General features: G+C 44.3%; 1 protein-coding gene across 2 annotated transcripts; it reads right to left on the bottom strand.

Annotated features, from left to right (window-relative positions):
* Positions 1–18,579: 18,579 nt before the first annotated feature.
* Positions 18,580–47,126, bottom strand: mxi1 (max interactor 1, dimerization protein). 2 transcript variants are annotated; one of them, XM_041933125.1, is made up of 6 exons: positions 46,765–47,126; positions 44,064–44,166; positions 39,894–39,923; positions 23,666–23,780; positions 21,824–22,022; positions 18,580–20,833 (listed from the first exon to the last, which is right to left on the bottom strand). In XM_041933125.1, the coding sequence occupies exons 1-6, from the start codon at positions 46,991–46,993 to the stop codon at positions 20,670–20,672; spliced, it is 840 nt and encodes a 279-aa protein (XP_041789059.1). In that variant the 5' UTR covers positions 46,994–47,126; the 3' UTR covers positions 18,580–20,669. The 2 variants fall into 2 exon arrangements, with proteins under 2 accessions (XP_041789059.1, XP_041789060.1); XM_041933126.1 differs by lacking the exon at positions 46,765–47,126 and adding an exon at positions 44,456–44,962.
* Between the last annotated feature and the right edge of the window lie 24,963 nt (positions 47,127–72,089).

The following is a 72,089-nucleotide window of genomic DNA, read 5'->3' as shown; positions in this document are numbered from 1 at the left end:
AGGTGTCAGTATCCTGGAAGAGGAGGTGATTTAGATGTTTTACTGTCCAGGAGGGAACACTACTGGATTCACCGTCTGAGAACGCTGTCACCTCATGGGCTGAATATAGATTATGACTTGAAGTGTTTGCAATTTATTAAATATTTCGATCAAAGTGTTTAGGGTGTTCACTCAGAGCTAATGTTTTAGTTTTTCTGTGTATCTAATGGAAATATATGTGGAATTGATGCATTTGTAAGAATTTGGAAGATACTTCCCAGAGAATTGAATGTAATATTTAAATCTCCACATCAGATATTAAACAAAGTCTTTTTGCCACTTTGTTTGAAGTGATTGGCTGTAGCTCTTGTCACAGTGTATTTAAAAAGATTTGATCAAGGCCTCTTGATGATGTTTCTCACCTTAATGGTGGAGCATGATTATCCAACCACCATCAGATGTGTCACTGTAGGGTGTGGACTATATAACATGCCAGTGTCTGGGTCTTACAGTGGTTGTGATTGCCTGAGGGCCAAAACGGCATTTCAATAAAAGAAATGACGTTTTGGAAAGAAGAAAGAGCCAGAGTGAGCAACACGACTTTTCTACAGACAGTCGTCAGTGAGCACAACACCAGGCCCGTTTGAACAAATGTTCATTTTATCAATTAGGAATTGCCACAATATGATTAAAAACTTTGATCTTCCCTACTACTTTCTAATTATCAGATATCAAAGGTTGTGACTTCACTAAAATCTGGATTTCTGAGCTACAAATATTTCAGCAGTGCACATTTTCCTCAGAGTTATTTCTCCTTGGAAGCCTCAAAATAAACACAGTGAACACTTCAAAGATGTCAAACTGTGGCTCAGACCACCAGCGGCTGCAGCCTCACAGCCATTTGAAACCACCCAGCACCAGACAGCCTGGCCTCCTCCTCCTTTGTCTGCTTCACTTTGCTTGACGCAAGGTTATCAGTGACATCATGGGAGGACACCTGCCCGCTGGCGTCACAGTTTCAACTAACAAGTGTATTGACAAATCCAGTAAGGCGCCTTAATCTCATTCTAGAGGCATTTCGTCCACGTCTGGTTGCCTGAAAACATGTCCTGGATGAATATCTACGTCAGGCAGCGTGATGATTATGCTTGCGTGTGTGTGTATTTGCAGTGGACGCCATAGTGCACTCGAGAAAATGATCTTAATTCAGGCTACACTGGTTTGGGAGAGAAAAAAAGCTAAAGTTATAAAAAAAAAAGAGAGGAGATAATACATTCTTTGAATATCTAGATTTTTTAAAAATGTGTTGATCATTTTAGAGCATAAAAACTAATAATTTATTGTTAACGTCAAACCAAGTCACTTTGTCTCACTGTGTCTGGTGAAATATATCATAATGGGTGGTGCTGCGTCTCACACTTGAGTCATGACAAACTGAAACACACACACATACACACACACAGGCACAAAGACACACATAAAAAGCAAAAAGCAAAAAGATAGAGTGAGACAGATTGAGGAAGAAAGAGAGAAGTAGAGACTGTGACAAGCCTGTAGGCACTAACACACATTCAGAGAGAGAGAGAGTGTGTGTGTGTGTGTGTGTGTGTGTGTGTCTGTGTGTGTGTGTCTGTGGGCACAGGCACAGGGCAGAGGAAGCAGAAGAAAAAAAAGCGAGGCAGCACACACAGCGAAGAAGCTTTAATATATAATCAAATGGTGACTCATGCTCTTTTGTCAAAACACTCACATGCACATGCACATGTACACACATGCACACACATACACACACACAGACCAAAACACAAAGCTCAGGCTGACTTTCTCCCCCAGTTCTTTTCAAACAGCAGATGAAGGAGGCAGGCCTGTGGGGACTGAGATGGCAGGGTGACCCACCACCCCAAATTGGGTTGATGTAACAGGATGTGACCATTCAAAATCACAACCTGCCTCAGAGCATCCGCTGGGCTAAGACCCCCACTTCACTTCTGCACGTCTTCCTCTCTCCTCACAAAATGCTGTTTGTTTTCCTTCGTCTGTAACAAAAGCTGCACCCCAAATCAGGCCTTCTCTGATTCAGGGTGTTGTTTTTGGGGGCAGAACCTCGGCTGACCCATGAGCCTCAGCTGGCTGCTTGGCAAGGACCAGATCTTCTTTCTTAATTACCTGTTATAACCAAAGCAAAATGTGTTTGTTAAATATGGCGGTTCTGGTATTCCCACTGCACTTTGTTGATCTGAAACGTGATCAAATTATGTGAGAAGAGCAACACATTGTTTTGGTTTCAATCAGGCATCTTCACGTATGTATTAAACTGTGAAAGCGTCAGAAGAAGTGATCCCATTCATTTAAATGAAGGCACATCATTCAGTAACAAAGATTGTTGTGTGCATACAGAACAGTGCATTACCAGAAGGAACCCTAAGGGTGTTGCTGATGTTAGCTTCAGTTCAACTGAAGAACCTCATGCATCCTTCTGTGTTCCGTGTGTGACAAAGTGTCTCTGTGTCGACTAATTCTTTGTTATTCTGTGCTATGTTCTGCGCATGGGGCCGTCAGTGTCAATACATCTGATGAAAATGTGACTGCTGTTCGATGGGAATTCTGGCTCTCAAGTGTTGTTTAATCAGACAAACAGCTGTACCGTTGGTTTTTGGGGCAACCAGCAGTGAAAATCATGTGACTGACACAAGGTGAAATTTCACTTTGCTTTTTGTCTGAATACACCTTAAAATGTCACCTTTAATGCACGGCATCGCAGTCATTAAAGCGCAGTATCTTATTTTTCTGGCCACTTGGAGGCAGCAGAAACAAGCTCTGAACACAACATTGACATATCGTCACCTTTTAAGCTCCTATAGTTTAAATAAACAGCTGCTTATTAATGCATCCAGCTGTTACGGAGCGACGTATTCCTCTATTTGGACCACCTAATAAATGCAAGTCCAAAATTCACTATCTTTTTGTTCTCTACCAACTCCTGAGGGAAATATCTGTCTATTTAGCTGCTAATTGCTCCACTGTGTCCACCAGCTGGTCTCTGACTGTGTCTGTCAGCTGTTTGCTGCTGAGCAGGTAGCTGACAGCGGATTTTCAGAACTTTTTACTGATAACAGCTGCCTGCTCGCTCTGTAACTGTCAGGACAATCCATTTCTGTTTTTATTTAAAGTATTCCGGCCAGCGAAGTAATGTTAAAAAAAAACAAGACAAAAACAAGACTGATACCGAGGAGCCACTCCCCCACTCACAGACTTTATTATGAAGTAGTGGAGACTTCTCAGAAAACACAAGTCTTGTCACAAAGGCTTTATTAAGACGTGTGGTGAGGACACTGCAGTGTTCCCAGTGTGATTCACCCCTCCTCATTTCCTGTTGACCACAGTCAGGGAGCCGCAAAGCACCACAAGGATCAAGGCAGAGCGAGACCACAGATCAGAGGCAGATAGAGCGGGCGAAAACGTGACTCCCTCATCATTATGACCACCGTCACCCAGGCGGAGTTCTCATTAGTGGCTGTGTGTGATATGCTAAGGTGTGAATGAGCAAGCATACCAGATCTTACACTGTCACAGTCTCACATCTAATTGGACTGGTGGCAGCTTTACTCACGTTGTTGTCACCATGGTTGTTGTTGTTGTTGTTGTTGTTGAAAGGCATGGCTGGTTGGAGGATGCTCTGAGAGGAGGAGGCATGGAATAACAAAGGAATGTCTGTGATCCTGTTTCACACAAATGCAAACCCACACACACACACACACACACACACACACTTTTAGACACAAGCTCACTCGCACTTGCTTTTTAACGCACAAGAAAGCGTAGGCACACGCAAGCACGAGCTCCACTTTTTTCAGAACAGCTACACACTAGCTATTATATACACATGCACACACATACAAACTCAACACACTCACATACACACACATGCCCACACAAAACTCTGTGCCTGCATCACACAGACACGAGACACTGAATTTGACTTCCACTCACAGATTCTCCTCCTCTACTGTAAGAGGGGGGAGCACTGCTGGTGGTGGTGTTGACGTACCAATTCTCATTCTCTTGCTCCAGTATTATAGCCAATCCTAGAGGATTAAAGACACAGAAGAAGAAGAGTTAGTCATTATCCTTGTACGAGCGTCATCTCTATCATCATACCAGTCATCTGCTGTGCTGATATGTTAATTGAGGGGTTGGTGCTGCCTTAAAGCTGAGAAAGGCAGACACCTTCACTAACAGACGCTGTGGGAGACGACATCGGAAAACTTTTATAGCGCCTCCACAGCAGGTGTATTCCTGGAGTGGTTGGACTCAGAATGAAACCAGCAACAATACCGAGCTGCAGCTCCAGCTAATGATGTGTGGAAATGCATAATTACAGGCCCAGTTCCCCCAAATTACAGTAACAAGGAAACACATATTCTCACTTTCCCTTCATGGTATCTTGCAAGCACAATGGTATTGAGCATTTTAAAAGTCATTTAAATGGTCAGGTGATTCTCAAAACCTCCACAGATAAAACAGAAATGCTCCAGTCAGCCAGATACCATTAGGGCTAAATGACATAATATATTTTCTTGTAATTTGGGTGACCTCGCCCTGTTACTGTATTATGTGTCAGTGCATCACAAAAAAGAAAAGATCTCCCTCTTCACATCCTGCCGCCAATACTCCTGATTATTTTTTCACTCAAGCATCACAGATCATAAACTTTTACTTCAAATTTTCACATAAATCATGTCGCACGCTAGCACATTAGACACACCGCACAATTATAATGACACAGCTTACAACACACAAAAGATGTTTGTAGTAGCATTACAGTTTTCTAAGAAAGACTGTGGCAGTAAGATATTTAGAATAGTGTAATGCATGTTGACATTGCATATTGATAGAGAGCTGGATATGGACATGAAGGGGCTGCATCTGTGAACAGATGTCTTCAGGCTTGGTGGCATGGTCATCATAAAAAAAGGAGATGTGGTTCCAAGAAAAAAAAAGAATTGATGCCAAAGTTTTAGCTCCATCTTAGATGCTTCAACAATGGAAAGAAGGTGTGACAAGAAGCTCTGAACCAGCTCTGAACTGCACTCGGGGAAGGCAGAACAAATCACGATATGTGGAGAAAGAAGGAGAATTCAATCGCTATGAGCTCTTTGGAGCAGGTAGGCAGTGACTCAAAGGGACCTCGAGCAGTTTGCAGTTCACCAGGGAAAAGAGGATTACATGTGGATGGATGCATCAATTGAGCATGGTCAAGATAATTACCAGCAAGAATCTGTTGCCTGAGGACGGGAGACACAAGGGGTGGCTGGAGCAGTGGAGGTATTGCAGTGGCTAAGGTGAAACTGTTATGTAGAGGAAGTGGGGAAGGCACTGGAACCTGCTGCAGGTGGAACTGTGGGTAAAAAAGGTGCATTTACAGTGGACTGGGTAACACTACATACATACACAGGGTTATATGGAGGGTGGTGGGGATGGGGGATGCATGGATTGAGGGATGCATGTGCATGGGTTGTTTGTGACAGAGCTCTAAAATGGGGAGAGCTTGAACGGGCTTCTTTGGTTGTGGGATGTGCCACAACGTCACCTGCGTTGGTGCGGGCGCGACGCTGGAACCCCGAAGCAGTCTGGACGCTCAGAGAGGGCAAGATATGGTGAAAGTCTTTAACAAATTGAAAAGTTTTGCTTTCTGGTCAGAGCAATGGAAAGGGATGTTTCACGCCCTGAGAGCATTCTTCAAGCAAATGTTTGTCCACTTGGATGTGTTTGAAGCTGCAGGGTGGTTGCAGCGTGAATACAAGTCACGGTGGCTTTGCCCATCGCTGGAGGTATCTGGAAGGGGTGCCATCCCTCGATTGCCAAACCCTTCCCCTGGATCTTCTGGAAGGCAAGAGACCGACAACATTGGAGTTGTCCGAAGCTGAAAGCTGAGTGCGTGGTGGAGTATCACGTTTGCTGCTGGGGGTGGATGTTTGGAGATGGAGAGGACTCCAGGAATTGACCTTGAACTGGTTGACAGACCCTCAGCTAGTTAAAACCACTAATGAACAAAAAATGATCTGTGTCATGTGCACTGAAAAACTTTAGTTGAGAAAATAATACCACTTTAACAAGCTGAACATTACACATTACAGACACCATGTAGGGTCCACGTCCATGACTACTTGGCTCTGCTGTAGAAACAGACCATCAGATCCCATCTTCACTCTGTCACATGGCCTGTGGCTCGGTGTTCTGCAGTGTCATGAGGTGGTCCTGGTAGCACAGATCAACACCTGGGAGACAGTGAAGTACTGAGTGAGGGCGAGACAGGCTGATGGAGACATGACTGGGCTAATGTTGCGTCTTGTCATACATACCAACAACAGTGGTGACTCATCGTCAGCCCCCTCGTTCTCTTTATTTCATCAGACACTATCACATTTGCTCAGCTTAATGCCTTTTCGTCTCTTCTTCTCTGTTTTATCTGCGTCACGTGGCTCTTTATATTGCCTTTTAATCCCTTTCACCGCCTCACATTACCACACACATTCATGTTTCCATCACTTCAAAGGACATCACATTGCCTTACATTCATTTTCTAGAGACTTACCCTAACCATAATCACACAGTTTTGTCCTAAAATGTAATGATTTACACGATTCCTCGCAAGGAAGGCAAGTCCCCACAATGTGACTGTATAAACAGATTTATGTCCTCACAACATTAGTAATACACACAAACACACACAAACACATACACTTTTATCCTTGTGAGGACCTTCATAAAGCATTCCCTGGCCCCTTACCATACCTGAGCCATCACCTGAATGCCTAAACCTGAGCCTAAACCTAATTCTAACCTGGCCCTTCAAACAAGTCTGAACCATCAAACAGCCCTTTGAAGTTATGAGGACTGGCCAAATTGTTCTCACTTTCCAAAAATGTCCTCACTCCATTGGTTAAATATTTGCTTCAGTCCTGATTATGTGGCAAGTACGAGAACACACACACACACACACATGCAGAGTCAGATGCCTGTGGATGATGTGCTGCTGACACTTTGCATGATGTGTTCCTGTCTCAGCGCTGACACATTTGCTGTTGTAATCAGGCCGCCGTGCTCTCATTCCCTGTGCTGCGAACACACAGCTACATTCATAAATCTGCTTTCATAAAAACAAACCAGGTGCACTGCTGGTGAATCAGCCTCAGAATAACCAGGTGTGAGGGCAGGGCAGGGCTGCTACTGCAGTCCTGGAAAAAAAGATTTGCATGTTCAGCAGGTCAACTTTTCGTCAAAATTTGAATGACCTAAGTTCATTTAAAAAAAAAAAAACTCCCCTCTGTTGAGAATAAACAGGAACAACTGGGTAATTAGCATTAGCAGACATTAGCCACTGTGCCAGGATTATAGCTGTTAGAGTTCTACTTCCATCCTCGAGGTTGTTTCATGAGGGGATACAAACTATGTGACATGATCTGTTTGACAGAGCGCTGTTCACTCTCCAAACAGGCTTGTGGTTGCACACATCACCTGCCAAGCCCCGAAAGTCTGAGTCAACAACATGAGTGTGGATGATTATCAACTGAGACATCTCCAGGGCAGCTGCTGCAACTAGCTCAGCCGTGCCCTTTAAAACTACAGGATTTTCCTCCGCCTCAGCAATCCCACTCATATACACTAAAAGGACAGCTGCGCATACAGAGAAAGACATACAGAAAGGAAGCTGGATTTCTGTTATCACAGAGATCACAAACCATTTGCTGGAGGATATCCCAAGTTACACAAAAGGAGACAGACAGGACGGACAATTAGGTCAGGTCTCTCATGTAAGAGAGAAAATGTATCTAGTGAAATAAAGGTAAATATATATAATAATAAAAGCTGTACAAAAAAATCACATAAATCAAAGTTACCTGGATGTAACACCAGTTCTACATAGCCCTCAACAGTGAAGCCAGTTAAATGGCAGAGCACACAGAATTGATTGATTGGTACAAACATGATGTAATGCTAGCTAAGACAGCTTAATTTAGCTAATGCTATAATAATATTGTCCTATATGATCAACAATCTCGTGCTTTAAACTTGCAGTTATTGAGTTTTTGGGCAGCAGAAGATAGCCGAGGATATATTATCACATTACAAAGTTGATATGCTGAACGCGTTAGTGAACAGTTGCAAATATCCACATCCAGCAGACACGGAACAACAGTAGCATTCACATGCAGATGTGCTTTTGTCCACGTGGAGAATTTAAGTCCAATATCGACTCCTCTTTTAGCTCTATTTTTGGTCTCCACCAACTCCAGAGGGAAACCTCTGGCTCTTCAGCTGCTGGATGTTCACCATCTAGCTGCTAACATTATCTGGTGCTGCACAGGTGGTGCACAGTCTTCAAACAAACAAAGCTGCCGGCTGTGATGGGAACAACACGATAAGAGCGGTGAGGGTGAGTAAAACCAGTACAGCTGTGTGCTGCAAGACGATAAAAACAATCACAAGTTAAGCTTGTGTTTGTCGTGTCAAGTTGTCCTCTGTGAGAGACGCCTATTGTTTCATCATCTAAAGAGGACGAGGATAATCTGAGCCACACAAGACTGAGATCTGCATGATGAAACATAAGATGCCAGAACTTCCCCCTAAATCCCTGTGCCCACTGTCACAGATTCACTCAGCGTGGCTGAAGAGTGACGGGCCGAGGAGAGAAGAGGAGACACATTCAAGGATGAGTGAAACAAGGAGGATGGATCCCTGCAGCCTTCTTCCAAAAGCTGCGCGCTCGTCACCTTTCCAGAGGCCACAAACAGCGACGAGTCACACAGCGTGACACACGGGGAGATGTGAAACGGCGATCGAGCGAGGAGAAAAAGAGGAGGGGGGGAAATCACGCCGAAGAGAAGAGAGGAGAAATAAATAAGTCAGTTGAACAGTCGGCTCTTTCATCATCGTAGCGACAGCTTGACAAAAATACTCACAGCTGACCTTGAGTGTTCAACAAGGGCGGCCGGTCTGTGTGACATCGTGACCGAGTCAGCGCAATGGAAGTGTGTGTGTGTGTCACCTACATGTGTCACTGGTTGTTATCTGTGTGTGTGTGTGTAGAGCAGGAAAGTGGAAATGACATGTCACTCCATCAGCAAAGTGCTACTTCCCATTTTTGCAACAATCACATTGAAAGAGACGATGCTCAGCAGGACAGCGAGGGTGACAGCAGACAGAGACCTTCCTGCTTCACCACGCAGGGACGAGATTTGTCATGGCCGCCCATCTGTCACGCTGTGAGGCAGACAGGAAGGTAGCCAGCGCTGCTTGTTAGTCACACATGAACCTCTTAATTGTCTTCGTTTCTCGTCTTCATTTCTTCGCATTACACGCGATTCATGTAGCACACACAGGTGGAAATCTGACAAGAAGAAGCAGCTGGTTAAAGACGGGTGTTGGCATGATGGCTGACATGTAAAAAAACGCACAGTGGAAGAGAAATACACACGTGGATGCTTTTAAAGCGGCAACTTTTCATCTTGAGTCCCGTGCCCCGCACTGACAAGCGCTTGCAGCTCGACGTGTCACTGCCAGTATACTGCACCCCCCCACACACACCTCTCCGACATCAGATTGCTTTCCCTGTTCGAGCATTTCTGTACGTTCAAGAAAACAGCAATCCCACTTTCGCACACACCTCCTGCTGTGATTGGCCAGCTGTGCGGAGGTGGGAAGGGGCTTATACTCTCTTTTTTCATTTGCCACACAACTAGTTTGGCACTTTTCACGGCAACAACTGGGTGCAACATTATGAATGAATGAAGTTATCCCCATATTTCAATGATCTCACACCTCCCCTACCTCTGACCTCTGAATGATATCAGACAGAACTATTTATGCTTTTGATCAATGTTGCACAAAATGTCTTTCAAATTCCTGATTGAGCGTGAATCAACCATTTCATTTATCTTTAGTGATTTTTGTCTCGCGGGCCTTTGGGCAAAAGTTACCTTTGGGCTCCTCATGTCTCTCTAGTTTGTGAAAATTCAACTGATAAGTTACTTATCAACTGTCAGTCAGCTGTTTTTTAAAGCATGATCACGATCATTCCTCAACTACAACCAACATGACAGCCGTGGCCTACAGTGTAGTCGTCTCGTAGATGTCTGGACCGTTGTTGCATGTCATGGCGCTTGCTCTCTAACTGTGTTTCCTATCCATCCTGACTGTAATCACTCTGAAGACAGACACAAATGGCAAACGTTTCTCAATTTCAGACGATACACCAGCCATCTCCTCTTCATGTACTTGAATGAAACCGCACCTGGTAGAGCGATTTGAGTCCGGCCTGGGCCATTTGCTGCATGTCACCACCTCTCTCTCTGCTCTGCCTTTCCCTTCTCCCTCCAGAGCTGGCACTAAAATCTAAAAGACAGCAGAAGTGCCCAGGGCCTTCAGCACAGCTAACATAATTAAAGTATCATCACAATGCTTGAAATAGGCGAAAACATGTTAATAATGTGTGATCACACTGCTGAAAGCATGCAAGGCATCTTCATTCTCCTGAGCTCGAAATTCAGGGAAGGTCGTCCTCTATTAAAATGACAGAGGAGAATGAGAAGCACGCGAACCTTCGCGCACAGGCCTCGGTTTTGATAAAGAAAGACTCCATCCCAGAAAGTGATGTATGATCGTTTCTGCTGGGAGATTAAATTGGTGACTGATCTAATTATCTCCACCAGCCACAATCTGTGGTGAAATGAGGTTCAGATAGCCTGGAAGCAGCTGTCATTTCTAGTTGTCCGTGTGCGTTAGGCCTGACAGTCATTGAATCAGCTGGGAAATCGCTGGAGAAAAATACCGTGACTGTCACACGTGTTCGACACGAAGCCACACAGAGGACGAGGTGAGAACAATGCAGATAACATTCATTTTCTCCTCAGAGCAAACTTGCACAAAGCGCCTGCAGAGGGAGTTTCTTTATGGAAGGTGCAAATATACATGAATGTTGGTTTAATAATGTATACAAGCAGCCCACCTGTGTCGTCAGGCTCCCCCATCCGCTAAACAGGAAATGTGTTTATGGGCGTGTCAGTGGGAGACAGGGAGCAGTTGTTGTGTTAGTAAGCATCTCTGCTCTTCCCCAAACACTTTAACTGATGATCTAATTACAGAAATCACATTTATTCAGGAATTTTCTGTCCGAGATGCTTGTCCAAGCAGCACAAAACACGAAACCAGCGGACAGAACACTTGTCAAGTGATTGTTTCATGTTGCCAATTAAAAAAAAAGCAGAAGTGACACGCCTACTGTCTGCTACACACTAGTGATAACATACATGAGTCACGCTTTGGGCCTGGAGCTATTTACAAAAGCCTGTGATAAAAAAAAGGATAGATTTGCAGTAGCTGTCTGCTTTGGAGCCAAGTCAACAAACCACTCTGTCATTTGGAAGCTAAGCGAGTCATTCTGAGACCTGTTTCAGCATAAATGACCTCTCTGGGCTTCTGAGTTGTTGTCTAGAAATGTAATCAAACACCTTCTCCGTGTGTCAAAGCTGCTTCTCGTCCTGCTGGATTAGCAACATGAATGCAACGGGCAAACAGGCCGCTCCGGAGCACCTCGCCCCAAACCTTGCCACCATCCCGGTTCGTGTGGCTGACTCACAGGTCACATGTCCATCAAGGCTTTTGATCCTGTTCTCGCGAGGACTGATTAGGCCGTACTACGTGAGGTGAGGGAGGAAGCTACGTGCCCTGCTGGGTCGGCTCACCCGGACAGCATGACTAACCCCACAGCAGCAGGGGAGGGAGGGAGGGGAGTGATCGGGAGCTCCGGAGCCTGGTCGGGGCATGACGTCGAGCAGCCTCCAGACCAGCCCTTCTCCCTGCAACCACAATTACTCTCACTGTCTGTCACGCTGATACACACAGACACACCGCCACACACACACCTGCCTCCTCCTTTCCTTTCAGAATTACAACAGGTTTTGACTACATGCCGCCAGCCGCCTCAGAGGCGTGATGGATAATTTGTTGTGTTGCCCCCCCCCCACCTTCCTCGCTCATCCATCAGCAGTGAAGGACATTTGTGGGGAATTGCTTTCCTCCCCTGATAAGGCTGCTGTGATGTCAGAAGCCCAGTCGCCGTGGGGATGATGACTCATGCGCATCACAAGAGGAACCACCGCCCGCCCCACACCCCTAACATATCCCCACACACTCAGCCCCACCGGCCTGCTTCATTTCACCTCCTCATATCCCCCCGTGGACTCCCACTGTTGCACTATCAGCACAGTAATTGGTTGCATGGGTTCGCTTCTCTGCAAGCAAAGCGAGGGGGGGCTGATAAACAACAACAACAACATTTCGATATGGAGATGAGGTCCGGCATATGAGTCATGAACAGAGCTCCTCCTGTGACATTCCTCTCACAGCCAGCCAGCAGTCGCTCTCTTTTATTTCAATCCAGGAAACCAAAAGCGTGCCAGAAAGGCTTTAATTAGGCGGCAGAGCCGTCTTTCTCTGTTTGCACGAATATTCTCTTGTCACTGACCCACATGACCTGCAAGGACCTTCATCTGTCAGTGGATCTGTGTGCTCTAATTCAAGCACAGCCAGTCCAAAGCACTTTGTGCAAAAATCTACCTTGGTATTTTTAGAAGTCTGTCCAAAGAGGCCAAAAAATGCTTTTCAGGCCATCCAAAGGACTCGAGGACTTTGGCTGCTGAAGGAGCCAGCGGTGACCTTGACTGAAGCGCAGCCCTCTGGGAAATAAAACCACGCTTTCCAAAGATCACGCTTCTATTTTTGCTTACAAACGCTCGGTGCACACTTCGCACAAGCCAGTGTTAACATTCAGCTGTTAGGAAAAAATGAATATTCATCAACCCTGATCCCAGTGCAGTTTCTGACTGAGTGGTTCTCATTCCTGGTCCTTTCTAAAATGTCACCAGCAGCAGTTCATTGTTCTCACCTGGTGTCCCAGGTGTCTCAGTCTCTGATTGGATGGTTTGTCTCCATCACAAAGTGCTACTGAAACAGTTGTGCAGAGCCGGTGAAGTCTGAGTCAACATCTATTTTGCAGATTTGATTTTCATCACAGATGAGAGTCCTGTGTAAAAAGCGCCACACAATAAAGCCATTCACACAAACACATGTAACACATGTAACTATGGTTGCTTCTGCAGCTCCCAGCTGAGTGAAAAGACAGCAGGGAATCAGCAGTTAGAAATGACATTTCCAGGAGCTGATGGCAAGAGAAATGACGCAATTAACATGTAATTAATGAAAAATTCAGGATTTTGAGTTTCCTGTTGCCTTGAGGCCTATTGTCTAAAATTTATCCAGAATAGCTGTGAACATGAAAAAGTTGTGCTGGTGACGCAGCTGCTTCATATTTTCGTTGTTTTTACTTTCCGAGGAAACGAGCATCAGCGTAACATGAGTAATCAGCACTACCTCGGAGAGGTTTTAGAGAGTTTGCTTCTTCTCATCACTGATGACGCGAATTCAGTGGAATTCCTCTGACGTTCAGAGCAGTTGGTCCACTGCATGGCACAAAACGCCGGGCTTCCTTTGAAATGAAAAAACTTAGCGCTGCAGAGTCAGAGCTGCTTGAATTTACTGTGACAATCACAATGTTTGAATGGATTGATGTCTCATTTTCTATCTGATGGATGGTTTTCTGCTCAAGGCGACACAGATGATTCCTTCGACAGTCCTCTGAAGTCTGATTTTCACCGCGGCTCTGACTGGAAAACGCAAACTCAGACTCCTGTTTAACACAGCAATATTTATAGCTGCTGGTTTTTAATGCTGTGATCTCTCTCTCTCTGACGTGGAAGTCACGGTTTCCTCAGGATGTCCAGCCATCACTATCACAGTGCTTTTGTGCAGCCTAGTGGTGCAATAAAATGTAGACGAAGGCAGTCCAGACAGTCCAGATAGTGTCAGGCTACTATAGTGACACTCGAAGGTACATCTTGCTATTAGCTTTCGGTTTTCTTTGTAACTAGTTTATTTTTAGTCTAAAACAAAATAATATTTTCATTTTAACATTTTATTACTTATTCATACCCTTGCTGTCCAGTGAAAATCACCAATTTGAATTTGAATGTGTCTGTTAAATTTAAGGATTAAGCGTGAAGTAAAAATTAAGACAAGTCAACTATTTAAAAACCCTCTTGGATTAACTGAAAATTGATAATCACAAAGCTGAAAACAGGCTGTTTTTCTGAGCTCATGAAAGGTTTACAGAGATACGTGGTTCTCACAGGACAGCAACGCTACAGACGTATGATGATCTAATGAAATATAATGCATTGCTGTAGATTAAACGACCCAATGGTACATAAAGTAGTTAAAATGAGCACTTTAGCAGTGAGCAGCACCAATGTTTGCTGATAAGACTTACACACCTGGACTTTCCTGCAGTGGAATATTTTCGCTGTCGATTCACTGGGAGAATAAAAACCAGTGCAGCACCATCGGAGTGTGCAGCAGCACGTTCAGTAGGTTTCTGTCAGTGTGCTGATGTAAAACAGTCAGTTAGTGGTGACAGAGCAGAGGCTGCAGACCATCAAGGTGTTGCTCATCATTTCCAGGTCTCTTGTGCCTCCCAGTGGTTCGTGCTGTGTTGAGTTCCTGTAAATGCAGCAGCTGAATTGTTCTAAGTGGAGAAGATAGTAGGCCTCTCCTCCTTTGGTGAGTGGAAGAGGAAATTGATGTCTTCTGAGCATGATGAGTAGTTTGATTACACATGACTTTTCATCATTAGCTATGGTTTCCTATCATCAACTGTATGTACTGATGCATATAACGGCCTTACTCCACACATTAATAACCACACATGACACAAAATGACTGTTTAGATCAACAGGAATGTTTTTGTCCTCTAGGTGGCAGCATTTCTCTCTGAATGACACTGTGATAAACCAGCCAGGATGTAGCCTGTGTCACTGCCTTCCACAGTTAACTGCACTGTCTGTAAAAAGGCTTTACCATAATATTCCCTCTGAAAAGACAAGTTCAACAGCTTTGGAGTGGACAGAAAGGACAACGTGTCCTTTCCTTTTATGTTTGAGCGGTTTGATGCAAAATCCCCAAACAACACACACACACTCTGACTAACATGTAGCTTTAATTATGAGACCACGGGATGATTGATATTGATATTGATGCTGCTTCTGCATTTCAGCATGCAAAATGTGTGTGAACCTGCACATAAAGAGACTCAATTTTACTGCTGTATTCTCCTTTCATTATTTACACACACCCTAAAACAGCATGTCTACACATCTATTTTTTTTTTTTACTTTTCAAATGTTACTAGCACCACAGATGGACACAGTCAGCCAATACTCAGCAGTGCCATCTGATGAGGAGCTGTAATACAAACCCATGTTTAGTCCTTCATGCCTCTTCATCATCATCACTGCCTTTCTTTGAGTTTTGTACAACCTGGGAGGTCTTAGCCATTTTTCACAAGCTGCGATCACTTTGTAAAGAATATCTCATCATGTGGGGGATGCTCATGTGGTCTGTTGGAGAAAAAAAAAAAACAACAACAACGTGTAACCCTCCTCACGAGACCGCTTTGATCACACAGACGTCATGTGATCCTGGACAGATTTACAGCACGTGCAGACTGCTGGAGGTCTGACAGGCAGAACGATGACTGATGTGACACCTGAGAGCAGAGTGGCTGGAAAACGACTAAACAACATGTTTTCTGTCAGCCTCCTGTTACAAAACGACTTTTTTTTTTTCACTGCTGCTGTTCGATGCTGCTGACATTCATCATTTTACGTACATACTGTCACATAGCAGCATGAGATTTCACCGGTGCAGGATAATCCTTTGAAACAGGACTGAAATCTTTGACCATGTTCTGAACTCAAAGTCTACTTACTAGCTTTTTTTTTCAAACTTTATCTGCTGATTGTTGTCTTTCACTGTGAGTTTGCTAAACGCCATTGATTAATGAAAAGTCATGTGGTTGAAAGCTCAGGAAAAAGTGGACCTCGGGACTGTTTTGTCAGACCTCTATTGTCAAGGTCGAGAATAAACTTTCATGCTCAGGATTTAAATTACTATGAGACAAACGTTTTCCTGTTAAACTCAAGTGAAATGCTCTTTGGCTCATTATTGCTTCTCGTGTTGTTTAATTAGAATCTATACAGGCCTGAGGAGGTGACACTACCAAGAAAAATATGAAAAGACAAACATAAAACCCACCATCACTTTGAGTAGGAGACATTTTGTCTTTGCCATCATGCTCTTACGACCCAAACTCAATGTTGGGAAACCGTTCTACGAGTTCTATAAGTTTCAAAGGAATGAATGAAACAACAGGAGGCGGGAACCAGATGGAAAAAAATGACAGCTAATATAAAAACATGAGATTTTTTGAAAATGTGTTTCTCAGAGTGAGTCACTGCTTTATTGTCTGTGCTGCACTGAAATATTGCCTGGTATAAAGAGGCCGCTTGAGTCATTCAGGTTTGAAAATCTTGGTGTTTTTATTGTAAGTATTGCATCTTCAACTTACACAGCGAGAATCATCATCAGACTGCATGTTTTACAAAGGATGGCCACAGGTTCAGAACAACGGGAGGACTCCCTACGTGGGACTGCTCGATCGGTTGGGCTAACTTGACCTCACGGACCCGTTTGCTCAGAGTCAACCTCCTGTGAGACCGACGCCAGAATGGAGTGTGGTTTACAAAAAGACAACTTCCACTTTGTCGGGCTGGTGCACTTCTGGCCAAGCTGCAAAACTGGAACTCAACACTCCTGGACCCTGACCTGAACCACAGTCAGCACTGCATGTCTAAATCTAGCTTTAAACACGGAGGTAAAAATATAGCTTTGTGATCACCAGCTTATGAAGATATGCTATTGTTTAGAATCTGCAGCATAGCCAGAAACTCTTTGTCAGACCTCTTAACTAACTTGGGCTGATCCCCGACCAGTCTGCACAGAACTGACAGTTCAGAGCAAAATGATGTGCCAGAGCCTTCGAGGTCCAGTGTGTAGGATTAAGTGACATCTAGTGGTGAGGTTGCAGATTACAGCCGCTTGAACGCCCCTCGCCTCAAGCCCCCCTTTTTAAGTGTGAAGGTGTCTCTCTAAAGCCAGTGTTGGGTTTGTCTGTTCTGGCAGTGCACCATGGCGATCTGTACACTCAACATTTCTGCCAAAAGATCCCCCAAAATCCTGCACACTGTACCTTTAACTTGCACTTTTATTGTATCTCACACTGAATAAACTCGTCTTTTTATGACAAATGCTCTCCAGAAGTCTGTTATTGACAGATTAGCAGGTGGAAAACAGCCCAACTGAGATCAGTGCAGACTGGCTGTGGACCAGGTGCTTCTCTAAAGCTCAGCCTCAGTAAGTTCATGGAGCACACACTCGCACACACACACACACACACACACACACACACACACACACACACACACAAACACAAACACAAACACACTAACACACAGTACACTCACATGAGAGAGGACAGACCTGGCTTCAGTAAAATCAGTTCTTATAGCTTGTTTTATCCCTTCTTGGAATACAGGATCAGAGTAGTTTGCCACATGAGACAATAAAAGGAGTGCTAGACAGCTTTCACACATTTTAACACTATCAGAATCGTCCCGATGTAGTAAAAATATATCTGTACTCCGAGGCAGGCTAAAACACCACTAGGACCTGATCCAGGTCTACACGAGGCGTGAAATTCATCTTGTCATCAAACGCGGGACCTTTTTCCTGTCAGCAGTGCAGGTTCAACAAAACCAACATATGAAGACCAAAAACAGAAACCAAGAGAAGTCGAAGGTTAATAACTTAAACAGGGGAAGAATAAATGTAAACTGTCCCTCAGAGAGAGAGTGAGATAAAGAGAGAGGACACTGAGGTGTTCTGAGGTGGTTTTGGCATTTTCATCTTTTTTTTTTTGTTTGTTTTTTTAAATATAGTCAAGCACCAAAAGTGGTGACTTTCTGATTCAGTGCCAAGTCCAACAACCTCAACACAGCTCCGCAGAGAGCTTACGAACTCTACATCGTAATGATGTCCTTCAGAGAAACCAAAGGATTTGTTCTTTTGTATTTAGTTTTTCTTTAAATCCTCAGTCAGAGGCCTTGTATTGTAAATGTAAGACACATTTTGTCATCTAAAACACAAGTCTAATAGAGACTACAGTCCTCCTAATAGAGGAAAGTGGAGTTTTAGACCCCCTTTATCGTGTAGTTGCTGGCTCAATATTTGCCAGTAAAGTCTTGGCTATGGATAAGCCTTGTGCAGAGATGACCCCCCCAACAGCCGGACAGCAGAAATGATCAACAAGGTGGTGGATGTTTCACCTTGTGTCAGAGGGAAGCCATCTTGCCTCTCTGCCCGCCGTTGTTTCAGGCGCGTATTCACCGGCACAGCGTGTTGTCGGGGAGTCGGCTCGGGACAAGGCTGGAGACTCTAAACAGGCGAGGCTCAGCACTAAGAGCAGCTCAGGGGCCAATTACATTTCAAGTGTCCATCGAATAAAACATCAGAAAAAATGAAAACAAAATGGCTACATTTTTTTTTCTCCCACCCTCCCCGCCCAAAAAGAAAAAAAAAAAAACCCAAAACATAAAATATACACGTCTTAAATAAGGAATGAGGAAAAGCATCAAAAAGAGGAGTAATATAAGACAGAACCAAAATAAGTTAACTTCTTTTTCCCCATTGCTTGTGTTCTTTGAGGGCTTGAGAAATAAATATTTAAAAGGCCGGTGTTTTTTTTTTCTTTCACATACAAAAGGATTCACGAGAGCTCCATGAGAGGAAATGACAGCGGAAAAGAAAAGAGACAAAATACAGAGAACTGTGGCTGAAGTGCAATTCTTAATGCCAGTGGAGTTTGGATGGCGAACATTGACATCATAACACCCGTTTTCTTCTCCTCACACTTCAGACGTTTCCTCCACAGATCACCTGACCACCAGTGGAATGCCATATACAGCCCCCCCGACCCCTCCCCCCCAATTCATGGACATTATAAACAAGAGAAAGGAAATCTAATAAATAAAAAGAGTGCCACACAGACTCAGCGTTCTCCAACAGAAGTCCGGCTGGGTCGCTTCTCCGCAGCTGGGTGGGAGGTTGTTCTTTCGTTTTCACCGCGTTGGAGACGTTTTGCCTTTCCTCGTCAGCGCAGCGACAGAATGAGTAACTTTCCAATGTTTCCACCAGCGTGACTCAACAAAGTGATGGCGTCCATGCCGCATCCGCCCGCCACTCTGAAGAATAAAATCTTTCCCAAAATCAATTTTCAAATGCACAATAAACACAGGTCAAACAGTAACAGAGGCAATAGTTCTATCCACGAGCTCTACCTTTTTTTAAAACTCATTTTTAAAGTTTAATTTATTAAACTATTTGTATGTACAAAAAAGAAAAATTGAAATTTGCTTTTTGGACGGTCACACAGTCTTTAGGGGAGAAAAAAAAAAGCGGGATGGAGTTCAAACTGATGAGACGAAAACGACTAAAGGAGTTATTGCTTGTTGCTGCTGGAAAGAGGATGGACATCTACTCCAAAGTTTGTTGTTGTTTGGACTTTTTCCTTGTTGCTGTTGTTGTTTTTTTGTGTTGTTTTTTCCACTTCTTTGTGCCGTTGCTATGGACAGCTCTAAAGTAGGCAAGTGCAGGATAGCTTGTTGTAGCTGCTTGTTGAGGGGAGGGGGACCAAAACAAAACACACACACGCACGTCACAATTTCCACTCTTTGAAAATGCATCGAGCACCCACATTCGACAGGAATGCTTTTTTTCCCCCCTCCGTTTTTTTTTTTTGTGTGGTCGTTTCCCTCCGCGCTTGGTTGGAAGCAATCACGGCAGACGCACTCTGTTTGCTTTAAAAGCTCGGTGGCTGTGGGTCTGATCTGCTTCCCCGTTGGTTTGTTTCACAATAGCACCAGTTCGAGTGTCTGAGCTTCTGCGGTGTCGAGGAGAGGTACTGAACAAAACAAAACGATAAGACAGAGGATTCAATTCAGGGCTGAGGGGACGTTTATCTGGGCCAAGCTCTGTTGATATGGCAAAGTTCACCCACAGTGTTCGTTTAAGTCCAGATTAAATGTGCTCCCGTTTATCCCGGCCCAACGCCAGAATGTTAAGATGGGCTACACACACAAGCACACACACCCACAGGAGAGACACCCGAACAGAAACGCTCAACCATGTCATTATCAGAAGAATTTAAGTGCATTTTGGATCAAATTAGGGGTCGTCTATCTTTAAAAAAAAAAAATCTGACATTTGACAGTTCGAGGAAATAAAGGAAGTAAAATCATTCAAAATTAAGATGATGTATATATTTTTTTAAGTCTCTGAGCTCCCTGGAGGAGAATTAAAACCAACTGGCAGTCTCACATAACTGTGTTTGGGTCCCTGGTGTCAGTCGGGGAGGCTCAAAGTTCAGAGGTGAGGAGGAGCTCTGGGTGGAGCTCCTCCAACAGGGGGTTCAGCAGTGCGGGCAAACTAAAGGCTAGGAGCAGGAGGGGGGGGCGCTGCCGAGGGGCAGGGGGGACAGGAGCCCGTTAGCTGGGCGCGTGCCTGCCGTCGGAGGCGACTCGGCGTATGTATGTAGGCGTGGCGAGATGGATAAACGCATGGGAGGGCAGGCAGGTTTGGCAGGGATGTGGTGGTGGTGGTGGTGGTGGTGGTGTGGGGCTCTAGGAGGAGAAGGCAAGTTTGACACTGCAGGAGGAGTAGCCCTCGTCGCTGGCCATGCTCTGCAGGCTGCTGTGGTCGTCCAGGTCGCTGGTGCTGGCTGTGCTCACACTGTCCAGCTCTCCATGGGAGAACTCCGTGCTTTCCACATCCACCTCGATCTCCTCTGCAGCCGAGGACGGAGCGATGGTGAGAGGGAGGGCAGGGGGAGAGAGAAGAAGGGGAAAACTATTTAATTGCGATTCTTAACGAACACATTCTGTGCGCTATGTTTGCGGCAATGAAATGTGGATGAATACCATGAAAAGACCAAAAGCATCAATGCATCCATCGCAAATACTTTCCGATCCCTGCATCTGCGCAGCTCACCGCCAAGCCCATTTGTTGCTGCTGAGGATGTTAATCTTTAAAAACGTGCTACAAATATATACTTCGATTTTTAAAAGGGTGAAATCATTTTCAGCACACGTTACCAAAACATGAATACATGTTTTCTTTATTAGGGACTATTTTCAGCTGCAGATTTGGTGCACTGGTGTAAGTATTTTTATTCATATTCTGACAACAACAGAGCTAATCATAATTGTTCGTAGAAGATTTATTTTGTCGGTTTTGGTCTTTTCATGAATCTATTGAAAACATAAAAAATATAATAAAAACAGAATTTCAGTGGACACTGAACAGTAGATCCTTTAGGCAGTACAATATCAAATGGAGAGGCATTTATACCATAAATATCAGAATATGCTGGAATCTAAAATGCTAAAGAATGTGTTGTCAAACACTAACATGACTAATTTAATCACTGTATTGCAGCAGTCATACAAATAAATATGTATTTAACATGGCTCAATATGACTCATTAGAACCAGGCTGGAATAATAAAGGCCAATACAGACTTTCATGTGTGGCTGATGGTTGCTTCAACTAACCAGAGTTTACTTTAAATCCCTTCAGGGAGCTTTTGCACTTTAAACCTCTGCCCAGGAAATTTGTGTTGATTATTTTCAGCAACACCTCCCTACACGCACAGTCCCAGAGGGGCTCCGGCCGGCACAATCTCAATGTCGTGAAATTAGCCCCGGAGCAGCTGGAGGGTCTGATGGCCTTGTAGTCGCCAAATAAAATCCTGTTTAAAGACTGTGGCCTCACTCACCTTGGTCAGAGTCAGAGCGGTCAGAGCAGAGGGTGGAGCCCACACTGTCCATGCGTATCCTCTCCCCCTCCCCTGGGCTGCTCTGGGCTGCAGCACCGCTGCCTCCCCTCAGCAGCTCCAGCTGGCGCTGGAGGTGCCTCTGCTCGCGCTCCAGAGACTCCAGCTGGTACTGGCTCTTCCTGTCTGTCTCTTCAAGTTTCTGGTCAGGAGAAGAGGGGCAGAGAAAAGGTTAATTATGTGTGCCATGGGCCAGACTGAGACTAGAATGGTGTGTGTGGAAACCCAGACGAAGATATGTTGAGAAAAAGGCGAAGCACAGGAACAGTAGCTGATCGCTGAGACTGATTGAGAGACTGAGAGCAAGACAGTGACACAATACAGATATGAGAGCGAGAGAAGGAAAGCTGGAAGAACACCTTAAACAAGAGTGCTGAGATACTGAAGATACGGATGATGTTATCTGTAAGGAAATTCCTGCCATATCAAAAGGCTGTCAGAGTACAAATGCAGCAGCACTCCCCTGTGCCTGCTTTAACATTCCGCCACCACACTTGTTGTGTCCCTTAGATTTTCCTCCAGCCAGCCCTGACACCCCTAAATGATTTCCTCCACCTGCGTTGTTTACACCGTGTCGCCTTCTTTGCTCCCTGCCTCTGTTTATGCCCGGTGCCTTTTAAAAATAAGTGAGGGGCAGTGGCAGGGAGCGATACGGCCGTGTTGCGCTCTAACCTTGTAGCCTCATGTCACGGCCGCCGACGGTGATGAGCGTGACTCCCAGCGACGGACCAAAACAATGGGCCATCAATATGTGATGGAGAGACTCGAGTTGACAGCAGCAGAAGTGCAGAGTGGTGGCACTAGTAGTGGGGGGGGGAGGGGGGGCACGACTACAATATCCCTCTCTGTTATGTGAATGCACGCCATGGCAGGCTTCTCACATGCACACTGCTCAGTCTCAGGCAGTCACATGCCTGTTTTTAAAGTGGATCAACAAGCGTGAGGCGGGTTGTCTTAACGTGTTATATGCACAACTGGATGATCAGGCAGGGAAAGTACCACTGGTGACCAGCTGGATACTGGTTCGTTTTGGATGGAATTATTTATGGATGTACTTGTATTCAAAATGACAACTAAGATCATATTCCACACATCGTGTCATCTCAGAATAATAAAGTTTTGTCATTTCATTCACTTCCAGTAAACAAATCATCTACAGCCAAATCCCTCCATTGCAGATGCACCCCAATTCTGGTGTCAGGACTTGTGATGAAAACAGCCAGTGAATGAAAATTGCAATAGAAATGCTGTCAATAACCCCATCATGGTGTGCTCAGCCTTCATGATCACATTTAAATTGCTACCATAAATGCAACAGCAAAAAATGAAGTCTACAGAATTCCTTTATACCCCCTGCATTCCGTGTATATTGTCACTTTGTTTATTTTACCAGCTGTTCACATTAACTTTGATTTAATGATTATGATGTCTTAATGCTAATTTCAAGAGTAAGTGAGGAACAGGCCGATCTCCTTATCGCAGGTTGTGCAGTACGCCTTCCTTTCTGTGGCTCCTCTCCAAAGCCTTTTTTTATACTTTTTGGTCACCGGCCACTTGTCATTAAAACAGTAGCCGGCATGCTCCTTAAAGTAAAAAAACAAAATCTGCCTGTCTTCTAGGAGCTGATGAGCAGGTACAATAGTCAGCTAAGTTCAATGTGCAAGCATGTAGAAAGTGAAAGTTCAGAGGACGTTCAGATGCCAGCACAGGCTACGCCCTGTTGGACTGATATTCATGTGCCAAACTAAGTCATCCAGGTCCAGCTTTAGCTCTGAGTGGGCTTACCTTTATGTGTGCTTTGGCTTTGTTGAGCAGGCCCAGGGTCGTGTGGCGGTTGCAGTCAGGTCCCAGGGGTATGAGGGCCTTCAACCTCTCCAGACACAGCCGCAGGTGAGCTCGTCTGCAGGGGACAGACAGAAACAGAAAGACAAACGGAATGAATGAGGGCTCATGCCTGGATGGTAAAATGTGAAATATGTCGCATGTTGGTGGTGAAAGCGCAGAGGATTCTTAAAGGGAAAGTTCACCCCAAAACACTGTTTAAAACAGCTATTGGAGGTACACCTTACGTTTCTCTGCCCTCCAGTTGTTAACTTTACACCCACCCCAAGCAAAAGCAACAAATGTACAACTGTTCTTAGCGGCTTCTGATTATTTCTTTGGGCTGCTGATTATTTCTAACACAGTATTGGCATCTGAGGGGGAGTTTCTCATTTCAAAAGATCTGCAATGAAGGCTCGTTGAGACATACTGTTTTCCAACTTTGCACTGGAAATCCCTAGTTTTTAGTTCACACAACAGGTTACATATGATTCACGTCTCATGTAAGCTTTGAGACGAAAACATTGTCCTCTGCTGGTATTTCTTGCACCCAGCTTTAGTTAACTATCTCGCCTACATTGCAAACAACAAGTTTCAGCTGGGGTGAGGGCGGGGAAGAAAGGTGTAATGGCATTTCCTGGACCCTGCTCAGCTCGTAAGCTCCATCATCCTGACAGTCCCTTATTTTGCAACTGCAGACAGGCCCCAGGTACTATCTATCCTGCTAATGGCCCTGAGTTGAGAGGTAAAGAGAGATAATTGTGGCTATAACACAATCAGCGCTCCATTAGCAGGAGCTGCCCTTTCAACTAGCCTGAAGGAAACAGTGGAGAGACATTAAGAGTCAGTGGACTCAGCGGAGCAAGCCAGACTCGGGAACCATCTCTGGGGGATCCTGAAGGAGACAAGCCCAAGAGACCAGAGCAGGAATTCGCTGCATTGATATTGGGGCTAGACTGCTCCCCTGCTCCCCGCTATGCTCCGCTGCTTTAGGACTGGAGGAGGCATGTGAGCGTTGGCTAGAGTATATCTGTCTGTGTGCATGTCAGAGTGTGTGTGAGGTGGGGAGGTTCAGCTATGCATGGATGGCACTGATAAGAGCAGAGCAAGCCATTACACCAGTACAGCATGTGTGAGTGTGTGCTTTAACTACACCAACAAGACAAGTGCTGCGTGTCTGGGACGGTGAAGGAGGAGACATCCTATTTTAGTGTGTAGTGCTTCAAGTCTGGAAGACACAAAAAACGCGCACACACACACGTTCTCAGTCTGCGAGTTTGTGGTGATGACTATCAGTGCAGCTCAGGTCATCTGTCTGTGCAATCAGTTTTACTAACAGGAGACAGCAAAGCCCACCTTTGCTCTTTATCTGTGAAACGTCTATACGTGTTTGTATCATTTGAACCCCAACAACACCATCCTGCCCGCGAGTCCACACACACACACACACACACACACACACACACACACACACACACACACACAGATATCAGCTGGCAATTAATCACATTCTGCTCTTTGACAGCAGCCTGGGCGAGAGATACATGCAGCTCCGCCTGGGAGATGTCTAGGACACGCTACAGAGAGGACAACATGGCAGAATATCTGTCTCACTGACTCTAGTTCGGACCATTTTGTCCAGCTACTCCATTCGGATCATTCCTTGCTCATGTGGAAACGAGGCATTAAGTGTTCTTTACTGTACTGGGCTACATAACCATTTTCAAATTAAGTAGGCCATGTTTCAACATCGCTGATAAGACAATGCATTTTTTATTGTGCAGCTGTAGCTGAAGAGCTAACACAAATATCATTTCACATTACACACAAAGAACAAACACATACTCATAAACCTCCAATTTTTAATCCTTAAACTTGCATACTGCTCATGCACATGTACACTGTTGGGACAAATGGTCCACTCTTACTTTTTTCGTAGTTACATATACAAACATTTTTCAAAACGTGGGCAGAACACACAGGTCATGTGTGGGTTTGTCAGTCCGTCCGTCTGTCCTGTAAGGCGCCGAGCTAACAAACTCCAGACACCGGAGACTACGATCTTCTCCTCCGCTCCCATTCAGATTAAACAACCATCTCAGGCGACAACCTCAGATAACCCCTACTTACAACCACTCCTGTCCGTCTCCCAAACCTCCCCCTCTCCCTGACCCAAATGACATGACGGATGTGCGGAGGAAGCACGGGGGGGGGGGCGCAGAGTATCACCGCATTTCTGGCCCTGGCTACAACGGAAATATCCCGTTATGGTTCTAAGACTTCTATTAGTGAGTGTGGTGTGAGGTGTCACTTGTTGGGGCTGCTGAATGGCCACTTTTTGCCAAGTCAGTGAGAAACCACAAACACCCCTTCACACCCACATGATGATAATGAGGGGGAGGAGGAGGAGCAGTCTGTTCTCTTTTCAGTTCTTAGAGTCCTGGTTCTGTCCTTTTCACAGCCACCTTGCGTACTGCGTGATCTCCTTTTAAAGCAACACAAGCTGCTGGTTGGCAGCAGTGAGACACCCTCGCTGTGCTTCTTATTGATAGACAGACTTGAGACGTCTGCGTGTCATTTGTCCTAATCTTTGGGTGCATGACACACTCTGATAACTACAGAAGGCAAAAAAAAGTGCCTAAAAAAGCATAAAGGGGAGGAGGAACAGTGTGTGACTGTGTGAGAGAGAAGAGAGTGTCCATACTATTGTGTAATTCAGGGCCATCATGTCAAACTGGAGCTCTTGTTCTCAGCAGGCTGCAGTGTTTAAGGAATCTTTTTGAGAAGAAAAATCGGCCGATTATGTCATCAGAGGCAACTTAAAATCATGGCGGCAACTGGTTTATCATGCTTGTCTTTACCACCAGCACCGTCTCTGACTGTGTCACTGAAGGGTGAAAGGTCATCAGCTTCTGGCTACTGATGATGCCCCCAAGACTTGTCCCTAATCCCTAAAAAGGCTCGTTCATCATGTAGACCCACAGCCAAAGAGCTTAAACCATTTGCAGCTTACGATATGAGTGGCAGCTTGTGACCATAAATACCTGCCTGCTCCAGCCAGGATCTCTCTTTGCCTCTCACTCCTCTTGTAGCCACATAACACAGCAACCAGTAACAGGCCCTACTGTTTGCCCAAGTTCTTAGAAAAGGCTGGTGCTAGTTACATAAACAGCTATGGATTAACTGTGCAGCCCCATAACTTCATGTCCTCGGCCGCTGAGGCTAAGGATTGGTTAGGTACACTCTGATGAAGGATGTGATGTCATCACAGGATGACAGGCAGTGTCAGTAGGTTGCTGTTAATGTGCCGTCACCTTCATCAGTGGATTAAACCGCTCTGCTGAGAGAAGAGTTACTAGCAATAGCATGTTAAAGAACCAAAAGCTTTCTGTTTGTGGACAGAACTAATGGCAATGTTAGTGGTGCTATGAGTTAACTGTGCAGTAGTTTATGAAATCATTTTAAAATCCAACATGCAAAATAGTTCGAAGTTCAAACAGATCAACAGAGTGACAAAGGAGTGATTAGAAATTAAAGCACCCGTGATGCAGACTAATAGCAGTGAAGGCTGGTGCACTTTGTATTTCCAGTGTCTAATGAATGGCACAGCGAGCTGCTGTTCGCCTGAATGGGGAACTCTTCATCTGTGGCGGATTACATAACACGTGGCCAGTTGCTATCAGGACCTGTGCTCCAAACTGTCACGCACAGCAGGGAAACCAAATCCCTCGCTGACAGGAAGACAACACACACAGAAAAGCCTTGTTTTTCCTCGTATTGAGCGGAAGGAGATTCCTGGGAATCTAAGCGAATATAACAGCGTGTTTTATTTGGTTTTTATTTGGTTTGTGTTATTTGCTGCCCTGCGGGTATACCTTAGCAACCAGCTGCTTTTGAAATCCCACACTCTCTCTGGCTGTGAGGCAGTGTGCTTCTGTGGACTCGAGCCTTAATACAGATCGATATATAATGGAAATGGCTATTCAAAGGAAACCACATCTAAGGCTGCTGCTGATCTCCCACATGTTCATGGGAGTTACCTGAAAAGTACTGTGTAAACATGCACTGCTTGTAACAACATTTATAAAAGAGCTGTGCAGACTAGAGCTTTAAACTTGCACTTATAAATACGGTCTGTTTACTTTCATACTTCTCCTACACCATGCAGCCTCAATGAATCGAAGCTTGGACAATCGTTATTTAATTTCATCGTATCTACAAAATTTAAATCCACGTTTCAGCCTGATGAAGATGGACTGGGTTTCACTGGTTGTCCATTTAAACAAATTTGTGCTTTGGAGTTACCATGAATGAGTCTGTGTCTTCGCTGATCTACATGTATGAAAAACAGGAGAATTCAGGTGTGCAAAATCCTACAGGCACGACTTCCGGGCTCAGCACAGACACAGCCGGCCTTCCCTTTCCTCCTGAGACAATGGGGCAACTTCCACTCTACCAGCATGTGTATGCGTGTGTGTGTGCGTGCGTGCGCGTCTCTTTCATGCTTGTGTGCATGTGTGTTCCTGTGGCTCGTGTTCCTGATGGGCCCCAGATGGGTACGCAGGCAGGCAGCTCCTGCCTTTTGGCTTTGACATGTGAGCGAGCAGCCAGCCGGCCCCGGGTCACTGCACCACGCCTTTCCTCCTCATCCACCCTCCTCTCTCATCCCGACTCCCCATGAATCACGTGCAGGACCTTTTTCTCCCCCGAATCCCACGACTTTCTGTCTTTTCCCCCTCTCTTGCTTCAGTTCAGTTTAATTAAAATGCAAAGCCCCGTTTCATTTGTGCGTTTAAATACCAACGAGACACAGTGAAGTGGGCAACAATGATAATCATGATCGGTAATAGATGAGTGTTTATATTAAAACAAATCTGTCATCATTTCTGTACTGCTCTTCCTCTCACTGTAGCTGTTTCACTTGTTCTTGAAATGCGTCAGACTGCCTCCGAGGTGATTGAAGCAGTCCTTTTTAAAGAAGCACTTTCAAGCTCTCCCTGTTGGTATGGGAGAGCTGCCCACCACGGCTCTTACAGAGCCTACGCACATCATATGTACATCTCTCGTCAGCGCTGCGAACAACAGCAGCTCTGCACTCAACCTCTCTCGTCCTTGTATCATCATCAATGCACACACACGCAGGGAGCATGTGCCTTTGGATGAAGGGCGCACACACCTCAGAGTACATGCATGCACACATTCTGGTATCTGATATCTCTGCAGTCTGTAAAAATTAGTGTTGGACACAAGCTGACAAACGTGCCTATAAATTTTTGTCAGGCTGACGTGAAACAAGCGTAAAGGCAACAACAAGATGTAATTCCAACATCAATAACTCCAACATAGCCTCGACAGAACATCTTGTCCTTTACAGTGTCTCAGCTGGGTGTTAGGCCTTTTCGAACACAGGAACTTTTCTTATAAAACTCAGGAACTTCGCCTGCGTTTCGACTGCGGGAACCTCATTCCAATTTTTCAGCTACGTGATAGCTGTTGTTGTCCGTAAAAAAGTCCCTGCTCCTGGGGCGTGCAACCTTCCTGAGGCTAAGGATCATTCAGTCTGTAAACAACCACTAGCTGTCTTTGATATCAATATTAGGAGCAGAAAACAAGCTGTACATTTCAAATCCAGTATCAGCAACTGGACAAATATATTTATTGGCATATAAATACACATAAGAACCCCATAATTCCTGAGTTAGTTTCTGAGATTATTTGGTTTTTGAAGCGCTATATTATCTGATTTTAACAACATCTGATCTTCCATTGGTTTCCTTATTCCTCCCTTTTTTCTTAATAGGGATGACATTACATAAATTATCTTTTTCTAGCAATGTTGTTTTGAAGTTATTACTTTGCAAAGCCTTGCTTGATTATCAGACATGAATTTGTCTAAATCTGGTGCCTGATGTTTCCTATGAGCAGTGGGTGCTGAGAGGCGAAGTGGGTGAGCAGAAAGAAAAAGGAAAAAAGCATATTCATGCGAATAAAATAAATGACAATAATAAAATACCTGGCTAAAAAGAGCGACAGGGACAGAGTAGCATTTTTTCCCTTCTAATCAGGAAACAAAAGCAGCTGAAAACAGCTCTGACAAAGCAACCTGAGTCTCTGCCTATTTTTCATTCAAAGTCCTCTGGAACCAACACCGTTAGTCGAAGAGCGAGAGATAGAGGAAAAAAAACATGGCTGCCCTAGATTCCAAACTTGTGAATACATAAATAATGGATAACTTCTCAGGCCATCCAAGATGTCTGACATAATTACTGGACGCGCTCTTAAAGGGGAGGGTCAGATTTCCAGCCCAGATACCAGTCGATACACTTCACTTTGGCAAATCCCGCACTCTCTCAAACCCATTTAACACACACGCACACACACACACTCCCGATTTGACCTACTTCTAATACGTGCAGAGGGGGAGGAAATCTGACCCTTCACCCAGTTATTACACTAATTACACATCACCAATGACCGTCTCAGTGGTAAATCTCCTAAATTGACATGCGAAAGGAAATTAAGACATCATTACCGAGGCCCTCTAAGGGAGAGAGAGAGGGAAAAAAACTTGACTTGCGAGGGTATTTTATTGTTCCTCTTCTGCCTTACTCCTTCTCCTGTGTCGAGGCTCATTTCAAGCAGCCGCAAATCATGATTCAAAGTGCTGTCAAAGATTACTGGAGTGATTAGAGTATTTTGTAATGCAAAGCCTCATTTAAAGTAGACTAAGCCATGTCCACTGAGCACTACATCAAATCAACTGCAAATTATCTCACTGTGTGGTGGAGGGTAATTAAATCAAACACAGACAATGTGGGCACAGATGTTTTTCTTTCTGTGCTTTGAGCATTATTTTCCCAAACATTCCAAATCCATTATTTCACGGTTAAAAATAGCAAGCGTGAGATGCTGGTCGCCTAAATGGCCCCGACTGGTCGAAAAGGCAAATCACATGCGGGCCTCCTTCTCCCAGATCATACATAGTGAAACAACATGTGAACATGTGGCACACTGAGCCATACTCTGCAGATGGTGACATACAATATAAATGGAGAGGGGCAGGGCTCAGCTCACATGGTAGCCTATGCATCTGTTCCCCATGATACTTCGCTGCAGTTGTAGGAATCACTGTCACACACATTCAAAACTGTTGATTACAAACGATCACAGGAAGAAGAAATCACACAAACGATTCCAGTTGCTTGGCGGATCTATTGCACATTTGGCACTGTGCGTCAACACCTGGGCCATTTTTAGCCAAATCTTGTTTGACTGGCAGTGACATACAATGAAATGAAGAACTTGCATTTGATTTTATTTACGGTAAAAAAATCCATTATTAGATCATGAGAATGAACCTGAACCTTGCCCTATGCACTGAAGCCAAACACATGAGCATTTATAATGTAACACAAACACACGCTCAACTACAGGAAACACAACGGTTCTCTGTGTTTGCTCGCCACCTTTGTTTACTGGCTTGCTGAGTTAACACAAAGAGCAGGGTTGTTGTTCCTGCTAAAGATGCCTCTTCTAGGATTCTCTGCTTTTTAAGCCCTCTGTCTTTCTCTCTTTCATGGAGGGCGGGTGTCATTCTCCCTCTCTCACATGACTACTGTAGGGATGCACAGCTAAGGTCACATGGTAACCCATACAGACCGTTTCACCTGACTGAATGGGTTTTTTTTTTTAATAGGGGAAACTACCACTCACTAGGTTGCCTGCTGGAACAGTCATCAAACAGCGAACAGCCTGGCTGCAAAACTGGCGCCTGACATATGTGCTTTAGCCAATGACAGCGTTATTATCTGAGCTATAAATGGCAGGTTCAGGAAATGACAAATGCAGATGGAGAAAAGTTTATATGTTGAATAGGTCTGTATTAGGACAGCAAAGTCACTATTCTAGGTTCCCTTCTTGCTGAAAACTTTGTGTTGATGATTTATTATTTGACAGATGGTTCTAGCAGTAGTCCACGGATGGCATGTGTAACTCGTGTGTCTGGACAATGCATTGTGCCGGCACTAACTGCTGAAACCTGAAGGACTTTAAATGACATCCTTGTTACTGAGATGAAGTTATGCAAATATGGGGGCTGTACATCTAAGCTAGTGTGCTGATATTTTGTCCACTGGTGATGGGTTACTTAGTCCGTCACATTTCTACACACACACACATACAGACACACACACGCACACACACAAGATTAGGGCAATCTTTGCCCCTCAGCAACTGTGGGCTCTCTTTTTCTGACAGACTGATGCTTCCCTCATCTCCTTTATGAAGCACGGACAGATGGGATAGATGCACACAGTCAGAGCGAGATAGAGGGTGAGAGATATAGAGAGTGGGGGAGGAAGGGGAGTGTTCTGCCTGTGTAATCTGCCCAGAAACTAGCCACGGGCACAAACGAGAGGCAGTCTGTCAGGAGTTCCACTGGGTTTAGCGACGGCAAACAACTAAAATCTATGTTTCAAGTTTCATGTTCTGACTCAAATTTTTACATGTGTGACATCCTTAGCCAAATACTGTGAACTACTACCAAACACATGAAAGTCGTGCATGCTATATGTTGAGCACATTCATCCAAAGTACAATGGTGTTTATTTCATGCATGGGTGGCACGAATGGAAAATGAACCCCTAATCCTGAAAGATTAAGAGCTGTGCTCTACTCATTGAGCTACAAAGGACATGGAACTAAGTGAACTAAGCCAGTAATAATATGTTCTTTGTTTTGACAGTGACTGCAGGCAAATGATAATGAGGCTGCAACCAGTAAGCGGCAGAACAGTTGCTTAATCTTCACATCTTTATCTTTAACCTGACAGTGAACGTGAAGTGAGCGAAAAGGACAGAGAACTTAGCGCCTATTGATAAGAAACATACTTTAACACTAGCAGCTCGACTCTTCAGGATGTTTTTCAGAAAAAGAAAATGTTCTTACTTAGATCCTAACCATTCAGTCATCTGCTGAGTTTAACTGCACTGTCCGAACTGACAGCCAATTGTTAAGTTTGATAAACAGGGCTAAGGAATGAGGGGAATGCTCGTGTCCCTCCACACACAGCAGCCGCGTTCTCGTCTAAGGAATTAAACAATTATTAACAAGTCCTGGGATTCCATGTGAACTATGCTGGCTGATGACCCATATTCTGGCAAGATGGCATTAAAGGGGGGAAAGAAATGCAGAAGGGGTGAAAATACATGTGTGCATGTGGTGGGTGGGTGGGAAAGGGACTTCATTTCTGAGCATTCAGGCAGTTGTGACCTCAATCCCAAAAAAGAGATTGAATGTGTGTGGAGGAGAGAGTATCACTGCAATTGGCAGTGAAGCTCACTGTAAAAACGCGTAGGGATTCAGTGCTGAAGCCACACTGGAAACTGGGGGCTATAAAATGCAAATGAGAGTTCAATCAATTTGGACTCGCAGGAACCCACCCCACCCCTGCTAAACCAATCCCAAGGCCACAAATTGTAAATAAAGTGAAACGCAGTTGATTGCTAGCCAGACCAAAGCGGTTGTCACGCCAAATCCACTAAAGCCACTCCGAGCCACAAACAGCATCCGCCATGACGCATAGCAACAGTGCAGAGGAGGGATGGAGGACAGATTGGGAAAAGTAGAAACAGAGGAGACAGAGATGAAGCAAAAGACAGCTTTGAAAGAAAAGGGCTGAAAGAAGAGTGCAACAATTTGCCCTCTTCAAGCAGCAGCCACAGACATAAGCACGTGTTCTCACACACCTACACACACACACACACACACACACAGAGTTCACTGGAGTAGAGAAGGGGTGGGGGGACGGGGCTGCGCTGGCTGTGTGGTGGGGCCAAGAGACTCTGGGGCTGAAGCCCATCACTAACACACGGATTAGTTCACACGTGCACACTGCCTCTTAATCTGCTCCACTGACAAAGGTTGGAAGGGAGAGAGAAAAAGGGAAGGAGGCGAGAGACAAAGAGATGGAGTTAATGAAAGAGATGGCCGTAGAAACAGAGCCAGAGATGGAGTTGGTGGGACGGAGAGGAAAAGAGGTGGAGGAGGACACATGCCTTTACACATAAGTCAACAGAATTGAAACAAGCAGTGTTATCAATATACTTGGTCTTTGGCAAATGCCTCAGATCACTTTAAAACACATGCTGATAGATCATGTGACATCCATCTGTCCAACTCCTTTTTGGGGGGCAGTTTGTCTTTATTTTTATTAGTGGAGCAATGACATGCAAGGAGCATAACATGGTCAGTGTCTTAAACACCTAAGCCACCATGGTTGCCACACCCAACCAGCTCTCCTTCCATTTGTCAAACCAATCTCTTTGTGAATCCCACCCCGCACAAAGCCACTGACCCACCCATAACCCACACTTTCCCCTTTAGCCCTGTGTGACACGAAGGGTGAGGCCAAAGGCTTTGGATTAAGACTCCAATATGGCCTGGCTCTGAAAATGGGCCTGGTGTAAAGCCAGGGAGATAGAGCCAGATGTTGGCACTGGGCGGGGGGGTGAGGGTGGTGGACGTGCAGTGGAGGGGGTTGCCCTGTGAGACCACATCCCCTTTACAGCTGTGAAAGTGTTTTTTTTTCATAAATCCAACAGAGGGTCAGAGTGGGAGCGTACTCCATCAACCTTTAAACGCATATTCATTTGTCCAAGCATTAAGAGGCACACTCTCTCTTCCCCGCTCGCCTAGACTCACTAACTGGCTAAGTCACTTGACCCAGTTGGCACACTGGTGGTTCCGCTGGGGTTAGACTTCAGTTCTTAACGCAAAAATGGCAAATCATGACATTAAGTGTATGCACTGATGATGACAAAGGGTGTGCGGTAGCTGCTGCGAGAGTAAGGGGTGGAGACTTCTCTCGCTGCTTCTTCATCTCACTGCTCTCATTGGTGAAAAGCTAACCTCTATGATTGGTCAGAAGGCAGTGGTGTTTCCCCCTTTTTCCCCAGCTGTACAGCTAAAAATAGAAGCTATAGTCAGATTTAGCCTAATTGAGTCTGTCTTGTGTCTTCAACAAGCATCCTATTTTCTCCACTTTCTATATACGTCTCTCTCTCTCTCTGTCTCTCTCTTTCTCTGTCTCTCTGTGTCTCTCTCCTTAAGGTACAGATTAAGTTAGCTCAGCTGCTAATGTGACAAGCTGCTCCAGGAAGGAGAAAGGAAAACAGGAGTATTTCTTCCTGGAACAGTATGTAACTGCAGCCTCATCTATTTGGCCCAAATGAGGCTTATCAACAAGGCCCAACACAACGCTGTTAATGGCACAGGCTGAACCACGGGAGGAACAGGACACGTTGCAGAATACTGGGTACAGTCTGATCACGCAGTACCTACTTCGAACCTACGAACAAACTCATTTCACTAAAAACATTCCTTTTCTGTCATTTAAAATAAAAACAAGACAGGACAGCCCGGGCTTCAAGCTGCTGACTAAGCCCGTATGCTCATCCGCCCTTGTTCCGTTTGGTTACACTGTCCTTCCACAGAATGCTGTGCAGATGCACTTTTGCAGGATAAGGGCACAACAAGAAGGCGCCAAGATAAGAAGAGTCGAGGGTCAGGAGAGCGAGACGAGATTGGAGTGATGGGTGAGGCTTCAAGTGCAGAGCCAATCCCCTGTGTGGGGCCTTTTTACACCTGTCTACAGAACATGTGTGTGAGGATGGAGTCTGCAGATGTGAGGCAAAATAATGGTGACCACTAATATTACTCTTCTTCTCTCTTCGTCTTCTGCCATTTGACAGCAAGCCAGTAGAGATGCCAGGACTGGACAAGCAGCAGATATCAATCACAAATTACAGCATTTGATACTGAAATTGCAGCAAAGAAATTATTTATATTGTTTATATTAACAGGATGGTAACATTGCAAAAGGTCTGCTCATTCTTAGTGCTTTGTACCCCCCTGTCACTTGTGCTTTCCCCCCTCAATTTCTCCTTATTAGGAAGTTTGAAAACCTGCTCTGTTTGATCTATGCTGTTTGTCTTCAGGCCTGTGGCTTTTTCAATTCCTTGATCTTAAAGGTAAGTGCCTCTCTTAAAAGCTATGTGACTGGCCCCCTTAGAGTGCCAATCCACAAAAACTTTGTATTGTCAGAAACCTGGCAACCCAGCGAGCAGGTGTGATTGAAAGCTAAATCAATGAAGGGTAATTCACTCTTCCTCAACCTCAACTCAGAGCAGATCTCGTCTTTGCTGAAGGGAGTATGTGCTTTCCTGTTGTATTAAGTACACATCTTAAACAAGGTACTTTCACCATCCTTTGAACACACTTTACTTTCACACTAAACAGAATATGACTTCCTCATTACAACTAGGGACCTGCCACACTGCTTGGTAGACAGGCTGGTTGGTAGACTTCTAGCCACAGCCACAATTTGTCACCATCTGACTGTTTGTGGTGGCTGGTCCCACCCCGATACTAGCTCATGTCTCACTGTGTTAATTACAGGGCGGAAATGCTCACTGTGCACACACTGACACAGTGGGAGTGTGGATCAGGCTTGCGTGCTGCTCAAAGCTTCCCTTAGTCAGGTGTGTTTGACCTAACCCTCTGCTCATCCCATCAGCCTGTCAATTACTTCCTTTTCCTCTTACACGGTTGTTAGCTAAGCCAAAGTCAAGCTAGGCTATCACGGACCAGCACCGGGTGGCCTGAGAGGTGGTGGTGGGGGGTGGGGCGCGTGCCCCAGCACGTGTGCGTGCTTTTGCTGGGCTCACCAGACCAAAGATCAAGTCCCTTAAGCTGCTTTTCTGAGCCAAGAAAAGCTTACAAGTCGTCACGTTGGTCAGAACAAATGGTCCCAGTTTTAGGCCCTGCAGCAAAGCCTGAGAATAGGCTGCACTCACTGGGAAGACAACAGAAAGACTGGTGAAGCAGTTTGGCTTTCTTCTTGGAGCAGCAGAGAAACTGTAGTCAGGCTTGTTCATCTTTGACTGCTCATCCAACCCCAAGGCTGGAACAACAGTACTGAGTTCATAGCCCACTGGTTAGAAAGAATGGAAATACATGAAGGGCTTCGATCCCAACAGAGATGTGTGCCATTTGAAAAACGTGACACCTAGTGATATGAAAACAACTGTCTATCACAAGGCCTGTAGTTGTATGAGTTAGATTCAATAGGATATGTTTAAGTTAAGTGAGAGGAATAACCCCAAGTCTGACCGTATATCCTGACACGCTCATATACTCTGCAGCGAGAGGCACACACTCTCACACTGACAGCTGAGAACACCCTCACCAATCCACGGCTGATTGCAAATGAGCCGTGACTATCTTCATTTACCATTTCACATACCACTGACTCAAAACAAATGCAGAGAGGGCAGACCTCACGGATGCTCCTTACATGCCACCCAAGGACAACAGCCTTCCAAGTCTAATGGGCTTTTTAATATTCCAAAGGCACACACTGAAAGGTGTTTAAATCACACCGTCTGCCCGACTCCCCTCATAAAGAATCAAGCAGAAAAGCTCATATTGCTTCCCCTGCCTGAACACAGGTGGAAAAATAATTTGCCGTGTGTATTATAAGCCTGGCCTTGATAAACAACGTTAAAATGAATAGGTCGCAGTGAAGGGTAAATGATAAGCGACAGTTCTTGCGGATTTATTGTAGCAAGTAAAAGCCTGCTGTATTGATTATCCATAAACAGAGTTCTCATCCAAACGGTAAGAGACAAACAACCGGTTGAATAACAACAGATTAAACTCTGAGCCGTGGGCTACCTTAGTTGTGTTCTGTAAAACATCACAGCAAACAAGGATCACCCAACAACTAACCTGAGCGGGGGGATTTGATATCAACATGTTTAAGAGAAAAAGGACTAATAGGCGGGAGGCTGTGAGATCAAAGCAGTGGAACGGCAACGTGCTGGCATACAAGGCTTTTCACTGTTAAACCTTAGTAAGGCAGCGTAATTTAGTAGTGACATGTGGAAGTAAAATAGGGCTGTTAAGAGGTACATGATCAAAGCAGCGGAGCCACCATGTTATCTGGTCCCGCTGCACAGTGTAAGCATCTGGAATGTACGGTGGGGTTTTTTTTCCCCTCTTTCAGCGTCTTTTATCCGAGTCCTGTGGTCTCTGCTGTCACGACGAGACTACTTGTCACAGAGGTTATCAAGACCTGTGGTAGCCATGCGAGGCAAATCGTCTCGCCGGCGGCAGATAAACAGGGTTGATAAGTCTTTAAAAAAGGCCCCAGCCAGGCTGGACCATAAGGAAGCTGCCTCCAATTTACAAGACTTGGAAGTCTGCTGAGATGGAATGAAAGCCGCCGCTGCAGTCGTAGAATCATGGCATAAGCCTGACACACTTGGGTGAACAACTATGCCTGATACATATAGCTTACAGTGAGGCACGTGCTTAAAGGGAATTGGATTAACGGCTGGCAAAAAAGGAGGGATTATAGACGATTCTGACTTTAAGAGTGCTTCTAAAAAGATGGATTACCAATTCAATTTTTACCCACTTTCTTTGCTAATAGAAATTCGAATTGGCCTCGTCCTGGTCAATGACTACACAACAACATCATGCTCACTGTGTCGAGCTGTAAAAACAGAGAGCGTCAGTTTCTAGATATGGTACCGTAGTGTGGCCCGTCCTGCCCTGCTGCAGCCCTCTCTCTGAGTCTGCATGGCTGCACGGGCCAGCAAGGTGGAGCCAGGAAGGAGAGGAGGTGGAGGACACTTGTATGCATGGCAGGAATGAAAACACACTGATGCAATCTAATGCTGTCAAATGCACAAATGAGAGGGTAGTCTTTTCTTTCTTTTTCTTTTTCTTTTTTACAATTGGCTTCATCAGTTGTATTATGCATAGAGTTTCATTTCCCTTAATAAAATGATCTCTCTGATGGTTCATAACTCTGCAGTAACCATAATTTCATGCTGGTATGCCAGCATCTAGAAACTGCACGGATCCCTTCCGTTCTGCCATCTACAGGCTTTACACTAGTCTGCTCTGACTGGCAGAGATGACTGTACGCCATAAATGGCCATAGGAACAGGCAATACTACAAAGTGGCTGGCTGCAAGAATGTGGAAGGAATGACGAAAACTCTGCCTTCACACTGTGTTGTAGGAACAAACATCTGAGCTGGCACCTTTTTTGAAATGTATTTGTGTGGGTGGGACACTGAAAAAACGCAACCTCGCATGGGTGCCGCAATCTGCCGGGGCCAGTCAGCCGACCGGCTGGCCTTGTGTGGCATCGCATATGAGCACCAAGATGACACATCAGCTCTTGTCTATATTTAAGTCACTGGACGCCTATCCTTCCAATGTTCCCATCCTTTTAGAAGAGGCTGCCAGGAAGAATGGCGAGAAAAACAGACCGAGGTGATATGTAATTACACTGAATGGATCCAGCCTCCCACATCCTTTCATTGTACCCACACCCTCAGAGATAATGAAATGGAAGGCAAGGTTTTTTTCATCCATTTACCATAAATCTTGCAAGTCTAGCCGCTCTTATTTATGGCCTTGAAGAAAACCCTCAACAGCTTGACTCTTGGAGTCTGCAAAGTCACAGAGCATAAACACCGGCAAGCACCCTATGTGGGTGGTGAACTCAATCTGATAAGGGCTTCTAAGAAACCAGTCTGCGCTCCCTTAAGAAGACAGTTTGGTAAACCATCACAAGCCACAGTCTCCCTGAATACCCCACATTTCTTCCACAGCAGATACTATCTTGCAAAGGTACAACTCATTTTAGAACTATGTTCAGGCTAGGAAGCTACTGACGGGACATTTTGTTCTGATGTGGGGATGACTTTGTTCCCACTACTCCACCGATCAAAAAACATCTCTGCATCAAAACAACCTCTGCACTTTTTAGCTTCGTTCCAGCTCTGCGTGCATGCACCCTTTCCTGCCCATGTAAGTCAAAGGCCTCAGCCCGGCAGCCAAAATGTTGTGTAACTCTAAATAGGTGCAAAGAGTGTGCGTACAAGAGGGGGAGACAGGGGGGAGAAAAGTTAAGGGGGAATGTCTTTAACTGAACACAACTGGGTTACCCCTTACTTGGACCTGTTGAAGAGGAAGTGCTTACTTGAAGAGGAGCAAAAACATTGTGGGCCAAAATAAAAATAGGACATCGTGGACAGGGCAGGGTGTGCATGTGCCTGCAGGCTGTGCTGTATGATTTGAAGGTGAAATGCTTTGAAAATTTAATGCAAGCTCACCTATTCTTCTCCAGCTCATTATGTGTGGACCTGCAAAGACAGAAAACAGAGGTTGTCAAATAAAGAGCAAATGTGCATGTGGAGCATGCAAATGTCTACAGAAGTACAGACAGATAATATCTGATACTCCTGAAAAGGTGAGTCACTCAGTTTGGGGAAATACATTGTGAAATAACAACTATATGAGCTTTCCAAAGAGAACGGTGAATTTTCATGTTGAATCAAATTAATGAATTGATTAATTAATCCAAAAGCCTCTTCCCCTATAATGCACAGCACTACTCTGGGAGGATGTTTGTTTGTATGTGTGTGTGAGTGCGTGACACAGCAGCCTCTCATACACACTAAAGTTCATACTGTGCATGAGTGTGTATGTGTGTGTATGCATGTGCTGCTGGGCAAGTGTGAGCATGCACACACACATGTGCACACTCTGTGCATGCAGCAGTCAGGGCTCAGTGCTCTGTTAATAATGTAAAGTGAATCAGCTGGTTCTTAAGAGTCTCTTTGTGTGGCGACATAGTGAAGGGAGACAGGCTTTCCTCCTGATGCTTAAATGGCCAAGTTCCCATCCACACAAACTACACTCCACCTCGCCTCAAGGGGCACAGGTTCTTTTTTTTTCTGCGTACTCTCCTGAGTCAAGTACAAAGCACTTGTCTATATTGTGGATTATTGATACTGCAATATGCTTTCCTTGTCTATTTTTCCTTTTAATAAAGAGCTCAGTTGACTGCCACCTTGTTAATGATGAAGCAGGGAATATGGAGAACACAGGAGATGAGGACGGAAGGACATTGAGCAGAATAACACAGAGGGGCTTACAACCGCTCAAAGCTGTGGTTCAGTCTGTAAAAATCTGGCTCTGCCTCAGAGGAAATTATCTTTTCCCGGTTAATTATTTACACCAATAAAAACGCTGTATGTATCTACTCAAATACATTACTGTAAATGTATTTGAGTATGCAAGACTGGATGTTAAGTCAACTGTGGCAATATATTTGATTTAATATGACATGGTCTATGACTAGGTTGAGTGGCTGCTATAGGGTTCACAAGTAAGCTGGTTTGGGCCATTTCCTGAAAAACTGTGAGGCCCTAAGTGCTCACATGTGAACTCTTGACAGGTTTCAACTTACATATTCTACAACCTTGCTTGTAGTAGTTATGCATGACTGTGCTCTGTATTAGACAACCAGTCGCACATAAAAATCACATAACTGATTCATTTAAAGCAGCTCCATCTCTTCTTTTAGGCTTCTACAACCCTCATAAATGCCATCTTTAAAACGGGCTTCAGTTTCTAAATGACTCCTTTGTAGGGAAAATTAATAGTCACAGTCTTGTGTTCCAAGCAGGCTTTTACATATATGTAATTACTGTCTAATGGCCGTGGGTCCACTGATTTCTGAAACTGTGAGTCAGAGCAATAGTTTTGCTAACAGAAGATGAATACTTTGGAGCATTGTCTGCGTCATCAGCTGTCACCGTGCTCGCACTGTGTCTGTGTTGCTTGGAAACCTCATTCTGATCTGTTATGCTTTCCAAACTCTAAAATTTCAAAAGCTGGTAATAATACAGACAGTGGTGAAGAAGGTTATGTGAAATCCATGCGTTGTTTTTCCCATATAGAAATAACTTTTAGGGCCTTCTATTACCCTAAAAATGAGGCAGGTCTTTGGTCAGCCCTGGTCCACACACACACACAGACACTACACCACACCAGAGATCAATCTAAATCAGCTTGCGTTCCCATTGGCTTTTATCATCACAAACACATTTCTCTGCCTCCTGAATCAGATATGCGTGTGTCTGGAGCTCACCAACAATGCAATACAGATTATAAACTGGCTCAAGGCCACACACATAACTGCACACTACCTTCTGTAGGCGTGCATGTTTATGTGTATGTGTGTGTGTGCATGTATATGCACACACAGAGTGGGTCAAGGAGATAAAGCAACCCTGCTATAAACAGTAGGCAAGAGAGGACAGAGTCAGATAAGCCCATCACTTTAAGCCTCAACACGCCACCGAGAAGGTGGCTGCAGCTGGAGCAAGCTTGTGCCAGACAGCAAACACTGTTTAAAGAAAATGCAGCTATACAGCTACAGCTACTTTAATCATTATATTGTCATAATTTAAAAGAACTCAGCATAATATGTGAGTGTCATCAAAGTGAGTAAAAGCGAGAAATTAACAAGAATATTTATATGACTGAGGTGTAGGAACCGTGTGGTCTCATCTAGACACCGTCACTGATCATGAAATCCTTATCTCGTTTTGTTGTTCAGAATGCACAAATAGAGGATGATGTAGATGTGAGTTATCGTAGATGATGTGAGGACATTGCGAGTGGTGAGAATGGCTCACAACTTTGACTGATTAGCAAGATTTCCCTCTTCAGTCAGCAGTCCGTAAATAGGGCTGCAGAATAAAAGTAGACCAGTCATGGCGCAGGCGTGAGCCCCAATCAGTGGACCTCATAGCACTAGGGATATCCATATAATGCTGTTTTGTTGGTTTGCAAGGTGTGCAATTCCAGTGGGGATCAAATCAAACTGCACCACACCATGACGCGGAGACATGCTTGAAATGCTAAATGGTGCTACCTCACTGAAGGAGTTGTGAACATGTCTCTGTGGAGAACAGGACCAAACAACATTCTTCTTAGCACCATTTTCTATCGTGCTTTTGAAAACCTGCACCCTCCTGCTCGTGAAGAGTTAGTTGCATTATGAGATGTATTATAAGGCAAGATGGGTCATGAAAAACTTAACGTTTTCAGAGGATTTAATTTGATATTGTTAATACTGTGATATTGTTCTAAACATCATTAATGTATGTACTCAGGAAGGATTTCCCTCTTACAGCCAACTCTTTGGAAGCATTATGAATATGGCCTTAGACCTATATATGATCATGGCTGTTGCCATGCAGAACAGGCAGCGTTCTGCGCTTCTGATGAGTAATGCGCAGTTCCTGTTTGTGGCCCGCTCTTACATTAATATTAAAAGGCTCAGAGAGAGATGGAGGGTGGTCTTGTGGTTGATGTATGACTGTCAATGGACAGATTAATGTAAGCAGCCTAGCATTAAGAAGACAATGCCTAGGGGTCTTAATCTTGGAAGATTCTCGCTTGCTTCTCCTACTTCTAAACCTAAGTTTCTGTCATCAGTGGAAGCATTGTGCTTGACAAGGGCTCTAATCTTTGTGGCAGCTATGGTGATTATCAGACCGTGTTGCATCCAGCTACACAACAGACTATCAAACATTATGTTCCCCAACACATATCAGCAACTTGATATACAAATGACACACAAGTAAAAACAACATATAAAAGGAGCAAAGAACACGAGCATTGCAAACGTGTTTTTCTTTCTGGGATATAAATGTATATAAAGGTGAAACAGCAAATGACTGACTACCTTAAACATCATTAGTCCTGCAAAAGGCTCCACATATTCACCTTTGGATGTCTGCAAACAACACCAGCCATAAATAGCAGCTTTTCTCCCTTAGGGCAGAAGACAAAGCTATCCCTCTCTCCCACAGTGTAGAATACATTTGACACGGGAAAAAATGAACATGACTTCCACCAAAACCTAAAAAAAAAAACTCATTTGAAAATAAAGCAAACGACTGTGGGTTTATTTAACCAGGGGTGAGAAGAATGCATAACAATATAATTGACCTTTTTTCGTTTCAAAGCCGTTACTTTCACCACGATCCCTAACCTCAGCCACTGCAGTCCGTTGACAATCAGCTGATGAAAAGCAAGCAGAGCCGTTGGTGCCCCCACACCCCTCCCAACGCCCAGGCCGACAAAACAGCGGTGTGGACTGTCGTGTGTGCACCTATGTATTAAACACGTTTCTATGAGTTTCAGAAACATCCACTGAAACTTTACAAACAAAGTGTGTTTTCTGGACCGTGCTAGACCAACAACTGGCTTCACCGTCGGGTGACAGCTCGCTTGTTTACCAAGCGGTGCAATAAAACGAGTGTTTATAATCACATGATGTCTGCAACGTTCATCGTCCCCGTACGCCACATGCACATCAGATAAATATATAACGAACAGCGATCATCGACAGCAAACATATGCCGGCATTGACAGGAGGGACAATTTAACAGGATTCGCGCCATGAAAGAGAAGCACTTTCTTACCTGTTATGGTTACTGCTGAACTTCTTATTTCGGAATTTTCTTTGCCTCTGGTAGTTTGTGTTCTGATTTGACGGAAATGTCGAAGCATATCCGTGTTCACACTCTGTTGAAAGAACATTTGTGGTAAACAGTTAGCCAAGTCTGGACACTTTTTTTCTCAGCCCATATGTCACAGTCCTGCAGGTTGACGTGAACATGGACGTACTACATCTGGGATTCTGTCCAGATCAGACACATGAAATCTGCTGACACCACTTCCCTTTTTTTGGTGTTAACTGTAAAACAGCAATTACCTTTACTGATTTTAAAAGCAGTCAACATAGCATAATAGGGTCGTTTGTTCACAATTACTCACTCATCAGCTTCACACACATTTAAAGATATATATTCACCTCTTCCTCTCCTTTCTAGATATTCTGCAGCTTCCAATAACCGTTGGATATTAATGAGCTGAACCGCCGTCATTCTTCCCTGAGGCTGGCTGCCGCTAACGTTAGCTAACAGTTGTGCTCTCCTCAGTTCAACGGAACGTTAGCGTCGCGAACAGCGGCAACGACAGCTCGCTTTTAAAAAGTGGCAAGACAGTGCATCGGTTATTACTACACTGAATTATACTTAAAAAACGCGTCGTGTTGTTATTTTGTTCAGAGTCTTCGCTGGCTCATCAGCAGCCTTTGTCGAAAGGAGAAGGGAAAAAAATCCAGTGTTTCCAAGCTGGCAAGCTACAGCCAATCCTTGCCAGGTTTCGTTGTTAGAAAATGTCAAAAAACCAGTGTATCAAAGTATTAAAAGTTCGTAGGAAACACGATATTAAATATTTTACAAAAATGCATATAAACTATATAAAATTTCCCCGAGGGAGCCTAGAGCCAGCACAGTGCCTGCTGCTGCTCGTTTCCTCTCCTCTCCTCTCCTCTCCTGTTTGTTTACCTAGCTGCACAGCTGAGAGGAGGGGGCCTAACGGAGGAGAGGCCGGTCCATACGCGATGAATTCTGGGAAAGCGAGTCTTCCGGTGCATTTATGAAAATACTATCGAAGGCGAAAGATATTAATTATTTTCATAATTTAGCATGCCTTTACTGTTCTCTATTACGCAAACAATTGCCCGTTATTTACACAATGCAATAATGTGATCATATCAGGTCAATTTAATGAATAAATCTGTAGGACAGTAGTACAGACCACAGATCAATAGAAACTATTTGATGACAATGTGGTGACTATTATTCTTACTAAATTTAATCGAGGTTATTGCTGCTATTGATGGCAATGAAGAAAAATAATGTTGGAATTAATAATAATAAGGAAATATTCGCCATTATTTTAGATCACAGGCTTCTAATATTGTATGATAATTGCTTACAGGCCATTTTTTGCAAAAACAAAAAAAGACAATCTTAACTAATTTGGGCCATCAATCATTAATGGATGGACTGAAGGGGTTATTTGATATCTTAATGACTAAACAGAATACACAGTGTGTGCTTTTTATTCCTCTAAAAGTCATATTATCCTGTCTCCTTCGGTTCGCAAAATAAGACCTACAAATCCCATGATTCAAAAGGACCGTGGGGGTGTATTTCCCGGCTGAAGCCAGGCCCAGCAACACATGACGTCGCTACCGACCGGGCGTCTGATTGGCGAACGGCTTTGACAGGCGTCGAGGGTTGAGCCAGAGTCCTAACCAACCACAGAGGAGCTTTGCGCCATGTGGAAACCAGTGCGGCACGCCCACAAATAGCAGGAAGCAAACAATCGGTAGAAGAGCTGTGCTGCTGCGATCTGCTGCTGCAAAAAATTCCCACGTTACATTATAATAGGTGATATCACTCAAAGGACTTTTGCAGCGCGCATCAGCGCCATGTGCTCTGCTTTTCTGTACAAGCACTGAACGAAAAGACGCATACGGAAGCGATGGGGAAAAAAACATCTTATTTCATGACTCGTTCACAGGAAACGATTACATCATGGTGTTTTTTTTTTGGGTAAAAGTCATTTTTAAATATTGCATTTATTACAAATGATCTGTCATTAAAATATACGTAGGTCTATTTGCAATTTCAGAAACCATGCCATCTGCAAATTAACCCTATATCGAGTTGGGTAATTCCTCACAGGCTATACATTATAAACAAGATCATTAAAGCAGCCAGGCCAGACATTACAATGTTAGTAGAAATGCCCGATGCACCATTCAGTTCAGTCCTCTGCGTATTATCTATAAAGATTTGGGTTTTGTCGTTGGAGTCTGCGGGGGCACAATGACATCATCCTAAACTGAGTTGGAGGGCGCTGCAATGTGGTCAGATTTATCATATCTGAGTGGTAGCCAGCATGCACACCCACACACCCAATCATTATGTCATATTGCTTTATCTATGCTGTAGGGAAAAATCACAGATTCCTGTGCTGAGAGTTGTGCAGCCGCAGAGCGATGCCCCAACATGCAGATAATGCAGGTAAAAAAGAAAAAGAGTCCATAAAATAACGAAAGTGCATATGTTCATACTGTCCTATAACTGCAATAAGTGTATCCCTCATGTTAGTCTGGTTCAAGCACAGGCTGTGCTTACAGCAGGCAGTGGTGCTTAGTTGAATGAACTCAGCCCTTTGTTGTCTGAGTCTGTTGACAATGAAGTCTTGTTTCCCTGAAATTCAGAGGCAAATGAAAGGGATCAAACGCAGAACAAATAAACTCACTTCCGTCCTTCCTGTCGGCGCTCTCGAGAAACCTAGCAGCCTCCAGCAAAACTTGTACATTTTTCAGAAAAGTGTTGATCTGCTCCATGTGGGAGTCTTTGGAGTTGAAGACGTCATTGAAGGGGCAACTAGACATCTCGAAATCTTGCTGATCCATGAGGGACGCCTCGGAATCGAAAAAGAACTCCTCACTCTTCAAGCCTCCTCTCTGCCTCTCACTTTTGGCCATTTTTCCCCCTCTGAGTGTGTGTGGCTTCTGCTCTGGCGACGCGCTGAGCTCAGTGAGAAGTGAGGCAGCTACCAGTGGATGCTGCTCTTGTCAGATGGTTCCTCTTTTCTTTTCTTTTTTTTTCTTTTCAATGGATGCGGGGTGTTTAATGTGGAGCGGTGGCCAATGTCAGTAGATGGTGGTGCATGGGAAAACGAGAGCCCGGCCCCCCTCTGTCTGAGGAGTCCGCATGGTCCCTGTGCCCGTCTGCGGGTCTTTTCTGATGTATGAGTGCATGCATGAGTGCATGCAGAATAAAGGACAAACCAGTACGCACAATAACATACCAGCGTGGTCTTTACATAGTTTTAATGCTATTTTATACATATTTAATATATTTCTATTAGTAAGTACAATGTAATGATGCAGAAGTATACTGTGTCCGTAGTAGAGGTGGTACCAGCAGTCAGTGCAGCATTATAGCAGGCTTATTGGGAGTATTAGTACTCTTGCTGTACTGATATTTTGCTTAATTTAGGCAACTAAAATGGTTTAAAATGCAAAAAGCTGCTCAACAGTTGCATTAAAATGTGAAATGCAATAATGACTTAAAATATCTTGTTGGATGTTTAGTTGATATGGTACATAAGGATGCACAGTAGTCCTCCTCAAAGAAACTGACGCAGTAATCGAAAATGAAAGTGAATGAAAATGAAAATATCGATAAAGGGTGTGAGCTCAACAGGAGGATGAGTCGACAAGATTGTTGAATTATCTTTATTCAACACTCTTTATCGCTGATTGAGCATTTACGGCAAATAGCGCTACAACTTTCCTGTTTTGAAGTATGCTACTTCACTAAAAATTAACTTTTTTACTTACCGTAGCCAAGTGATATATTAGTAATAGTAGCAGTAGTAATGCTAGTATTATAGCAGCAGTAGACAAGGCCATAAAAGCAGTGGTTGTGATGGTCGAGTGTTTGCTTTTTCGGCATTTTAGGTCAGTAAGACATGAAACCGCAGGTGGCTATTCTATGGAAAACACTAATCTGAGCCTTGAAATGAGGTGAGAGAGAGGAACCTTAATAACTGCGTGTAGAATGTCAGTACAGTGAGTCTATAGATCCCTTTTTATGTGATAGGAATGGTGACCGAGAGATAAGGCCTTAGCCTTGATCTTGTGCCATTCTCAGAAGACCTTTAGTGGAGCTGTTTTTATACTGTGGCAGAACATGTCGAGGCAGAGGCCTGTATTCAGCTCTGATACCCCCCCTCTACCACTTCAAAGAGCCAGCAGCAGCCCATGACCGTTTGATGTTAAGTTCACAGAGACAGAAACTTTCAAGTCCGACGCACAGGGGAATCTCTGAAGGTCCCTCCCGCCCCTGCTCCCACCTCTCCACCCTCAGTGAGGGGTGACTGTAGAGGAAGGAAACCCATTTGAAAGCACTCCTGTTTGGAGTTTAGAAGGTGCCACTGCAAGCATATTCACAAAAAAAAGTGGATTCTGAAAAGCACTCGGCCATATCCTCTTCTGGCCACCTTCCTCATTTTACGTTTCTGAGTTTAGTTTTGCAGGCTATGCTTTTTAGGTTGCATTTGTCCCCTGAATTGCACAGCTTCAGGGCAACTTTCTCTCAACGCACAGACAACTCCTGCAACAGCAGAGGTCAGAAGTATAGCTTGAGATGGTATAAGGCTTCATTGTGATATTTTCATTCTCAGGAGGGGTCACAGGGGTCTCAAGCCCAACAGAGCACAGGCCACTGTTGAACCAGTCAGGTCTGGTGATGCAGGGAGGGAGAAAAGAAAAATGAGTGGACAGAATTCCAGGAATGATGAAAAACAGGAGGGAGTCATGTGTCCCAGTAAGACTGGTCACAGTATGAAGGTAAAGACTTAAGAGAGACTAGCTCAGGGCTACGGGTGTCCTACAGAGACATTGTTTATAGCCTCACCCTACACAAACAGGTCAAACCATTGCTCTTCATGCTATCTTTCCAATTAAATGAAGTAACACCCATGGCACAACAAGAGGACAAGCTCCGTCATAAAGCCATGGAGAACCAACTCAGACTTCCAAAAGAGAGACAGGGAGAGAGGTCAAACACTTTCAATAAGACAATCTCATTTTTCTGAGCCTAAGGGGCAAACCACAACAACCACCAGCTCATCTACATGTTAGCGGGAAGAGAAGCTAAAAGGAACGCCAAACGCGAATGCAATGATATGCTGGAACAAGGGTTGTCCTTTAACAGTAACACCCTTTGAGCGTGACCAAAATTAGGGCGGCACCTAATGTAATCATCGTTTAATCCGTTAAAAATAAAATAACAGGGAAAAATGTCAATCACAAGGTGATGTCTTCAAAAGCTTTCTTGGTCAAAGCCAAAAGTATTTAATTTAAAATACAAACAGAGAAAAGAGGTGAACCTGCCGCCAACGCCCCACCATCTGGAACAGGGAACAATTGTTACTTTTAGCATGCTAGTGGCAATGCTCCAGGGATGGCAATGTTGGATGGTTGCACCATTAATTTGGTCCAGACTGAAACAACTATCGGCTGTGTTGCCATGAAATTTGCTACAGATATTCTAATGACTTTGATGACCCTCATACTATTCATCTAGCACTGTCATCAGGACAAAAACAATTCTTTTACACAATACTTTGGTTTCTGGCCAAACACCTGCAAAACGAATGATGGGTTTAGTGCTAATTAGCAAATGTTAGCAGACTAACTCACTAAACAAAGCTGGTGACTATGGTTAACATTATACCTGCTAAACAACATCATGCTACCATTGTGATTGTAAGCTTGTTAACATCCTGACATTAGCATTGAGCTTAAAGCTTTGTTGTGCCTAAAGACAAACTGCAATGCAACAGCAAGGCAATGGAAAATAAAAATACAAAATAAGAAGCTGACTATATATATGTGTACATTTTATACAAAGGACTCTAAAAAATATATTGCCAATGGAAAAGAATAAGCAATTAATGAGCACTGATGCAACCACATCGCCAGGGAGGAATTTCAGATTTGGTTTTGCTGGAGCCATTTGGCATCATCCCTGACTGAACGTCATCTACTCGGTCTCTGTGGATTGAGAACATATTAGCGTGTCCTGCAAAACGAAACTCTCAGATCTTCTGACAGCGGCAACGCAGGAAGGGAGACACATTGACACAATAAAACGCTCGGCTATAATGGGCCTCTCTTAGCCGTTATTGCTTCCTCTGAAAACTCACTGACATTTTCGCAAATGTCACAGATTTACATCATTCTCGGAGGACCACTTCAACTGGTGGTGTTCATGGGTAATTAGGCAACGTCCACCAAGTGCACCTCCGCACTTGGGGAGGTAAAGCGGGAGGAAAGGGAAGTTTAACTGATTCAGCGGAGGAAAGAAGGGAAATAGGGTTTAAAGGAATGGGGATATCATCGGATCTCTTTAGAATAAACATGCACGGCCCTCCAGAGTGAAACCTTTGTCCTGGCAGTGGGGTGAAGAGATTTGACGAGTGGCCATTCACACTGCTGACCTTTTTACAGCCTTGTATCCCTGTCTGTTTAGCTCTCCAAAACACCAGAAGCACCCTTCTGCTTCTCATCCAGTCGGCCTTTTGACCTCAGCCTATGCTGTTCCTACAAGGTGGATGAGTAAAAACATGAACTTTCGTTGTATCTCAAAGACTCACTGGTAAAAAAAACTTGTCGACATGCCTAACATGTAAACAACTGTAAGCGTGTCAAATTAAAAGATGCATAAATACATTAGAACCATTTTTTCTCATGACTGAAGATGGAGCATGTGAATGTCAGCTGCATGTGAGTGTCAGCTGAGTGTCAGGGTAGCGGCACCCTAAATCAACCTCCCTCTTTTGTTTTGGTCTCCGTCCACTGGTGTGGTTAACAAGGCCTCTGAAAGAGACCCTCATCCTTAACCTCTATGTCCTCTCCTCATCAGTCACAATAGGTATTTGTTCTCCATGGGAGGTCAAACCCGATCACGCAAACACCGAATGCATGTCCTGCCTGCTGTTTTTTTCCTTCCACTGATCAATTACTGTGATTGTTGGCTTACATGTGAACCAGCTACGGTGGCCCTTTACATTTACACACACACACACACACACACACACAAACACACAAATCTGCAAATCCCAGGCTGAATTGTCCCAGCTGCACAACAAATAACTGCCACTATGTTTCAGCTACATCTTATTTACAAAACTCACTGTGCAAACTGACAGCAAGCTAGCACAGGTGTACAAGCGTAATTGCTGGCTGCTCAAAACACCGTCCATCAGATAGAGGGAGCAGAAAATGACTGGTTGAGAGTGACAAAGCATTTTTTCGTGGGAGCCTCTTCAACTGACCTCATGTTGACACCACGGGCTATGCTACTGTCAGTGTGCTTATTTTCCCAAGGGCCTCTGAGCTGTGTGGTTCTCTGCTTTGTCAGGGCTTTCTGGCCAAGATACTAATCTGTCTTCCATCAAGATTGCAGTCAGGCTTTTCTTTTGTTTGGCTCGCACCGTGCGGCTGCTGGGGAAAGGCTTCCTGGGTATTATCTCCATTCCAGGATATTCTCAGCCCTTCCTTGTGATACAGTATCAAAACAACACATTATACAGCTGCACTCCGCCCTGTTGCTCAAATCAGCATGGCTGATGCGACGACTACTCTCAATTCTCACTTCCTGCCTCAACACTCTCCCCAATGCATTTCTTCACATTCAAAAAAAAAAAAACTTTTCACTTCCATATTCTGCAGTGAGAGGAGACCCTCAAACCACTCACGGCACCAAACTCCCTCACAAACAAGCAGATAAAACGACACTGTGGGTGAAACATAAACCTGTAAGGCGACAGACTGGTGTTGCCCCTCCCCAGGCGATTGCCCTTTGGCTCTTGGTGACCATTGTTTGCTTCTGTTCCCAGGCACTGACATCTGGTGACAATGGCCACGGCGGGAAAGAGGAAAGAGAGCCTGTGAGCATGCACTTGCACAAATACATACATACAAACACACACACACACGCGTGCGCACACACACACACACACACACACATACATTTGCAGACATCAGAGAAACAAACAAACTCGGGTGCATACGGAACTGAAACAAAGGGCAAAACTGAGTGAACACACACACATGTATACAAACACACACCGAAAAGAAAGCAAACTAAATTTCTGCACAGAAATGAACTCGGAGGCGAGAGCTGAACCAAAAATGAATGATAACACAAATAAACACACTCACATTTGCAGACAATCACACACACACACTCCCAGAGGCACAGGAGGGCCGAGAGACAGGATGGCTGAGAGTGACACACGGACAGTCACGCATACACACATAGGGTTACATGCAGAGCCACAGAAAATAATGCACAGACAAGTCAGATGTGTAAATGCTCATTAAGAGTTTAAGGGATCATATAAAATCAGCACACACATGGACACACACATACGGTCAACACTCAGTTAGAGGGGAAAGTTAGATAGATGGGCAGAGTCGGGGAAACAAGCACATCCAGCACGTCCTTTCCCTGCTGTCGGTGGGTCACCATTCTCACACCAGTGAGAATGTCGTTTTCTTCAGGTCCCATGCTAACCTGTCATTTATCCACAGGAGCCCCAGACTGCTGTCTCTGTGTCTCCACAGCCCCACTAGAGGTGTGGCACCGCTCTCCCCTAAACATTATAGCAACTCCCCCTGCAGTCATCCGCCTCTACCCGGTGTCTCTGATGTGGGGATGCTGCCAAATTAGCCAGGAGGGCCTTGGGGCAGTGTGTCTCCTCTGCAAATTAGAGAGGAGAGAGAGCGAGAAAGAGAGAGAGAGAGAGGGTGTGCACGGGCCAGAGAGAGAGAGATTGCAGGTTCAAAAAGCTAATGACCTGCATAGGAGGGGAGTGGTTATGGGAGTCCTGCAAAGGGAGTCGGTGGAGAAATAGGAAGAGAAAGAGACATGACCCCATCCCTGGTGCTTGTTGAGCCTGATCAGGCCAGAAACAAGCATGCCATTCAAAAGGTCCCGTGAGACTGGGAGATGCAATGGCTTCAGTCTCACACCTGATTGCAAACCATGCCACACATCTTTTGTGGAGAGAAATTATTTGGTGTGATGCACCCAATATGACAGCTTCTACAAAGATTGTATCTGCGAACATGGTTGGTTGAATGCATGATTCTGTGCATCAAACTACAAAAGTTGAACTCCTCTATATTAAAACTGCACACATTTACTTTGCTTACGGGAACAAATACACAGTTGTTTTCTGGGTTTTTTTTTCACTTTTATTGGACTGTGACTGGCAAAGTGGCAGCCAGGAGATGGAGGAGGAGAGAGAATGATATGTGAAATAAAGTGTACCCGTGTTCATCATAATAAAGGAAGATGTCAGCCGGGTCAACAGTGTGGCTAAATGATGTATTCTTAAAGGCACATTGTGTAAAAATGTAAAGCAACTTGCATGTATTAATTGTTTTGCTTGATTTGCTTGGTTGCATACAACAGTCTGTGGACTGCTTCCAATGTAAAAATCCAAAGAATGTGATGTTTATGTGCACTTCTGAGTGCCTGTCTTCCACTTCCCTTTAGCACCAATAGTATTAGCTTAGAAATGGAGTAACTAATCAAACACATACTGTATTTTTCAGGCAAACCACATTATGAATTGCTGCAGTGTCATCCTGACTGGGTACCTTCATTACATCTTGGACAGGCAGAAGTCAAAGCATTGCAGTGCGAAGTTTAACAGGAGGGCAAAGAGACAGAAAGCTCTCAGGAGCAACACTGCACCTGCAGCACAGATGGATGAAGCAACACCTCTGGATCTAGCTGATCAGAGGTCAGAGCTGGATGAAGCTGCACAAGGGACAATGTGGACAGCAGGAATGCAGTTTTTGTGGTCACAGGCCGGCCGAAATTAAACACTTGTTGGAGCAGAACAGGATACTGAAGGACTCTCCCAAAAAAAAGATGAGCACTTCTTGAAAGATGATGGCGTGAAGGTCAAGTACAACACTGGGCTTCCATGTTTTGCTGTTGTGATGGGTGTGCTGATACTGCTTCTTCCCTTGCCAACCACAGACAAGCCAAAAACATTCTGCCTTTCAGATGCTCCTCTTAACTCTGGTGTGCCGGTGGCTGAATCTGCCAGTCCAGCACATTACACACATCTTCTGCATAGGCCGAAAGACTGTGTCCACCATGTTCAGAGACAGAATAGGTGCACTGTTGATGCACCTCAGCCCTTCGGTGCACTGGCCAGAGAACCATTGATAGCAAGGCCACATGAATTTGTGGACTGCTTTGAAATGAACATTGAGTCAAATTTAGAGATTTTTCCACTACAAGCACAAGCACACCAATTATTCCTATCTCATTGCCTGGAGACTTGGTGTTGGTGGATCTTGGATTTGACATCAGGGACAGTATCAGACCAATGTGTGCAAAAGTGAAATGTGAAAATCCCTTCATTCACAAGAGGATGCTGCCAGTTGGATGCAAAAGATGTAGAGGAAACACAGCAGATAGTTGACTTCAGGGTGTCCTAAAAATGTCTGTCAAACAGAAATCTTGGCTGTTGCTTCTGTTGTGTTTGCATGGTCATTCGGTTGTACAGTAAAATGCCACCATTTCTTTGTTTTATCTTCAGATGTAAAAGTATTAAAGGCGGCCAACATTAGCTGATCTTCCAAAAACAACAAGTGCTAACACACTAGCCACAAACACGCAGGCACAATTACACTCTTGCTCTTATCTTTCTTGCAGCTGCAGACGGGGCGCCTCAGACCCCTGGAGACAACAGCGAGTGATGATTGTGTGCACTTTGACGCTGGAGGGGAGGTGAGAAGAGGTGTTGGAGGAGAGGGAGAAAGCAATGAGGAAACAGTGAAGAAGAAAGGAGAGGAGATGCTGTGGGAATCCTCCCTCTGTCATTTTCACACTGGCTTCCTGTTGTCACTGCTCCCATTTCCTGTCCCAGAGGAACGCCTCATTCCTCTGCTCTCACATCCCACAATTCTCCTCTTTGTTTGTGTTTATTTCCCCTCCTGGTCTGTTTAAGACATCTTCATCTTGTGAAGGAGGTGGGGGGCATACCTATGGTGTCTCTATCTGAATTCAAGGGCTAAAAAATATTTGTTAAAATCCTTCTCGTGGTCACCAATCAAATGACCTGAGTGGGTCAACACACTGAACAACACATACGCCCCCTCTATCTGATCTTCCCTACACATACCTCTATCTTCCCTCCCTTTTCTGTTTTTTGTTTTCCCAGTTACTTCTTCCTTTCGCAGTCCTTCACCTTCCTCCCCCCAGGGGCTGTCTGCGAACCTCCTCCTCTCCTTCCCCTCCTTCTCTTGTGGTTTTCTGTCTGTTTTGGAAGGCGGAGGCGGTGGGGGGAGCGAGCAGTCTGGCTGGGGATGCTGAGTACGAGAGGAGCAGTAACCTTTCTTTGGGGCCTTGCTGATTTCATTATTTTCATTATTGGGAGACTTCTACCGTGGCAATCCCATTAGGATAAGACGGGGCCCAGCAGGCGAGGGCGCGCTGCCTGGGGGTGTCGGGTGTGTGTGTGTGTGTGTGTGTGTGTGTGTGAGTTTATGGCGTGGGGGTCCCGCAGGATAAGAGACTAAACATAAGCATGGCTGCATTTACCCAGATTGTCAGGGGGTCTAAGTTGTAAATGTCTCAGTTGTGATATTTGCCTGTTTAACTTTAATAACTGTTTACGTCGTTCATTAAAATTATCAACCTGAATACAAGATGAATTAAACAGAGTTCAGTCAAGCGCCACAGGCTGATGCATATATTTAGATTTAGATGACAATTCAGAGATTTTCCATAAACTAAAAGGCACGTGGTAGTATAACACTTTGGGATGTTGCTCTCCAGTAACAAACACTTGGAAAAGTAAGATTTCCAAGCAGATATGACTGATTGCAGGTTAGAGGACACTGTATCAGCAGCTGATTGATTTTGCAGTTGTGCCAACATTTGATAAATCCCTTAGAAGTAATAATCCATAAGAAGAAGCCGACATTAAACACAAGTGTTAAAACTGTAGCCATCATCGCATGTACTTTTCACGTTAACGAGGCTGCACCTGATGTGCTTCATTGGCCTGCAAGCAAGTAAAACATCTTGTAGCTTTACTGTTAAGTGACACCGCAACCAGTGCCTCTCCTAGATGTGCACACTCTTGCTGCTCATCCTGTGTCCCAGTGAGCTACTTAGATGACATGTTGCTTATCTGATCAGTTGTTGGTGGAGGAAATGACCTCAGCTACAGATATGAGGAAGTTCTAGAGAAGGAAACTCAAAAGCCTTTTATGCCACTCTCAATATTAGATTAAAAAAAAAAACGAATGTATAAAACTATCAAGTGTTACTCATTTAATGATGATGGAGAATAAAGGAAACTGATTAAACTGCCTGAGAGGTTACCAGTAGCCTTGGCCCATTTGTGAGCTCTGCTCTTGCTGTTCACTACACAAACTTTAGGAGAACTCCAAGCCTCTTTTCAGCCTCTTTTCCTGCCACAGGTTGTAAATTCTGTCCACTTTCTGCCTTGCTGATGCCAATAGGCCTTTTTCACAGCAGATACTTTGACTTGGTATTGCATGAAAAGCACAGGTGTAACTGATGACATTAACAATGGCTCTCTCCCAGTCAGCAAAGCCAACGAGCCAGCGTGCTACTGTGCATTCCAATCTGCACACCAAAGTGGAATACTGTGTCACTCTGGGAAAACAGTAGACATCTTACCTTTAAAGACTACATGCAGCAAAGCAACACGATTCGTAATTTTCTAGCCACTGCACACCTGTAAACACACAGGTACTTTCACTTATGTTGCCTGAATAGACCTCTGCTCAGGACTGTGTGTGTGTTCACAAAATGGGTTTTACTGTCATCTCCTCATGCATGGAGTTATGTGACATGACTTCATGCCAACTTCAACCTAACTAGATGTCCAATCAGCCGGAGTAAGTGAAACCAAGTCCATACCTCCCACCACCTCTTAGCCAGCCGGTGCCTCTAATGAAGCCCTTCACGAGCTTGTGAGCATAAAGTATGCTCTCTTTTAGTGGATGTCCATGAGTCAATGATGGCTGGCTCAGGGGCTGAAGCACAGATTGGTGTTTACAGAGGCTGCACACTGGCCTAAGTGAGCCAAATTCAATTAACATGAATGAACTTTCACCTGGTGTACATGGTTTGTAGTGTGTCATGAAGAATGTCTATGGTCACATAGTGAAGCCAATGTTGGTCTAATATATCTTATCTGATAAATCTTCCTGCTGGCCCATATTTCTTGGCAGCACCTTGTCTAATCTCAAAGCGTAGGAGAGCAAATGTCTCCATGCTGTGTTTTGCATGGCAACTGCAGTGCCCTAAATTAATCTGGGAGCAATGTTTATGATCATATTCTGCCAAACAATGCTAATTCCTCACTTTGCTATCATGCACTGCCACATCTCTTAGCTCACTTCCACTCTGATGAAGCTCAGAGAGAGCAGAGGAGCGTAACACTCAATGAATCATCATGAAAGTGAGGGGGTGTGAACCTCGGCGGCCTCCTTACAACATCATCATCTGGAGCCGAACTCCCGCCCTGCACTCATCACCCTGACAGTTTTAACGCCCCATTTAGCGCCCTTTTTGTGGGATGTGTGTGTGTGTGTGTGTGTGTGTGTGTGTGTGTGTGTGTGTGTGTGTGTGTAGGAGTGGTGCAGGAGTGGGTGAAGGGCTGAGGGGCCTCATTTAAAGTTAAAGGAATGTGGACACATATGCACCAGGCATTTTCACGTACTGCGTAGCTACACTGCCACAGATACACGGATACAGTCCATTACTGCTCACAATGGCCACAAACAGACCTCTGCCCCCTAAACACATGACTGCAGCTGCTAAATCCTTATAAGTCTTATACTTCAGTGTTGCTGTCAGCAAAATAAATGACTCCCCTGCCACAGACTTGGTACTACAGGATGGCAGGGTCACGCAAGTGGTGATCAGAGGAAATATATGTGCAGTGTTCGCTGCGGTGCTCAATCTCCAATATGATATTTGAGTCCAAGAAAATATACAGAGAAGACTGGAGTTACATGCAGATAAAAGCTTAAGAATGAAATCAGGGTTGAAACTGCAACATGCTGTTTGTTATCCTCTTGGTAAGCATGGAGATGAAGATCAAGTGTCACCACTATGCACACACACATCCGTGAATGTTTATCCTCCAGCCATATATTACACATATCCCCTAAACCTCAGCCATCAGGTTTACAAGTGAAACCTAAACCCTTAATCAAATCTTTTCTTAATCCTGACTCTAAACTAAACCATACACCCGAGGCTTACATCTTCATTTTCAAACTGGTAAGTTTTGCTACGTTTCCACCTCGTGTCCAACTACTCATTTTAGAACCCTAAAACTGAGACTTCTGGAAACAATGATGCAGACACTCACATTTGATTCAAGACTGAGTCTTATGAGTCACAATATGTCATTCCCTGATTCATCATGTTTATCATGTGTATCAATTGTGTATGTCCATCAGTCTTGATTACCAGCAGTTAATTCAACATAGATATCAAATCTCAGGCGTTGCTGACCTTGTTGTCTATGCAAGTATAAGCATAAGCAGCTGTTGTGCTGTTAAATTCTGCATTTTATCATGCTACTACTGCCTACATGCTTAAAAGGCAAACATCAAACACTGGCATGCCACAGTCATATAAAGACAAGCAAATAAGTGGTTGGTGTCTTACAAACGTTTAAGACACCAACACTCCCCCAGTGCTCTGAGCTCCCAGTCTGGGCAAATAGATCGCTTGCTGCACGACCAACTGAGCCAACTAGCTAACAGCACATCAGGACGTCAAAGGGAAAACCAGGAAATAATTGCTCGCTGAATGAGAGTCTGTCGCTGAGCAGCAGCTCTCGCTCGCGGGCGTGTACCGTGCTACTGGGTTAGCTCGCTGACCACAATTTGCTATCCATGCAAATATCCATGCCATCAATATCACAATGATCTGGTTTGCATTTCCAGAGGCAGCAGCAGCAGGCAGCCATTTTTCAGGAAAGAACGCCCTAATAAACAGAGAGTACACTACCTGCCCGAGACCAAACAGCAGACAGACACAGCCTGGCTGCTAACAAGTCAGATATTTCCCCCAAGAGTTGGTGGAGACTAAAAACAGTGCTTAAAAGTAGGCTAAATGGCCAGATATGAAGTTAAACCTGACTAAGATTATGGAAAACATTCAAAGTCTAACCAGACTGCTATAAACTCACCAAGGCAAGTTGTGATTTGTTGTGATAGTAATATAAAGCTACCTCATCTCAACTAAACTTAACTAGACACCAATAACTATTTGCCAACATGAAATGTACTTTAGAGAGCTCTGTTCTCCCATTGACCTACAGTGGAAGTAGGGTGACCTTAGCAGTTGGCTGTTTCTGGGTAAGTAGGTCCAGGATGGGCCTCCAGCGAGGAGGAGGGCCAGCCAAACAAAAGGAGCCAAAGGGAAAGAGTGGTGGAGAGGGTCCTCCAACCTCTACAGCCAAAACTAGGTCTTCCATTCACTGAGCTGTTCTCTGCAGACAATGGGGCTGGATGGGGGTGAGTGAGTGAATGACCGAGCGAGGACTTTATGGGCATGCTGAGATTGCCAGTACCAGGCAAGTACATGCAGAAATGTTGAAGGTTTGTGCGCATGTGTGTGCTCTGCTTTCTTTGAGAGGAACTAATCTACATGAGCTACACGCACACAAACACACAGTCATGCACACAAACACAGACAGAAGGAGACCCTATAGCTGAGCCCTGCAACCCAAGTATCAGTCCTGTGCAGTCTAAATATGTCTCCCTACTGAACATCTGTGCTTTATCAAAAGCAAACAGCTCTCCCCTATTCATCTCCCACTCTTATAGCCCCTGAATGGTGATTTGATGTGCATTGTTCAGCCCTCTGGTCATGAACCCTGCTCTGTGATATTTTACTCCCAGGGAGGTTTTAAAAAAAAGTGGAATGGGCCTTTAGTATCCCATTTCCATGGCTGATTACATGTCATACATCACTTTTTTCCACTATTCCATCCATTCTGCTTCTCGCTGGACATTAAAATGAGTTATGAGTTAAGCCGCGGCTGTCACCGGAGAGGCGTTCCTTTCTTCTTCTTTTTGCCGTTGCAACATGTTTGATATTCAAATATACGAATCTTAATCCACTGCTTCTCGAAAACGACTCAGCGAGAAGTTATTGCTCCGTTGAATAATTCAAACATCATCTTTTAGGGGGGTGTCTGTCCTTGTTTCCCAAAGAGTCTGGGCAGAGACAATGAGCTATGTGAACAATTTCGGCAAGTCAATCGGCAACTCCCAGGAAAACACAGCCTCTCATTGTGTGCCAGTGTGATGAAGAGAAAGAGGGAAAAGTTGATATTTCATACGGAGCGAGTGAGAGGAGGGGCAGAGCTGAACAGAGGCAAGTGTAAAAGAAGGAAAATCTTCCTTTCTTTCTTTATATGGAGAGAGATGAGGAAAACAGACTGATAGACAGAGGGGTAGGATCTCCTGCACCTTGAAAATCTTTCATTCTACCCAACTCCTGCAAGCCGTGTGCATGCGTGTGTGAAGGGCTGTGCAGAAAAGAAACGGGGAAGCTATCCCCCTCCTCAGACAAAGGGCGCAGATGGCTGGCCCTCCTCAGCTTTGGGGTGGGGTGGTGCAAGCAGACGCCTGCGACGGAGCGCCGTGCCCTCCCATGGAGTTCATTTCAGTTCCCCACTGAAAGAGACGGCGGACAGGGGGGCCCTGCTTATAACAAGAAGGGCTTAGAGACCCTGATCCCCCTCCCAAAAACCCTGACACCCCCTCACCACTGGCTCATGACCCTTGCTCCTCACCAGGTCACATGCACTGTTACGAAGGTGGGAGGAATGCCAAAGCAGAATAGGGAGACAGGGAGCAAGACAGACAACACAACCTGGCCATAAAAACAGGGCGGCTTGCTCATAACAGAGACTAACGATCAAATGTTTTATCATACTGTAAGAGAGCCTGATAAAATGAGTAAAACATCCTCTACGTTTCTCCTCTACTTTCTCTACCTGTCTTCAGGAAGTTCCCTACACACGAGTTCATGTACAATTTTAGCTGTAAAATTAGCCGATACCCAATTTTCAGCTTCGGTATTATGAAACGAATAGTGGCAGACAAAATATAACAGCATGAACCCTTGATGGAGAGGACTTTTATTTCTGAAACAGCAGCAGTAACTGGTGTTCTGTCATATTTTGTTGAATTAATGACATTTCTTAGCTTTAGAAGAGGTGTAGCAGTCAGTTCAAAGGTGCTACACCTTTACAGATGCATCACCTTAAAGGAACTTTGACATTTTGGTAAATGCGCTGATTCATTTTCACATGCTATAGATGAGGTGATCAATAAGCCTGCTCATATTTGTGCACTTAAAGCTAGAGCTAACAGGTGCTATGATAAAATATGTCAAATTATACAACAAAGACAGAAAGATGGTGAAAATGAAAAGAGAGAGGAAAAGTATCTTTCCATGTATCTCAAATACTTGTTATCTTTGGAGGAGGTGGTTTGTGTTTGTGCTTATGTTCATTTCACAAGCAATCCCTCCTTAACTTGACCCAGGGTGCTTGGGTGCCTTGTTTTGTTTAATCTTATGTTTTGTTTATTTAACCCACTTCAGATAGTTTGTTCTGGTTTCAGGGGATCTCCCAGGTCAGCCGCGATAATACAGACTCTTTTGATGCGGCTTATTAGCAGTGATCTGATCCTGCTCATGTTTAGGCCACACCAAAATCATGTCAACATACATCGTCTACTTTCCCTAAGCGCAGTTTGATTAAGGGCATCGTTCAATGAGGGATAATCTGCAGGTGATTATCTGTGGCAGATAGGGAATGGGAGAGGGGAGGCATATTCATAATTCCTTTGTAAAACACAGCACTTACTCACTTTGACCCAATGACCCATATCCTATCTTGTAGAACGGGGAGCCTATATTGTGATACTGAAAGGCTTACAATGGCTTATCTGGAGGGACCTCAGGCACAGTGAGGAGCTTGTCAGCCCACTCCTGATCCAGGGGGATTTGTCCACAATGTGCGCTTTATAATGGGCAGTGGGATGTATGTAGGCGCCCTGGCAGCTGTCCCACGCACTGTACAGAACGTATAGTAGTTGTGTGTGCGCTCATGGAGGAAGAAAGGGAGGGAGGGAAGACTGTTTCCAAGTCTAAGTGTGTGTGCCTAATAAAGACAGAAAAGGCGGGAGACAATGCTGTTTGCCAGTCAAATGGGGCATGTGTTGTGCAGCATATACTGTGCAAATGTATGCCTGTGGGCATCAGTGTGAGTGAGTGAGTGAGTGAGTGTGTACGTGAAATGTAAAGAAAAGGGGGGAAAAAGCCTGAAGTGCACACGTGTGTTTTCTTAGAAGATGTGAAAAGCTTAAGTGTCATGTGGACAGTGTGTGTGTGAGTGAGTGAGTGCTTACATGCTTGTTTAAACCACTTCTTGCTGAGGCGAAAAGAGGACATGCTCATACATATAAAACATTTATACATGCCCGCCCATTTGCGGATAGTTTGCAATTCTATGTATTATACATTGATGTGTGTGTGTGTGTGTGTGCAGTGTGTTGTAGAGTGAGTGGGATAAAGGACGGATTGTTGTCAAGCCTGTGCGCATGAAAACATTGTGTGTAACTGGAATGAGAGAATAGAAATGCATAAGAAAAGGTTTTCTGTTTGTGTGTGTGTGTGTGTGTGTGTGTGTGTGTGTGTGTGTGTAGAATCCCAGAGTGTAGTGTTACAGAGAGTAGGGGTGGAGCCCTCGTTAGTAGCCAGTGAATGGAGGTCAGTGTGACTCCTGAATAGTACAGAAGAGAGAGGAAAACATGACAGATAGAGGATGAGTCAACAGCTCCTCACCCCTCTCTCTCTCTCTCTCTCTCTCTCTCTCTCTCTCTCTCTCTCTCTCTCTCTCTCTCTCTCTCTTTCTCGCATAGACTGGAACTGGCCTGAAGAACCAGTAATTTACTGTTACATGTAATTGCATGACTTTATGAATGTAAACCAGGGCAGAAAACTACTACAATCTCACTAATCTAAACTAAAGGTACTGCAGTGCATTATTACCAGCTTTCACTGCTGCTGTGAATCATCAACAGTTGTAAAATATCATGAATTACTTTGTTCGGGGTGCAAGAGAACTTCACTTGAATAATCTAATAGCAAGGAGGACACTTCCACAGAAATATGAGATGCATCTTTAAGTGGAATATATATTAGCTGCAAAGACTTGGTGAAAATCCTGCAGACTCTTCCAGCACTTTCAGGGCGGAGCAGGTGACCCAGGATGTTTGGCCCTGGTGTGAAGGGGTCAACATCTAAAGTGACCCATGACCGCGCTCCACACCTGTGCGTGATGTGGGTCACAAACCGCTCAGCTTTGGTTTGAGAGGGCGAGCGAGGCGGGGGATTGGTCAAATGTGGGCTAAAAGCCTGTGCGTGATCCCACATTAAATGGTGTTTTTGTATGAAAGTGGTGTTTGTCTCATCAGCAAATGAAGACGATTTCCCCAGTGGGAGGCATAAAATTGGGCAAACTGGGCCAGCAAATGTGATTCCAGTAAAATAAAATCCACAGAATCCTCAGTACATTTTCACAGCAATATTTGATATTTAATCTGCTGTTTTTTGTAGAAAATGCATTTTCTGTAGTCTGGAAATAAAAGAAAAATACTGCCTATATTTTTCCTATTTGCACTGCCATTATGATGTCAGCCTGTATAGTTCTTGCATCATGAGTCTGTGCATCAGCTAATAATAATATACATGCAAATGTACTGGAGAGGAAAACTGACTCTGATACGTTAATACTCATTTTTGATTCTTTGGCTGTCAAAACAAGATACTACTATTTGAAAAGTGACAATTGCAAAACTCATTTTGGTAAACTGCTAAAGTTATTACAGACATTCTTTGCTTTTGATGGAAATATCCACTATTTTTGAGGCATGCTTTTAAAAGAGCAGGTTTTCCAGAAACTTTACACCGTTTCCATGTCTCTCTCTATACCATAGACTGTCATGATGCCTCTCACACTGCGAGCAGGAGCTCTAACTCCTCCATGGCGTGATATAAACAAAATCCCCCCCCTGTTGTTGTTGTTGTTGCCTACCGAATCGCTGCTGGCAGACTATGGAGAGCGCAAGATAGGCAGACGGAAAGAAACAGACCTCTGCCTCCCAAGCCCAAAACCATCCTCACCTCACCATCCCCCAACTGTTGTTGTCACCCCTCCAAATCTCTGCTGGCCGGCTATAGAACGATAGAGAGAGATAAAGAGGGAAGGTAGGAGGGAGAGAGAGGTTTGGGAGTCTTCTCAACAGGGGGATGTTTCTCAGGGCGGCAGGAAATTGCCCATGTTGTTTTTCAGTAATCCTTTTTTAATATCAGGTTTTGGGACAAGGGGGGGTGGATAAGGAGGCGGGAGTGGGGAGAGGGAGAGAGCAGGAGAGAGACAAAAGAGGGATCCAGGCCAGACAAAACGATTGGCGGCTCCCAGGGGGACGATATGGTGTGTATGTACATAACACACGTCTCAAGTGCTGGAAATGAATAGCATTATGAGACTCACACAGTATGTCTCTGCTGCCCAGTGGATACCATTGGTATCCACTGAAATGAATAACATCAATGAGCTTCGAAGTTTTTCTCTTTGGCAAGATTTACATCTACAATGGTCCCTTCATGAGGCTTTGGCTCAAACAAGACAAATAAACCACTGAATGAAATATAGCTTTATACATGTCCAAATAGTTCTGCATGAAAATCCACTCTAAGGGGTGGCTTGAAATTTTAATTACTGTTAGCTTTACTCATAGTATTTGGGACATCAGCTGTGTTTCCTATTATTTTCCATGATTGCATTGTTTGCATTCCACAGTTCAGCCTGGGTGTAAAAGTTGCAACTATACTTTTCCATGAACAATGATTCAAATCAGTAAGTGTAGTCTAATGTAAAAGGTCTACATGCTGTCATCAACTCACATACAATCATCTGGCAGGTAATGACCAAGATTTTCTCTATTGAATTGGTCAAACCAGAGCTAAAGGGAGGGTGAATGCTGGATGTAAATTTGCCTAGTTAAACATCTTAAATAGGCAAAAAGCAAACATTTGCATATCTAAATATGCAAAAGTTTGCTTTTTGTCTTCAGTCTGACAGAACAAGTGTAATGTGAAAGGTGTTACTGAAGTTTCAAACCCACACAGAAGCATCATCTGACCACAGTTTCCATCAGCTTTATGAAGCGCTTTGGCAGCAGCTCATTCTTTTGGTTGTATGGTCCACAATTTTGCTATTTTATTTCAGTCTCAACACTTTCATTAACCTGTTAACAGCTCTGATAAACCCATTTTATGCTACTATTGTGCTCAACGACACATAGGCAAAACGCTGGGGAACATTTAGCAGCTAAAGAGCCAAACATCTCCGTCAGGAGCTGTTAAAGACCAGACGAGGGCTGAAAGGAGAGTATGTTATACGACACGTGACAGGCAGCCAGAGAAATGACTACAAATAAATGTTAATGCTGCCCTTCATACATTAATAATATGTCAGGATTATGTTTAAAGCTTGTTGAGCTGCCACGAAATGGCAGAAAAAAGCGATAGTAGCTGCTTTAACTTGTCAAGACATTTTTTTTTTTTTTACACAAATTTAATTCAACTTCCAAAAAGTCTGAACATTCCTTCGAAGGCACACTTCACGTCATACATCAAGCCTAGATAAGAATGGGCTTGTACTGATAAAGGGGGAGAAGGATCTGCCTTCATTCTCAGCCATTAATCAGTGTCACTTAGGGAAATCCAAGCCTCCCATTAGCGTTCCATTGTAGAGATAGTGGCTGACACAAAGGAGGAGGATCAACCCACAAGACACTACTCACAGTAGCCTGGTTGTACCTTATTGACCCCCTTTATGGCAAATGCACCCCTTTCATAAGGGAGTTCGTTTTAGTTGTCTTCCACTCTGCTCACACCCCCTTTTCTTCAGCTGGGTGTGGCGGATAAAGAAAACAAGGAAGGAATGACAGAAGAATAGTGAGAAAAAAGAAGACTGTCTATTAATGCACGCTTCTTTTGAGGATGCAGCGCAACTCTGGTATTTAATGCAGGGATGATATATAGACACACTACTCACACGCACGCACACACACTCCACATATTGTTTATCAAGCAGAAGTCGGACAATCGTTGCAGTTTCTAGGGTTCACGGTAGGAAGGCGTGCTTTTACTCAACTTAGTACAACACAGGCCAAAAGAGGCCAGAGGCAGAAAATCCATTTCATCTTATTAACCCTGGAGCCTCGCTGGTGCTATAATCAGCTCAACAACCAGGTGTCTGATTGTTGATTATCTGATGTGCGACACCTGAAGGGTCTTTCCCTTCAGTTACATGTCACTTAAACCCAAAAGTTTGTAGTTTAAGAGATAGTATTAGAGGCAGTAGGGCAGCAGTGTCTGGTGTATTGTACCCAAATACATCTGTGTTACGCCAGGCGTCACACTGACTGCTCTCTTTTGGCTTGATTTTATGGGAAAGAAAACTAAATGATACTAAAATGAAAGAACACACATTTGGCTTAAACATGCAGCTAAAAACTAGTTCTGATCATATTTGATGTCTTGCTTTATTTTTAAATGGATTTGGCTTGATCTGACCAATCTCATTACATCCTCAGTGGGCGCAGTGCAAGGCCTGGATTTACCAATAGTCACAACATCAGTAATTCTGTAGATTGTAGTCAAATCAGTGTATTTATAGAGCACATTTAAAAACAACAAACACTGACCAAAGAGCTTTACAGAGAGATTAAATTATGGGATTATTCAATTGATGATTACGATCAAACAAAAACAAATGGATGATCAAATATAAACACAGACCTGAATAAGAGGATATAAGCAAAGAATATCTTGAAAAACTCCTAACAGCATTGAACAAATAACATATAAACAAATAAAAAACAGTTTGTGGTCAGACTTGTGTTCATGACGAATTAACACGCTAAGAAAAGAGACTGGCTTTTAAAGGTATTAGTTGAGGGAAGATCTAACTGTTTGTGGCAAATAATTCTGCTATTTAGGGCAAACAGCTGAAAATACTTGATGACCTTTGTTATTTAATTGGGTGCAGTTAATGGAGAGCCATGATTGGCTAAGAGATCTGAGGGGTCAGGAGGTGGAATAGAGACAACAACCCACAGAGCATGTGGAGAGGCATCAGAACCATAACCGACTACAAGCCGAACACTCAGCTCACCAGCCACGACCCCGCCCTGCCTGACACCTTGAACAGCTTCTTTGCCCGCTTCGACACATCAGGCAGCAGAGAAGTCACACACCTACCCCGGCTAGAGGAGCAGCACCAACCCCTCGTCCTGCAGCAGCACCAGGTGTCATCCACCCTGAGGAGGATCAACACCCGCAGAGCTGCAGGACCGGATAAGGTGTCAGGCAAGACTTTGAGGACATGCGCTGACCAGCTAGCAGGAGTGTTCCTGGACATTTTCAACCTGTCCCTGCAGCTGTCCACGGTTCCTGAGTGCCTCAAGTCCTCCACCATCATTCCGGTACCGAAGAAGACATCCATCACCTGCCTGAATGACTACCGGCCTGTTGCACTGACCCCGGTAATCATGAAGTGCTTTGAGCGGATTATTCTCAGGTACATCAGAGACTTCATCCCCTCGGACCTAGACAGCCTTCAGTTTGCTTACAGAGGGAATCGGTCCACAGAGGATGCTGTCTCCATCACCCTGCACACAGCCCTGACCCACCTGCAGCAGCCCAACACCTACGTCAGGATGCTATTTGTAGACTTTAGCTCAGCTTTTAACACCGTCATCCCAGACAAGCTGGCGCTGAAGCTACACACGGTGGGTCTGCCTGCGTCTCTGTGCCACTGGATCAGAGACTTTCTCACCAACAGGCCTCAGGTGGTGAGAATAGGGAACATCACATCATCCCCTCTGGTCCTCAGCACGGGCACGCCACAGGGTTGTGTGCTCAGCCCAGCCCTCTTCACCCTGTTTACTCACGACTGTGCTGCCATCCACCCCACCAACACAGTCGTGAAGTTTGCGGACGACACTACAGTAGTGGGTCTCATCTCAGATAACAACGAGACCCACTACAGAGAGGAGATACACCAGCTCACCCAGTGGTGTTCAGCCAACAACCTGGTGCTGAACACAGGGAAAACCAAGGAGGTCATTGTGGACTTCAGGAGGTCCAGGAAGACGGATCACGCCCCCCTCCTCATGGACGGAGAAGTGGTGGAGCGTGTGGACAACATCAGGTTCCTGGGCCTCCACATCACATCTGACCTCTCCTGGTCCATGAACACCTCCCGCCTGGTGAAGAAGGCACAACAAAGGCTCTTCTTCCTCAGGAAGCTGAAACGGGCTGGACTCTCCTCTCGGTTGCTCGTTAACTTCTACAGGGCCACAATTGAAAGCATCCTCTGCCTCAGTGTGACAGTGTGGTATGGCAGCTGCACGGCACAGGAGAGGAAACAACTGGCACGGGTGGTTAAAACTGCACAGGGCATCGTGGGCTGCCCCCTCCCTGACCTAGACTCTATATATGAAGGTCGGGTCAGAAAGAGGGCGAGATCCATCGCCACGGACCCCAGCCACCCGGGCCACAGACTGTTTGTACCGCTTCCATCAGGAAAGCGGTACAGGAACATCCGCACCACCACTAACAGACTGAGGGACAGCTTCTTCCCCAGAGCTGTTAGAGCTATCACCCCCAGCAGCCCCTCACTGCAGTGAGAGACTGTGTGAACTGTGAACACTGCACACCGCACTTTACACCTACACCTACACCTCTACCTCCACCTGCACCTTCTGTGTACTTGACTTTTATGTACACACATATACTATAATTATATACATTTTAGTATATCAGCACATTTCAGTTTCATTGGCATATTTTATTCTGTCGGAACATTTCACTGTGTATATTTTATATTTTATTCTGCTTGTATATTTTATTCTGTTTGCACATTTCACTTCCATATTTTATTGTTTATTGTTTAGTATATTTTATTGCCTAAGTATATTTTCATTCTGTTATATTTTTAATTGCTTCACGAATATTTTTTTTATTGCATGTTGGTTTATTTTATTTTATTGTAGTTATCTTAATTTTATTCACTCTTTCTAGTCTTAGCTTTCTTACCATCTAACATGGGGGTTGCAATGAAAATTTCATTGACATGTGCAATGACAATAAAGACTCTTGAATCTTGAATCTTGAATCTAGAGGATAAGCAGTTCAGAGATGTAACCAGGTGCTGCTCCATGCAGCGCTTTAAATACAACACAATCTTAAAATCAGCTCTGTACGTCACTGGCAACCAGTGAAGAGAGGCCAGTACAGGGAGCACAGGACCTTCACGCAGGATACTGGAAGAAGAATTTTCATCTTCTCATAATTTAGTGTCCATAAGTAACATATGTAACTAACATATTTATTTTAAGTCAAACCGTGATCTTTTCCTAAACCTAACCAAGTAATTTTGTTTCCTGAACCGAACCAAAGTGTGACCTTTTCACAACATTAACCACATGTTTATTATTTTTTTTCTGTACACTTAATTCTAAAAGTCTAAGCACACATTGCTAACCCTGCACGTCTTTAAGTAGGCATGAGGGAATGATGTCCAAGGGACATGTACTAGGGTTCATATGTGAGATAATATGTGTCTAAGAGGAGAGAGAAATCAGTTCAAAATAGAGAAAACTGAGGAGCACGAGTTTAATTCTAACGAATCGTAGGAGGGCAGTGAGATCTGAGATCATATTGATTCTGCTAATAAAGATTTTTGAGAAACAGTCGCATGTATCCGGTTGCTTCATGACAATTTGTGACTGTAGCAGGGTTGAGTAGTCTATTTAAAATATTTGGTTCTCTCTGCTTTGACACTGTTGGTATTTTAAAGTTACAATCCTTTAGATTTCATCACTTTTGATAACTGTAAGAATCCAGAGTGGAAATGGCGGAGTCCACCACTAGAAATGAAAACTGCTGTACAGAAATGAATTATAGTCCGTAAATAGATCAAATGGTTATTCCTAAAAAAAGCCAATCATAAAAAGTACGAAAACCAGGGTTTGATTTAATGAACCTCTTAAGGACAGTGTCTGAGGATGGATCCCCTCTTCACATCTAGCTAATCCTAAATTAATCCATCTGACATTTCCTCTGTCATTCTAATTCAAGACAAGTACATTTCAGACCAATCGCACACATTTTAGACCAGCATAGTCCAGTAAAGTCCAGTTAAATCCAGTTCAGCTGCTGTCAGGATGCTAGTCCAGTCCAGCCCACTTCAGTTCAATTGTATTGAGTGCAGTCACGCTCAGGGCAATCAAACCACGCACAATTTAGCCCACTTTAACCCACTCCTGTCCAACCCAGCAGTCCAGCCCAGTTAACTCTTGGCTTCTCTTGCCAGTTCATGCCCTCATCTTAACCTACATGACAAAACAAGCACTGCCCTGCCAAACCCAGCTTAGATCAGCACACTTCAAGCTCCCCTCTGTCTCTTCCTTCCTGCATCCTTGGTTTCGAGCGATAAGGAGGTCAAAGGGCAGTGTGTGTATGTGGCTGACAAGGGACTATAGATCACAGTGAGCAGCCATAGTTCTTCCTTTTTCTGCTGAGGATGCACAAACGTGTCTTTCAATCACCTCCTTTGTAAGGCAACATTGATCCCTGAAATCGTTCATAGCAATATTAACAAATGATCAGGTCAGGTTGGTAAAGGTGATGTGGTGCTGTGTAGTTTAGAGTATGTGCCGCTTAGACTCAAACACTTTACTTGACATTTGTCATAAGAATGTTCTGCTTATCTAACAGTCCTGCATTTTTAAAATATTAAGCAGAAGTCCAGTCCATGCTAGTATTGTATCGAATCCTTCACAAGCTAAGAGGAAATAAGATGCTATTGATCCCCAGTGGAGGATTAGATTTCCTATGGCAGAACGACACAGGTCTCATTCTACAATGGGAGGGGCATATGACAGAGTGGCCTATATATAACCCATAGCAGGGAGTCAATAGCTAGGAGAACAAATGATACTGTGGCTAAAGGCAATCTATGCCACTAATTCCTCTCAGTAGTGGCTGCATTTGTCACGTGGATCTCTTAATTGTATGAGCGTGTAAAGCAGCTTTCCATCTGTTTCCAGAGCTGGAGTCAGTGGGAGCTCCTGCCTGGTTTTTGTTCAATGGCACTTCATATACATCACTAACGGTTAGCTGCAGCGTGTGGCCACTGCTCCTATCTGTTGGGTATTGTTTCTCTGTTCTTTTAGTCCTGCTGCTTTGTAGCATTGATTTTTTGTTTTTGTTTTTGGTAGTTCTGGGTTGTAAATCGTTTTTCTGTTTTTCCACACTGTAATTCTGCCACTGCTACTTCTCTATAAAAGCAGCACTTATTGAATGTCTCTATGTCCTGTTGCTCTTCCTGAGGTTTATTTCAATTCCTCTCTCGTTTTTTCTGATCAGGAGTGTAAGGCTTGAGTTTGTTGCATGTTTCAACACAAACTTTTAATTTTAGGCTTCATAAAAAACTGGACTTTTTTATTTTTTTGAGCCAACATTAGACTACTGTGTTGTGTCAGAAAAAAAGCTGTTTTTGATAATGCAATTTGGTCCAATTCTGCTCCGTTTTGCAAGTAAAATGGCCGGCTAATGGGCACATACAGTAAAGGGTAAGTTAAGGGATAGGTAAGTGTCTTGTTTCCATCCTAGTAGCTCAGTTGATGGGTCTCTCTTCTGTCTTTTTAGTAATCTGTACTTTTGGAGCATATTCCACTGAAGCCAACTGCCTATAATGACACTGCATTGTTTTTAAAGTTGCATTAATCAATATTCTCACACTAACAACAGATCAAATGCCTGCATGTGACGTGAAAGGTGTCATAGTGATGAACTCACACAGATATATCACCTGACTCGACAGCA

The sequence above is a fragment of the Chelmon rostratus genome, chromosome 3 (genome assembly GCF_017976325.1).
Source record: "Chelmon rostratus isolate fCheRos1 chromosome 3, fCheRos1.pri, whole genome shotgun sequence".
Classification (NCBI taxonomy): domain Eukaryota; kingdom Metazoa; phylum Chordata; class Actinopteri; order Chaetodontiformes; family Chaetodontidae; genus Chelmon; species Chelmon rostratus.
This window is presented reverse-complemented; position numbering and strand designations above follow the sequence as displayed.

What these genes read in the sequence shown, in the direction of transcription:
- mxi1 (XM_041933125.1), bottom strand. Translation starts at nt 46,993, where the DNA reads ATGGCCAAAAGTGAGAGGCAGAGAGGAGGCTTGAAGAGTGAGGAGTTC. An exon ending in TTCAGCAGTAACCATAACAG is followed by an intron (nt 39,924 to 44,063) that starts GTAAGAAAGTGC and finishes CTGTCTTTGCAG; the next exon opens with GTCCACACATAATGAGCTGG. An exon ending in CCGCTCTGACTCTGACCAAG is followed by an intron (nt 20,834 to 21,823) that starts GTGAGTGAGGCC and finishes CCTCGGCTGCAG; the next exon opens with AGGAGATCGAGGTGGATGTG.